Source organism: Camellia sinensis, chromosome 2, assembly GCF_055761805.1.
Source record: "Camellia sinensis isolate YWXY chromosome 2, ASM5576180v1, whole genome shotgun sequence".
NCBI classification, from domain to species: domain Eukaryota; kingdom Viridiplantae; phylum Streptophyta; class Magnoliopsida; order Ericales; family Theaceae; genus Camellia; species Camellia sinensis.
This window is the reverse complement of record NC_138962.1, coordinates 49920795-49983259: the sequence shown is the minus strand read 5'-3', so window position 1 is coordinate 49983259 and position 62465 is coordinate 49920795. Positions and strand designations below refer to the sequence as shown.

Genomic DNA, 62465 nt, shown 5'->3' with positions numbered 1-62465 from the left:
TTGTTGTTTGGTTTATTTAGCCAAAAGCAATTTTTTAAGCTCTTTCCAAACCGTGTTTGAATTAGATATTTTGAGACAGATGATAACTCAGAGCATCTCCAATGATGAATTATTTTTTCATCAAATTTGATGAAAAACAAAGGCTCTTTCTTCAATCTGATACGAGTTGCTTCAACGGTGAATATCAAATGCCTGGGGACGTTCGGTGGAATGACCAGCCGGACGATTGGCTAATTGACCAGTTACGCCAGTGATTTTTTTTTTTTCCTCCATTTCTATTCCAATTTGGTTTCTCTTCATTTCTGTTTAATCAACACACCTCACCACTAATCATTCAACTGTTCAAGCTCAGCCTTCAATTGCTCAATCTTGAGCCCCATGGACCTTTGTATTGCACCATTTTCCTCTCTGGCAACTTTGCTAACAACTCCTCATCGAAATACACAGTTTCTTTGGAATCCAAGGTCGTTTGTATCTCCTCCCTTGCCTCTGCAAACTTGAGGTTGATCTCGTCGACCACTTTACTCGTATCAACACATTATTGCCTTGTAATGTGGAAAATCCTCAACTGGGTTGTAGAATTTGAGCTTGTTGGGCAAAAAAAATGACTGATTTTCATGGGATTTTGAGATGAAGATGAAGGAATACAGTATTCTTTGATGGATACTCTTCAATCACAGAGAGAGAGAGAGAGAGAGAGAGAGGTGCTTGATAATAGAGGTTGTTGAAGAATGTCCAAATCAGAGCATCAGTGAGAGGTGGTCAATCTGCCAATGTAAATTTTCACAAATTTTTGCTTTAAAGCGGACCTCCTGTCGGACGGCCGGCCGGTCGTCCGGTGGATCCAACTCAACAGCTATGCACAGTAAATTGCTGAAAGGGGCTGACCATCCTCAATTTGGTAAATTTTTTGATATTTTCTCAATTTGATATTGTTTTGGTGCAACCGTTGGAGCACAAAAAGCACCCATTTTTTTTTATCAAATTTGAATTTGATGATGGATTTAGTGAATGGTTGGAGATGGTCTCACTAGTGTAATAGAGAGGTTATAAAGGCTAGTTTTACAATTGTTTTTTAACCCTTTTTTGTTAACTTTTTTTTTTCCCTTTCATTTTTAGATCTTACTTTACTAGAAGACTCAAAAAAATAAAAAATATTTTAAAAAAAGAATACTAAAGTGGGTTGTTTTTTTTTGTTTTTTTTTTGTTTTATGGACTTCTATTTCATATTTTTAAAACTTATTCATCCTTTTAAACTAGAAAAATCAGAAAAGTAACTCCAAATGTTTTTTTTTGGAATAAATCATAAATATATTATTAAAAAACACTTATTAGCTAGAGGTGTTTCTATTTAAACCACAAGAAATGAAAATCATGCCAAGATGATGATAATTTCGAATTAAAAAATAAATAAATTTGTTGAACATCCATATCCCATTTACAATGTCATTCACCTTATGTTACAAACATAGCCATTATTTCAGTCTTTATAATTTAGATGACACGCACGTGACGTACGTTTTGGATGCTTTAATATTGTCCACCAATTCTTCATATGGAGTACATATCACTACCCCGTCTTAATTTGATTGTCGATTATAAAGAGAATTATATTTTAATTTAAATTAAATTTTTTTTTTTATCATTATCTTTTTATTTGAATTTTAAAATATATTTATAATGATTTATATAGGATATTTTTGGAAATCTAATAAAATTTAGTATCCTAAAATAGAAAAGGGACAAACAGTTTTTGACAAACTAAAATGAAAAGACGAACTAAAAAAACAGAAGGGTGTTTTGGAAAGATAGTTAAAAGTTATTTTTTGACTTTTTTTAACCCTTTTGTGAGAGAGGAAAGTGAATTAAAAGCTGTTGATTAAAAGCTGGAAAGTGGCTTTTAACCCACTTCCCAAAATAGCCCAAAATAAAGGGAGTGGAGTAGATATAATATTGACATTAGATTTTGCAGTGAGAATCAAAACATTATTAAGTTAGTTAAGAGACAAAAATTCTCCGTTGAATTTATTTGTGACTTTTTATTAGACGGTGACATGTTACACTCAATATTTTTTCCGACCACATAGGGATGGTTGGACTAAACAAAGTGAAATTCTTCTCGTATTAGAAGATTATGTCTAATTTCATAATTAATTTTTACGATTTTATTTTATTTTTTTCTTCTTTAGCATTAATCAACTTTAGTGAATGTGGTTATTGATAGTGAGGGTTTACTATCAAGTAATTGGGTAGACAAGAATTTGTAAGTTCAAGTTTCCCTCTGTCTCTAAGAACAGAAGATTCATATCCATTAGTTTTGGAATATTAACTTTTTGTTATTATATATGTACGAGTACGATATAATTTGTCTTGTATAATTTTGTTGATTAAGTTTGCATTCCTCCACACGTCGTCGTCTTATCACCTAAAAATACAAATGTGAGCTAACCGGCGAGTGTGTGCCGGAAACTCATCCGATGTCTAAGTCAACAAATAGACAATAGACACAAAAAACCTGTGGATTCGGGGGTATGAATTGCAATACCTGGAAAAAGGTTTTGTCATGAGTTTTTATAGATTTCACATGGCACATTCCTAATAGGACTCTAACTCTTCTTAGCAGAGTCCTCATAGGAATCACATTTTTTAAAGATAATGTTCATCCTTAAATCACCATCCTCACTGTAAGCCAAGTGAGATGGCAATACTCTGTTTGGCCACTACTTACTCAACCGAACTACTTCGTTCTGATTTTCCTCTGGTTGAACTGCACAAACAGCCACTCGGCCTTCTTTATTGAAGTCCACTCGGTCCACCGATGTTTGCACCTAAGTAGCCAGGTCCAAGTCTAAGCAACCCATTACTGACCGACCTACAGCTCATGTGGCCCGAAACTGGGCTATCTGGGCCCTTACCTCGGCCCATTGCATGGCTTAACTCTCTAAGACAACATACTTAGTTCGGTCCAATTTGTCCACAGAAATTACCATCTCAATATATTTTGTAAAGTTTATGATAGACTGTACGGGGGTGAAATATCCTCTGTTTTCCGTACTCCTTGGAGTTCAAGCTTCACGTGACGACGTCTAACCTGTCAACACAGAGAACGGTGAGCTGCCCGGCGGTGGTGTGCCGGATAGACCCTCCGACGATCAAGTCAGGTCACTAGAGGAAGAATGAGGCTATTCGAGAGAGAGTTTCAGATAGCGTAAGTTGCTTACCTCTAACGTTCAACCTCCCTTCCTTTTTCTAGGCTAGCCATGCAGCCTCAGGATTGTGCGCGTACTGCCTCTGCTGTCCTTCCCTGGACAGTTGGCTGTGCTCGCCTCCCACCACCTTACACGTGTAAAGGCCAAATCCTCCATCCAGTACATGCAAAACTGCCAAACGGTACTGACGCGTGCCTGGAGCAGATATCCTCTCCCTCACGCCATTGGCTCAAGTGACACACCTGACCGGCATACCAAGACCGGCCTATTCCTTAGAGAAAATCACAACCACAAAGAACACGACCGAGCTTCCGAGCCATCCGGTCAGGCGCACGCCGATCTCTTCCCGGCCTAGGCTCTTTCCGGACTGTCATCTTCTCGGTCTCGCCGTGCCAACGCGCACCTACCGCCGAACGCCTAACAGCCACAGCTCGGCCAGGCCTTAGAGCATGCCTGGTCGGCAAACCTAGCCCGACCGTGTAAAATAGGCCGGAGGGCCGTGCCGATTGAGGAGATAGCTCGGCACCGAGAGGCTTGCCATACCCGCGTTACCGTAGCTCGGCCGTACCGACCGGTGCAAATCTCCCCTCTCAATTGCCCCTTAATCCCATCCGAGCTAATCGTGATTGGGGTTACCACCATGACCGAGCTAACGGTCCTTGAGCTGCGCCAGTACCAAGCTGAGCGTGATTGGTTTCGAAGCCTTTGCCGAGCTATCCTATTTGGTCGGTCACTGCTTCAGCAGTCTTGTCGAGGGTCGTACAATCGTACTGACAGCCGTCCTTTCGATGCCACGTGGCTTTATCCTGTTGGCCTCATGCGGCCCCAAAGCTGTCTTTTCATGCGCGAAATTCAAACGACGCAGCCGTTTAGTTTTTTCCCCCCCTCTTTTATGCACAAACGAAGGGTCACTTCAACATTTACTGCTTATCTCTCTCAAGCCCCAAAACCCTTGCTCTCAAAACCCTCGAACCTCTACCATTACTGCCATTGCTGCCTTTCCGATTCCTCTACACCCGTTTTCGTTCCTTCTGAGGCTATAATCGAGCTCTTGGTCGATTGATCTCTTTGGCGTCCGTCACTGGTAAGTCTCTTCACCAATCCACCCTATTTTCTGTCCATGTTCTTCATGTTTTCCGTCTCGTGTTCTTCATGTTTTTGCTTGGAAATGCTAGGCACCTACCAATACCTCCTCTATGGGGTAGTATTGGCACACCTTAGGGCAAACTGGAACTGGAGGGGTGAATGGGGCCTTTGTGCCCCTGTTTCTCCTTAGTTTGAATGGATGGGCCTTGAACTTAGGATGAACTGGATGAACACTGGACAGAACCGAGCTAAATGCCCATTTAGATCCGTAAATCAGACTTAACCGAGCTAAAATTTGTTCGAGGTCTCTACTTGGGGCCTTGACCGAGCCGAAAATAGAGAATCAGAACCGAACTAGGAAGGCCAAATCGGCCAAGTTGTCTAGTCGAGTTAGGATCGAACCGGTCGAACACCCAAAAACCCTTCATCGAGCTAAAAAATCCACATTGAAGTCGTGCAATTTATGCCGTGCTAACCCTTGGACTTGTTTCTTAACAATGCAGAACAAACTAGGACCGACCAGGCCCGTCCAGAACCATCACTGGTGGAGCTCAAAGTCCGAGCAAATACACCAAAATTTTTCACCAAGATACAAATTAAATCATCGAATAAAACTGAGATAGATGGGGAAGTACCGATTCATGGTGAGCTCGCCCAGTGCGCTTGCCGAGTTTCGTAGGGAGTACAATATTCCAGACGATGTCATTTTAGAGCTGGCCAAGAAGGGAGATACCCCTTGGGGTGACCTAGACCGGTGCCCCTTCACGGTCGTGTCCATAATCGAAGAAGGACTTCGCTTCCCAGTCCAACCCTTGATCTGCGAATTCTTGAGGCAGACAAGGCTTTGTCCAACCCAAGTGTCGAACAACACATACAAGATAATAAACGGCGTGGTCGGGCTAAACAGGAGGCTCGGTCTCAATCTCGGCCTTGCTGAAATATTCCACTAGTACAGCCTTAGTAAAAATAAAGGTGGGCTTTGCTGGTATCTAAAAGTAAAGAAAGGCCGAGCAAAACTCATTGAGGGCAACCCGGACAAGGAGACCAACGATGATGACTTCTTGTGGGTGTCTGGTAATTACGAGGACACCGAGGCGCCCATACCGGGCTGGTATATTAGGAAAGATTTTGGAAGTACTGGTGAGTAGCTCGGCTAACCGTACTATTTTCTTGTTGCATGAGTCTCTCTGTGTGCCGGTCTAACACTCCTCTATTTCCAGATTACAAGCACTTAGCGGAAGACTACCACCAGGCTAACCAGGAGGCCATAAGAGTCTTATTGCGCCATCCAGAAGAAGAAAGAGAGTCCGCAAAGCTGCTCGGCTTTGAATCGACCTACAACTACAAAGCGCCGCGCAAAAGCCGGGTTACCGACTTCCTCCGTGCTTCTTCCCCAGAACCTGATCCAAATCTTTCGCCGATCAGACTTGTTCATCTCACTGCCGAGCAAGAAATGACGAAGATCCGGGCAATCAAGTCCCTGATCACCGGTGAGGAAAGCGAGTCCCAACCACCGGAAGCAACCGGGGGAACATCTTCCACTCCAGCCGGGCAAAAGGAAGGGTCTGCACTAGCTCTTGCCAGCGAACAACCAGCTGGCCGGTCGAAGAAGCGACCGAGGAAAGACCAGATAGGGCAGCACCTCATTGATGAGGACTCCACTGAGCATGTCTCCACCGAGCTGGGGGACCAGACCGATCAAAAACCAATCGGGCCTTCCAAGAGCCCAACCTCCCCCCCGGTCTGGGCACCTGAGATCAAGTACAAGGGCCGGGCAGTCTCTTCGGCCGACTCAGTGTATGCGGACAAGGATTATTCCCTCGGTTTCAACATGACCAATGGGCTAATCCTTCCTGCCAACATGAAGAAGCACGGCGAGTTGTCCGACCTGAAGGTGCTTCGCTCGACGGCTAAGTCGATCGTGTTGGTAAGTTCGCCACTCATTTCTTCAAGTTATTGCACGATTTTTGCTTGGTTTTTTGAATACTCACAATCTTTATTTGTTTGCAGGCTACGTAAAAGAACTATCTCGCCCATGAGCGCATGATCGCCGTGCGGCAGAGTCTGCGCGAGGCCATTGCTGAAAACAAGGCCCAAAAGGCTAAGATAGCGAAGCTTAAGGCCGCGCAGGAAGCAATTGAGGCCGAACGAGATAACCTGAGCCAAAAGGTTGACCGAGCTGAAGCGGACAAACAGCGGGCCGTGAAGTCGACCATAGCCCGGTATCTCGCCGAGCTGAGGAAGCTGCGCGATGCCCATAAAGAGGAGAAAGATAAGGTGGTTAGCGACGCCGAAGACAGGGGCTATGCTCAACGCGAAAAAACGTATGAACGGCAGGTGCAGGCGACCAAGGACATCTTTTTCCAGTGCGGTTGGAAAGCTGTCGTGGAGAAAGTTGGCCTTGGTCAGGATACTGACATGTTCCTACATCCGCCTGCGGCCTTCATACCGCACTATATGCAGGCCTATGCGAGCGCCGGGCAGAAGAGGCTCATAGAGGAGGCCAAAAAGGAAGCCGCGGAAGAAGTCGCCCCCGCGCAACAAACCGAGCAAACTTCTCCTGAAGCATCTCAGGATGCCGAAGATTAAGTAGCCGATTGGGAGGTTATCGCGGTGGAGGACGCGGATGATGAGTTGGAAGAAGGCTTGCCCGAGCACAGTGCGGAGGTTGCCGAGCAGACTCTGGAGGTCGCCGAGCAGACGGTTGACCTGGAATTGGACTGAAATGCCCCCTCCTATTTCCTGCTTTATTTTCGTCTCTTTTCTTTCTTTGTTTAATATAACCGGGCTAGGGCCCCACAATTGTAATGCAATTTCCTCAATCATGAAATTTCAACTTTTTGCCCGTTGATCTTATCTTTTTGTTCGGTTGTAACGTGCAAAATGTCCTGATTCAAACTTTAATGTACCACAACTGATAGGCCGGCTGGCCGCTCAGAATTTCTTCAATTTAAATGTTCGCGGCTAATCTTAGCTCGGTTTTTTTTTTTTTTGGAACGAACCCAAAAATTTTCATTCGGCTGAGCAAAAATTACCACTGCCATTCTAGCTTTGACAACACTTCAAGTCTTTTATTTGAGTGGGCAAAAATCAGCTTGGCCTTAAAGGAAGCTGGACAAATTTCAGTTATTTCGCTTCGGCCGAGCAAAACCAGCTCGGCCATTAAATTGGACAAAACACCAATATTCCGACAAGGAGTTGGATAGAATGCCAACATTTCCTTTCTCCGAGCGAAGTCAGCTCGACCTCTTGTAAGTTGGACAAGGCACCAGCATAGCGCTTGCCGAGCAAAGTCAGCTCGGCTATTCTTTGTTGGACAACACCAACATTTCATTTTGGCCGAGCAGAATCAGCTCGGCCTTAACATTGGGCAAAACACCAATATTTTATTTAGGTCGGTCATGACGCCAACATCGCAATTGGGTGAGCGAAAAACTAGCTCGCCCCTTACGTGAATTGTTCCGTACACCAATCATTTCATTGGACAATAATACACCGCTGTTGGTGCAGTCCGCTTCTATACCGGCGAGAGAAGATTAGTCCGGTCCCATTCAGGTCGGTCCCTTTGCCCCTGGCATCCACAGTGGCCTTGTATCCTTGCGGTGTCATTGTATGGAAAGATGCGATACAAAACAACAAGACGGCTATTTTTCATTACAAAAAGCAGTGCTATCTTTACATCAAATGCCAAAAGGCTAAAGGTCTAAAAAGCTAAGCAATTACATTTTAAAAGTAAAAGATCTTAAGGTTGGCTGCATTCCACGGTCTGGGGACAGCTTTGCCATCTAAATCTTCCAGATGGTATGCCCCTTTGCCAGTGAGACTAGTCACCTTGTATGGTCCTTCCTAATTTGCACCGAGTTTTCCTTCGCCAGGGACCACCGTGTTGCCCAGCACTTTTCTTAAGACCCAGTCCTCGATCTTGAACAACCTGGGGTGCACAACCTTGTTGTATTTCTTGGAGAGTTCTTGCTGATAGGCCACTATGTGGATTAGGGCCCGCTCCCTCATTTCCTCGGCAAGGTCTAGCTCCAATGCCACTACTTCATTGTTCAAATCTGGCTGGAAGCTTTCGGACCGGATGGTTGGCATGCCAATTTCCAGCAGGATAACGGCTTCCATGCCATAGACCAAGGCAAACGGAGTCTCTCCGATCGACCATCTTGGCGTAGTGCGGTACGCCCAGAGTACGCTAGGGAGTTCTTCAGCCCACTTCCCCTTGGCCTTCTCAAGCCACTTTTTCAGCCTGTCCAGGATAGTCTTGTTTGAGGCCTCTGCTTGACCATTTGACTGCGGATAGACCGGTGTTGAATTATAGAATTCGATCTTCAGCTCTTCGCAAAATTCGCGAAAGAGTTTCCCATCGAATTGAGTGCCATTATCTGAGATGAGGGCCTTGGGTATACCGAAGCAAGTGATAACATTTTGCCATACAAACTTCTTCACATCCTTTTCCTTTATGGTCGCCAGTGGCTCAGCCTCAACCCACTTTGTGAAGTAGTCGGTGGCGGCGATGAAGAATTTGCGATTGCCCGGGGCTGCTGAGAGTGGCCCCACTATATCCAATCCCTAGAGTGCGAACGGCCAAGGACTTGTAAGGGGGAGCAATTCTCTCGCTGGCTGGTGGATCTGGTAAGCAAATTTCTGGCACTTTTCACATCGGCGAACGTATTTCTACGCGTCTGCCTGCATGCACAGCCACCAATAACCTTAGGAAATTGCTCTGTAAGCCAATGACCTACCCCCAGTATAACTGTCGCAGATGCCTTCATGGATCTCATAAAGGAAGGCTTCCACCTTAGCGGGGTGAACGCACTTTAGATACGGCCTGGTAAAAGACTTCTTATACAAGGCTCCGGACGGGGAGAGCCAAAACTGCTCTGACTTGGCCCGGATCTTGTTGGCTGTCTTCTTCTCTTCTGGTAGAACTCTATCTTTCAGGAAGACGATGATGGGGTCCATCCAGGAAGGACCCAAGTCGGCGCAGAGCACCTTGGTCATTTCCAGTTCCTTAATGCTTGGCCGAGGTAAAAATTCTATCATCAAGGAGTTGGGAAAAGTCGTCTGAGCAGAAGCAAGTCCGGCCAATTCATCAGCCGCGTTGTTTTCCTCGCAGTTGATTTGTTCCATCCTTATTGCGGCGAACTTCTTGATCTCTGCGCGTACCAGGGCCTGATACTTGGCCATTCTTTCGTCCTTTGCCTCATACTCCCCCGAGACCTGATCGACCACCAGCTTGGAATCGCTGAATACCATCAGGGTTGACGCCTTCATTCTCAATGCGCTTCTTAGTCCGGTAAGGAGGGCTTCATACTCCGCTTCGTTGTTGGATGCTGGGAAGCCGAGCGTAATTGCCTGCTTGATAATCAGTCCATCCGATGAAGTCAGTACGATACCCAGCCCGGCCCCATGCCTGTTGGATGCCCCATCAACGAAGAGCTTTTACATCTCGCCAATAAACAGTTTTCAGCAATCAGAGGGGTTCTGGGAGCTTCTCAATTCCAAGTCTCTGATCGGTTCATTCTGGTCTCTTTCTTTGTCTTGATTGAGCACGTCTTCCAAGAAGTTACCTGGCTCCTCTAGTTCGGTTGCTCTTCGACCTTCTCCCGCTTTTGAGCTAACACTCGTTTCGATTGCTAGAACCATGGGCTGCGCTAGATCCATACCAGCCAAATCAACCGAGCAAACTGGATGCGTTCCAGGGGCGAATTCTGCCACAAAGTCTGCAAGAGCTTGAGCCTTGATTGCGGTGCGCAGGCGGAACTTGATATCGTACTGTCCCAATTTCACGGCCCATTTCAAAATTCTGCCGGTGAAGTCCGCCTTTTCAAAAAGCACCTTAAGTGGGAACTCAGTTAACACAACTATTGTATGGGTATGGAAATAGTGCGCCAGCTTTCTTGATGTCATTATCAAGGCCAACGCTAATTTTTCCAGCGGAAGATACCTCGTCTTGACCGGGAGCAAAGTCTTGCTTACATAGAAGATGGGCAAGTGCTGGATGCCTTCAGCGCGGACTAAGACGGCGCTCACAGCATGTTGAGAGACTACCAAGTAGAGACACAACTCTTCGCCCGGCCGAGGTGTGACTAAGATAGGGGCTGAGGAAAGGTATGTTTTTAAGTCTGCTAGTGCATGGTCACATTCATCATCCCAAAAGAACTTGGCCTTCAAAGTTTTAAAGAAGGGCTTGCAACGATTTGAAGACCGGCTGATAAATCTGTTCAGCGCGGCTGCCATTCCGGCAAGATGTTGCACATCCTTCGTGGAGTTTGGGTGCTCCAGCTCTTGTATAGCCTTGATCTGTGATGGGTCGACTTCAATCCCTCGGTTTGTGACTAAAAACCCCAGAAACTTCCCGGTGCCGACTCCGAAGGCGCACTTAGAGGCATTCAAACGAAGTTTGTGGCGCTTAAGTATAGCAAACATTTCTGCTAGGTCGGCGAGGTGTTGAGACTTCTCCTTACTCTTTACCACCATATCGTTGATGCAGGCCTCCATTGTTCGGCCTAAAAGAAGAGCAAACATCTTTGTCACCATCCTCTGAAAAGTTGCCCCGGCATTCTTCAGTCCGAACGGCATGACTTTATAACAATACAGGCCTCTAGGAATAGTGAACGACGTGATCTCTCGGTCCGGTTCATACATGGCTATCTGGTGGTAGCCGCGATATGCATCGAGGAAGCTAAACCTCTGATGGCCAGCGGTCAAGTCCACCAGCTGGTCAATTCGAGGGAGAGGGAAGCTATCCTTTGGGCATGCACGGTTAACTGTCTTGTAGTCAACGCAGACTCGCCACTTGCCATTCTTTTTCGGGACGACCACCGTGTTGGATATCCAACGAGGGTATTGCACTTCTTCTATCGCTCCTACTTCCAGCAGATGTTTGACCTCCTCTGCCACTACCTCGGCATGGTACAGAGCCGAGCGGCGAGTCCTCTGAATGACTGGCCGCGCATTCGGGAAGACGTTCAACTGATGGCAAATGAAATTAGGGTCGACGCCAGGCATATCGTAAGGCGTCCACGCAAAAGCCTCCATGTTGGAAACCAAGAAGTTGACATAATTCAACCGCTCAGCGCTAGACAAAGATGATCCCAAGAGGAAAAACTTAGTCGGGTCATTCTCGTCGATGCGCATTTCCACCAAATCCTCGACCGATTTTTCCTCGGCCTTTCTTCCTACGTCTTCAAGGACCTCCTTTCCCTCGGGTTCCTCAACTATTTGGACAAATCCTTTAGCCGCTCGGCTTCCATTTACCGCAACGAAGCATTGTTTCGCCATCACCTGGTCTCCCCAAACTTTCTTTATTTGTCCGTTTGGTGCCGGGAAGCGCAAGACCTTATGGTAAGTCGACGCTACTATTTGCATGGCATGCAACCAGCCCCTGCCTAAAATTCAGTTGTAGGTGGATGGGACTTTGAGCACCCAGAATTCTACTTGCTTTGTGACTGAACCCGCTTTAACCGGCAGTATGATCTTCCCTACCGGCCATTCTGGCTAAGAGTTGAATCCAACCAAAGGGGACGTCGCAGGGGCCAAGTCCTTGTCCTCTAACTTCATTTGTTTGAACGCGTCATAGTACATAATTTCGACCGAACTTCCCTGGTCGATCAAGATCCTTTTGATGTCAAAGTCTTTGACGCGAAGAGTTACCACTAGGGCATCATTGTGGGGCATCTGGATCCGCTCCAAGTCCCTGCTCGAAAAGGTAAGTATGTCATTCTCCTTGGTCTTCTCTTTCTTCACAGCGGGCCAAACGAAGAGCACTTCCCTCACGTGCTCGGCTTTCTTAATCATCTCTCTGAGCTCGCAGACCCTTGCTGGTTCAACGATGCCATGGATGACATTGATTACGCCTTGGGGTGCTGCCTCTAGGGTGGCTAGGCCGTTTGGCTCAGTTTGCCCCAATGGCGCGGCTTTCATACCCCCATCTATGTATTGGTCAAGATGTCCCGTGGCCACTAGCTCTTCCAAATGTTGTTTGAGCGGCAAGCAGTCCTCCGTTCGGTGTCCCCGTTCCTCATGGAAGGTGCAGCGATACCTTGAGTTGAAGCCTCTTTGTGCATTCCCCAACTTGGCCGGCCAGCGGACAAAAGGCTCGCCTCTGATCTCACTCAAGATGCGGTAGATAGGGATTTTAAAGACTGTGGTGATTCCAGTCTGCGCCTTCAATTTTCTCTTAGCATCCTCCGCTGCATCACGGAGAGCGTTAGCTCGGTCGTTTCTGCGACCCTTGTTTCTGTCATCGCGGTTTGGGCCACGTCGTTGATCTCTTGGCCGGTCGCTTGGGCGGTTATCCTCCTGCCCGACTGAGTGAACTTTCCTTGCTACCCTTCTGTCCGCTGCGGCCGGATTAACCTTCTCGGTCGCGGAGGCGGCATCATCCTCTACACGAATGTGCTCATTGATCTGCTGCATCAAGGATTCCATGGTTGTGGGTTGGTGCATTGTGAGCGAGTCCCGCAGCCTATGCCCGATTGGGAGACCCCGCTTGTATTGAGTGATCGCCAGATTGGTAGGGCAGTCGAGGATTTCATTGTAAGTTTCCCAGTACTTCGCGTTGTATGCCTTCAATGATCCCCTGACTCTATCTTGACGCCCAGAAGATGATCGACCTCCTTCGGCGTTCGAGTGTTGGTTTTGAATCTGGTGACGAAGGCTTCCGCTAGTTGCTGCCACCCCTCTATACTCCCTTCTGGAAGTCTTTCGAACCACTTCAGGCCCAGTTCTCCCAAGCTCGCTAGGAATATGAGGCACATCAAGGCGTCATTGTGCCGGTGGCCAGCCATTACTTACTGGTAATGACTCACGTGCATGTACGGATCCGTTTTGCCGTCGTACAAGGTGAACTTAGGCTGGTGGAATCCGGCAGGGAGTAGTGTACTCTCGATCTCCGGAGACAACGGCGTGGCTGTAAGTCTCGCCAGCTCTTTGTCCACTAGCGCATGGGCCATCACTCTGGGCACTGGCATCGCCACTTCTTCGCTACAGTGAACGGGGGCGCTCAATCTCTGCCACGCCGGCACTCTCTAAGCCTCTCGACGGCGCGCCCTCTCCTCCAATACATCCCTCAGGTCTCTGGAATGGGTGGAGAAAGAGTATCATGACGTTGGAGAATGGCTTGAGGGACGGTATATGCTGTCTTGAGTGAGGGATCTGCCCTCCCTTCGGTCGGAATCTCCAACCCCATAGTTCCTGGTGATGGAGAGAGAGTGGGTCCTCTCCTGGCGGCGACTGCTAGAACGAGGGGACGGGGTGCGCTCACTGAGATTGCCCTCTCCAGCAACACCCTTCCCCTTAATCTGACGTTTCAGCATCTCCATCTCCGCCGCCATCCTGCGAATGAGGGCGTCTTGGTCTTTTAGTTTGTGCTCCAGGTGCTGCGCAAGAGACTCCTCCCACCGCTGACGGCCCTCTGGACTCTTTGAGTGATCAGTACTCCTTCCGCATTTGTCTCGCGCACCTCGCAAAGAGGTTTCTAGGCCCGCCATGGCTAGAACACTCGGGGGGCCTTCTCTCCGTCAGACAGACTCTGGTGTGACGCCATCGACTATGGACAGTGGAGTTTCGTCGTTGCTGGCCATGGAGATGGTTGAAGAAGCTTGAAAAACAAGGTTTGAGTATCAAAGAACTTCACACAGACGACGCCAATTGTACGGGGGCGAAATATCCTCTACTTTCCGTACTCCTTGGAGTTCAAGATTCACGTGACGGCGTCTAACTTGTCAACACAGAGAACGGTGAGCTGCCCGGCGGTGGTGTGCCGGATAGACCCTCCGACGATCAAGTCAGGTCACTAGAGGAAGAAGGAGGCTATTCGAGAGAGAGAGAGAGAGAGAGAGTTTCAGATAGCGTAAGTTGCTTACCTCTAACGTTCATCCTCCCTTCCTTTTTCTAGGCTGGCCATGCAGCCTCAGGATTGTGCGCGCACTACCTCTGCTGTCCTTTCCTGGACAGTTGGCTGTGCTCGCCTCCCACCACCTTACACGTATAAAGGCCAAATCCTCCATCCAGTAGATGCAAAACTACCAAACGGTACTGACGCGTGCCTGGAGCAGATATCCTCTCCTTCACGCCATTGGCTCAAGTGACACACCTGACCGGCATACCAAGACTGGCCTATTCCTTGGAGAAAATCACAACCACAAAGAACACGACCGAGCTTCCGAGGCATCCGGTCGGGCGCACGCCGATCTCTTCCCGGCCTAGACTCTTTTCGGACTGTCATCTTCTCGGTCTCGTCGTGCCAACGCGCGCCTACCGCCGAATGACTAACAGCCACAGCTCGGCCAGGCCTTAGAGCATGCCTGGTCGGCAAACCTAGCCCGACCGTGTAAAACAGACCGGAGGGCCGTGCCGATTGAGGAGATAGCTCGGCACCAAGAGGCTTGCCATACCCGCGTTACCGTAGCTCGGCCGTACCAACCGGTGCAAATCTCCCCTCTCGTAGACTATGACTCAAGTTCGTTGTAAGATAAAGTTTATGAATTCTGGAGTTTATAAATCTGTTTAAATTTTTTTTACATAGCTGATAATAGTTCGTGTTTACACGATTTCTTTTGTACTCAGCTCATAAATAATCTTATAATCACACTCGTCAGTTGCCCCCTGCAAAGAAAAAAAATATATATATATTATCTAGAAAAAAAAAAAAAAAAACAATTGTAGTTAGCATATCCATGTAGTAGTAACAACAAATGGAAAGGAATTAGGGGCTTTATCCAAACTTGGGTACATGTACTACAGTTGCTTCTTCTGCCACTGCCAACCAATCCGTTGTCATAAAGATAACAGCATTCCTCACTTCCCACTCTTCACTTCTCTTCACTTCGCCCAAAACATCCTCTTCTCTCTCCCTCTCTCTCTCTCTCTCTCTAGCCTATGAATATGAAAATGAAGATGAAGACAAGTGTGAAGATGGGGAGGAGGGGTTTCATGTGCCAGTCCCCAGCAGCTACTGCTGTGTGCATGACCGGTGACCCTCGCTCAGTAATACTGCCAAGGAGGCCTGACCATGCTCCTACATTGCTCAACAACACCAACAACTACACTCGGCTTGTCGAGGCTCGCCGATTTGGTTCGGCCGATAAGAGATCATCCAATGCCCTCGTGCCATCTGTCAAAACTGATCGAGCTGTAGACCGTGATCGAAAGGCCTTCCACAAACCACCTTCGGTAACTTCCTCATCAGATCAAGTCTTTCAGGTGATCAGTTAAAATTTTAAATATGGATGGATACATATCTTACCGGCTAATGTTTATTGGATCTTAAACATTTAATACTAATATATTTTTTCATCCAGTTATTTAAAAAAGATAATGATTGCATGTTATGTTACATGTTGAAAATGTTCAAATGATTTTAGTTTTATTAAGAAAAAAATGAGTAAATAATGTAACCCAATGACAACATATTTGTTTGAATGATTGTTTTGACCACAGCCATAATTTGTTTGGGTTGTTGCGTTAGCAGTGTGCTGGTAGCTTATGTTTGTTTGAACATATTGGATAATGAAAGATTAAAATTTAATGGACTATTAGTTTTGAATAAATAGTTGGGGGACTATTTGTTTGAAAATAATATGTATCTCATATTTGCTTTGTCATGAGATTAGATGGTTAGAAATGACTATTTTAATAAATCTAATATTTAATTAGAAAATTATGAAAAAGGATATTTTTCAAAAGATTATTTTGTCTTTTTTGAATTGTTTACCATGGCGATGTATTTAAAGTATATTTTATTTTAGTAAGGCCACTATTAATTTTATTTAAATGTGACATTAGAAGTATATTTTTATTTATAATTTTGTTAATAAAAAAAAGAAAAAAAAAGAGATGATTATTATATATCATGAGGTTAATTTATACATGTTTAAAAAACAAATCAACATGTTTAATTTTTTTTTTTAAATGAAGAAAAAATATGTTATATATTCTTTTCCTTTTAGATATTGAAAGTATATTTCCTTTTATTATTTTGATAATACCAAAAAAACAAAAGAAAACAATTATATATTACGAGATTAATTTATATTTGTTTTAAAAAAAAAATCCAACATGTTTAAAAAAATAAAAGAAAGAAATGTTATGTATTTAGGGGTCAATTTCATTATTTAATTAGCTAATTTGAAGTTTGGTTAAATCCGTCCATTTCTATCTCACAACCCCATGAGATAAAATTATACCACATATGAGGGACTATTAGTCCGACCATATTTTTTTATCTAAATGTTGGACTAATTATTTCATGGGCATGGCTTCTGTCCAGTCCTTAATCGGACTGAATTGTGCTGTTGAGCCCGTGGGGCTCACCACGGGTCCCGTTTTGATAATCTGAACCGTTCAATGTGTAGAACTCGTCGACTACTATATACTTGTTTGAAATCACGTTAATCGGATATCGATAGCTATGTGATCAAATCAGTTTTGTATAAAAAAAAAATGGACGGTAAATAAATTAACGGTTGACAAAAATCTATTTTGATCACATAGCTGTCGATATCCGATCAATGTGATTTTTTATAGGCATATAATACTCGACGAGTTCTACATATTAAACAGTTCAGATTATCAAAATAGGACCCATGATGAGTCTTTACAAATCCTACAATACAATCCAATTCGATTAAGAACTGGACAAAAATCATTCCCTTATTTCATTGGACATGAAGTTCAATAATTGTATCTCCCCAAATAAACACCACTACATTCTTGGACCACCTGTAAAGTGAAAAGTGAGAACTTTATAATAATCATATAATGTTGATGTTTATTGATGACTTTTTATTTAACTTTTCATAGTTCGTTTGGTAAGTGAATTGATTTTTTAATTTTTTAATTTTTTTTATTTGGAATAGATTTTTTAGCTTTTTAAATTTTTTGTGAAAAAAAAAATATAATAATTATGAGTTGAATATGACAATTTGTCGTATTACGTTAAAAAATCTATTTTGTCTTTTTGCAATTATAATAGCCCCAAATCTAACTCAACCCAACCCAAGTTACCAAACGAAGGCTATATTGATTTGGTGGGTCTACTCATATTTATTATCAATATAGTGATGAGACATCTAAACTAAACAAAATATAATATATAAATGTGATCGTTATAATGTTTTTGATTAATTAATTAATGTCGTACAAAAAAAAATTACAAATTAAAGTGACATGAGTTGTTACTATAATTTAATTTTAGCAAATTTCATTTCAATAACCAACCCTTTATTACCACTTGTTATTAGGGCTGCAAACGAACCGAGCCGAGCCGAGCCGAGCTTTGCTGAACTCGAGCTTGGCTCGTTTACTTATCGAGCTCGTTTATTGAGCTTGAGCTCGGCTCGATAAGGAACTGGGCTCAAACTCGACTCGGCTCGTTAATTTTATTGAAACTCGAGCTCGGCTCGGATTGGCTCGGCTCGGCTCGATAATTTTTTTAAAATATTATTTATATTATTTAAATATAAATATTTAAATAAAAAATATTATTTATATTATTTAATATATAAAAAATGTATTTATATTATTATTTATATATATATTTATATATTATTTAATATATAATAATATATTTATTATATAATTTAAATAAAGATAAACGAACCGAGCTTAACGAGCCGAGCTTATACGAGCTCGAGCTCGGCTCGTTTATTAAACGAGCCTAACATTCGAGCTTAAGCTCGGCTCGTTTACCAAACGAGCTGAGCCGAGCCGAGCCCTTAACGAGCCGAGCCAAGCTTGTTCATGAACAGCTCAGTTCATTTGCGGCTACTTGCTACTTTAGTTTAAGAAAAAATGGGTTAAATATTCTATTTTTTTGCAAAATATGAATTTTTCTCATTTTAATCCCTAACATTTATTTGTGTCTATTTAGTCTCCAGTGTTATGTAATTTGTGATTTGTCTTCTACCACTAACGCTGTCTAAATTGATTAATGAAGGCATGGGCATTTTGGGGAAGAAAAAAAAAAACCACAATTGTTGTGTCTCTGTGTGTCATGAATGTATTTGTGATTGCAGGTTGTGGTGATGAGAGTTTCTCTGCATTGTCAAGGCTGTGCTGGTAAAGTGAAGAAACACATATCTAAAATGGAAGGTATAGTGAGTCTTTTTTGTGTGAATGTTTTAATTTTTTTTTATTTTATTTAAATATTTGTTTTATAATTGATGAGATTTGAACACTGACATTTGCTTCACAATAGCTTCCATAAATGATAGCACAGTCCCATGAGACGCCATCCGATTTGGAAAGTAGGTATAGGTTTGATCCCCTCTTGTTTGTCAGGTTCATAGGTCAAGGATGCCCTTTGAACCTCAAGTTTGCCTTTCACTCACATTTGTTTGGCAGATTAAATAAATTAACATATATTAAAAAAAAAATTGTTAAATTATTTTTAAATAAAATAAAATAAATAATTATTTCTATATTAAAAAAATTAAAATAAATATTAAAACAACAGGTGCACTTGGGATTGTTAAAAATAAAAAAATAAAAATAAAAAGTTGGCTGGCCAGTTTTTTTTTTGCTCGGCCGAATGTTGTTTTGGCCTGCCGGTTATGTTTGTAAAAAATAAAATAAAATAAAATAAAAATTACATAGTATCGGACGTCCGGGCGAACGACTGGATAGACTAAAGCCGCTCACTATTTTCTTAATTCCACTCATTTTCTAACCAAGCTAGTCCCCCTACTGAGGCGGATTATTAAACCGCCCAGACAATGAAGTCGACGCTCCCAAATAATACCAAACATGCTATAAGTTGGACCATAGCAATCCTACTCTAGTGCAGCCGAAAGGCCCTCATTATAATGACACGCCTAGAGGAAAAGGAAAATGACTTAGACCCCCAGCTGGGGGTCGTCCCTGATTGGTGCAAAAATAATTTTTTTTTTTGGATTTCAGCCAACCACACGCTGCCACGTCACTGGGGGTGCCACTAGGGGTCACCCTCATTGGGGGTCGGAAGCAATGCCCGGAGGAAAATTCATATAATTATGATGTTTTGTAAGTACAGTTATGTTTGGTTTTGACTTTTTGATTAAAAAAGTACCCAAAAAAAATAAAATTAGCTACATAAGTTATTAAGATAAAATGTCACATTCAAATCATAATTATTACATTTTTTCTCTCATAAAGATCAAAAAATTCAAAAACAAAAACCAAACAAAGTTAAAAAAGTCAGGCTAAAATAATTAAAAAGTCAAAAAATCGGATTATTTAAGCTCTTCCGAAACAAAGGCTAATTATTCAACATTACTTGCCATATTTGATTTTTTTTTTTAATTATCAAAAATAGAATGTTTGTAGGTTAGTAAAATTAAGTTATAATTTAAAAAGAGTCACTATTGATCCATCAATTTGAACCCAGACCTTCCACTCACCGGATCTTAAAGTGCGATTACATGCTACTAGGTTCCAAATTGATTAAGACATATCTCTCTAATTTTTTTTTCACAAAAAATTATATAGAATGTATTTTTTTTTTCGGTCAAATCTCACCGATGCACTTCCATTCACTTATTTCTCTACTTGCAATTGTGAACTTTCAAAAAAAAAAAAAATCCACCCAGTTTCTGACTTCTTCATCACCCTTTTTTTTTTTTAATTACATCTGAATAATCCTTAAAATTTATCATCACCCTTAAAATTTTTAACAACAATGTTAAGTAGCTTAAATTTTCATGACTCGAATAATTCAACATAATTTTGAGACAATTGAACCATTCAAGTCACACAAATTTAAGCCACTAAGTCAATTTTCAATTTTTAATCAGATTAAAAATTTGTATTTGGATTGTAATGTGAATCAGGGGTGACATCATTCAGCATAGATTTGGAGAGCAAGAGGGTGACAGTGATGGGACACGTGTCACCAGTAGGAGTCTTGGAGAGCATATCAAAGGTGAAAAGAGCAGAGTTCTGGCCCTGTTGATGGGTTTTGGATTTACTGTATTATGGTAGAAGACACCACATGGTGCCAAAGTCCTAAACCTTTGAATTTATATGTATGTTTTTGTATTTTTACCTTGTGTTTTAGCTTAATACTAAAAATCTAATCAATTTAGAAGTGGTCCCAAAATAAAATTGAGAAAGAGATGGTAGAATTATGATCATGTGGGTGGGAGCAACATTGATAGTGATGGGGTTTTCGTATGAGACACCTTTATCAATATTTCTAAATGCGAAAATTTATGGTGTGCATCTACTTGTGCATATCATACGTACTATACCATAATTAGTATAATTTTATTATAAAATTTAATAATATCAATTACAAATACGTAATATTGATATAAATTAATGTAATAAAATATTTATAATTTTATGATTCATATAATAAAATATGATTTGATTATGATATTTTTTATTATGTCAATTTGGGATGAGATTATACATTTATTATTGATATTATAAAATTTTATAATAAAATTATAATAAGGTGCATAACAATGTAAATGCACGCCATAGAGTTTTCCTTTTTAAATCTTATTTACTCTTTATCCTTTTTATCATTTTACAATGGTGTTTTTTAATATTTTTTCTTGCTTTGTGGTACATTTCTTATTTGCACTTGATTTATTTATAATTATTATTTTTTTTATTTCTAATTTTGCCTCCAAAAACCCCCACGAGCTGAATTAACCAGCTCAATGGATTCATAGCTCATCTATGCTAATATCAGACATACATGCAATTAATCCCTGTATTTTAGTCTTTATATTATTTTGCTTCTTATAATTTTAATTAACTAAATTTTGATCATGAATTCTTGACTTTGTTTCAAATTAATCTAATTGATTTTAAATGTTAATTTTATTTTTTTATTTTTTTTAGTGTGTGTGTCAAATGTGCACATGAGTGATATATATCATATTTTCAGAAGTAAAATTATAAAATTGACCAATTCAATAACTTAAATTCAACCAATTCATTGATATTTTTTTGTCAAAATGACACATTTAGCAAAATCTAGGTACTACCACCCCCCCCCCCAAAAAAAAGATGGTAAATTACGAATATATCTCTTGAAATTTGTTTAAAATACGATTTATCTCCTATGATTCTAGAAATTACATTCTGCCTCCTGAAATTTCTAATTTAACAACAAATGATCCCTTTTATTAATAAATTATCAAATCAATTAACAGTTTTTAATGATGTTAAAAATTTATTTTAATTAATAATTCAAGTAATTTTATTATTGTATAGGAAAGCAGTTTTGAATTTTATTTTTTCAATTAATTTTGTTAAATAAAAATTTTTAATAAGAAGATATTTGTAATTTTTCAAACTATAGTGGGCAATCTGTATTTTGTAATTTACCAAAAAAAAAATATATTGCATGTAGTAAACTTGTAATTTTCCACACACCAAATATATATATAGTTAAAGAAATTTAACAAAGCATTAATATTAGTAAAATAAATTTGGTTCTCCTTTTAAACAATCAACAAAAGGATATGCGTTCTCATAAAAATAAAAAATAAAAAAAAAGGAATACAATAAATATCAATCATGACATATGAATGATGCATCAATTTTAGTTGGAGAAGTATGCTCTTGACATTCCATATTGTTAGAAGAATTTTATTAATTTATTTAATTTAATTTAAATAAAATTACAATGGTCCATCCAATGAATTTGAATTTTTAAACGGATGAGATATGCAATTTAATAAAAAAAAATTCATTTGATGGGTAAGATTCGATACTGTAAATTTATCATGTTTTGATGAGTGTAACAAATTTAATATGTTTACTGTGTCCATTGAAATAAATTTTAACCCATAGATTAGGTGATGGGGGTTATTGCTGCCTCAATTTGAAGGTTATTATAGATTTATTTTTATGATTCGAACCGATCATTTTGTAGGGTTCATTGAGTACTTCATGCCTATAAAAAATTATATTCATTGGATACCAATAACTACGTGATCGGATTGCATATTTTTTATACTATTTCTCAAAATAAAAACTTATTGTTTATTTTTTTATGATAAATATAATTCGATTATATAATTATTGATATCCGATTAATATAATTTTTGATAGGTATGAAGTACTTAACAAACCCTACAAAATGAAAGGTTTAAATTATAAAAATAAGCCTATAATAACCTTCAAATTAAGACACAACAGTTACTACTGTGCCTAACCCTCATTCATATATTAGTATGTTGATCTGTTGATAAATTTTTATGTTTGATAGCAGGTGATGAATCCTGCAAGTACAAGAAGGGGGTTGATTTTGATTTTCAATGTCAACCTTCAAGAAAATGTATATATATATATATATATATATATATGTTGCTTCTTCATTGAAATGCGGTAGTAGTACAGGATAAGGTTCACACAAATAATTGTTTGCACATTTCTTTTGTTGATTGCCACAAACATTGTTGGACTCATAAAATAGTGATTTTTTTAATTTTTCAATTTTTTATAAATTTTTTCTTACTTTTTTTGGTTGAACTACAGCACACCATTTTACGGAAATTAAACGGGTGCAGTACTATTTTTGGGAGGTTGAACTCTTAAGATCCAATTAAGATCATCACATCTAAGTATCGATAATGTGAGAAATATTAAATTTTCTATTAAATAAATGACCAAATATCTTATATAAATATGAAGTTCGCAATTTTGTTAACTTCACATGCATGCGTGACATTTAATCATTTATTTAATAAAAAATTTAGGCCTTATTTAGTTTGTGTTTCTCAAAAAATTTTGGGAAAAATTCCCTAATCATGTCATGCAATGCAACTACATCCCCAAGTCTGTTACCAATATAATAGACAAACTCAATAGGGACTTCCTTTGGGGTACCACCTCCGAAAAAAAAAAAAATACACTCCATCAGTTGGGATAATCTAGCCAAACCAAAGAAAGTTGGAGGGTTAGGCATCAGACAGGCTAGCCTAGTAAACAATGTCAACATGGCCAAGCTCAATTGGAGACTTCTCGCTGAAAAACATAAACTTTGGTCTAAAGTTCTGAACTCCAAACCCCGTTCTAAGACCTCAGCCCTCTCTCCCACTTGGAAAGGAATTAACAAAGGGGTTGATCTCTTCCAATTAGGCTCCAAAATCCTCGTTCGAATTGGCCTCCATACCTCCTTTTGGTTTGACAACTGGTTAGGCCCTGGCCCACTCCGATCCCTCATCGAAGGGCCTCTCACCCTCTCGGACCAGCACCTTTTGGTTAGAGATTGTTGGGCGGCAAACTCTTGGAACCTAGACAGACTCTCTTTTTCCCTCCTATCTTCTATCACTACCCTCCTCTCTTTCATCACTCTCCAATGGTTTAATCCCACCGATGACTGCCTCACTTGGAAACTCTCCCTCGATGGGTCCTTTACCTCGAGCTCTGCTTACTTACACTCCAAACCCTTTCCCCCATCCCCTCCCTTTGATAACTGGACCTGGCTTTGGAAGTGTCGAACTTCACCTAGAATATCTCATTTCCTTTGGCTCACTCTTCACCAACGCCTTAGTACCAAAGACAACCTCCTTCTTCGCCATATCACTAGTGACTCTATCTTCCCTCGCTGCCTTATCCATCCTGAAACCACCACTCATGTCCTTAGGGACTGCAAATTTGCCAAACTTTTCTGGGATGCTCTCCAAATCCCAGCGGATGCCACTCCCTCTTTCGCCCACCCTCTCGCTGTCTGGATTAAATCCAACTGTAGCTTCAACCTAACCTACAACTCATCTGCAGACTGGTCAGTCCTTTTTCCCATCTCTTGCTGGTTCATTTGGAAAAATCGCAATTTTTGGTGTCTCTCCACCCCCAACCCTCACTTGCTCACCCCTCCCCTGGCCATTGCATCTGCCATGGAATGGCAACATCTCTCTCCATCTAGGCAACCACACCCCTCCACAACATCCACTATCTCTTGGCTCCCCCCCAAACCTGGCTTCTACAAACTCAATACCGATGGTGCCTCAAAAAACAACCCTGGGCCTGCCGTTGCTGGTGGTATCATAAGGGACTGGACGGGTAAATGGATTTCTGGTTTCTGCCGCAACATTGGTCACTCGTCCAGTATCGAAGCTGAACTTTGGGCCATGCGAGATGGTAAACTTGCTCTTGATCTTAATCTCACAGGAATAGAAGTGGAAACAGATGCAACCATCATGCAAAATCTCATTCTTGGTACCTCCAACCATTGTCATCAACTTAGTAATCTCATTCATGACTGCAGGTACCTCCTGGACCAGCTCGGCACCTCGATTATTAGCCATACCTACCGCGAAGGAAACAAATGCGCAGATTTGCTTGCCAACGAAGGATTCAATCATGAGGGTCTACTTGTTTTTTCTACTCTTCCTAATTGTATCTCGCTTCAAGTTTTTGAAAACGCTAGGGGTTCTTTTTACCCTAGAACTGTAACCGCTTAACTATTATCAATCTAATTTCCATCTTTATTACCAAAAAAAACAAATTTTCTCAAAAAAAATTTTCAAAACTTGTTTGGTTTACAAATTTTCCAAACAAATCTCTCTCTCATACACATCAAATCAATCACTTTTTTCAAAACTCTCTCTCAAAATAATTTTTTAAAACATCTTTTGAAAAAAAATCAAACCAAACAAATTTTCCTACTTTTTATCTCAAAACATGTTTCTCAAATACAAACCAAATAAGGCCTTAGAATTTATAGCATTTTCCTTTAAGTATTATATTTGAATATCATTAATATAGCTTATTATTAAATGATGCTCATCTTATCTCCTAGTGAATTTTTCATACGGTCTTGCTAGAGACCCCCAGCACCCCCCCCTCCACCTCCACGTGGGGGTTGTCAATGAAAAAAAAACAATTTTTTGGCCAATCAGGAGAGACCCCAGCACCCTCACTGGGGTCTCATGCATTTTCCTTTTTTATAACATGCAATTAGTATTACATAAAGCAAAATATTTTTCAAACATTAAATAATAGTAAAATATAGTCATCATATTATTGTTTATTGCCCACAAATAGATCATGTATGACAAGCATGAGAATCATAAATTATGTAACAAGCATAAGAGATAGGATCCCAAATGATCCGTGGACAAAAACTTGATCTTGTCCAACATAGTTCACCCGCCTAATGGCTCGGCCTGGTCTATTTGAGCGTCCAGTCTGTCCTAATTCGTAAAAAATAATTTAGAATTTTGGACAAAAATTTGTATCACTCTCCGAATCCGAGGCATGATCAGCCATGTGGTTATATAGATGGTATTGATTAGGGTTGATTTTGGTCATTTATACTTGTGTTATGTCACTAAATTAAGTTTTGATTTATTTATTATTGAACTATTATTACATTTATTCGATTTGATTACAGATTCGTATTTAGGTTTATGTGTGCCTTGGGTTAAGGCTTTTTGAGTCACTGCCGGTCATGTTTGGATTTGGATTGTGACAGTTAGTAACCCGAACCTGCTCATAAACCCAACCCGTAAGAGCCTGCATAGGTAAGTCTAATGTTTAATTTGATTTTCTTAGTCTAATGTTTAGTTTTATTTTTTAGTTTTTATTTTTTTTTCTTTCTATTTTTTCCCCTCCACTTGTAGGTATATATGTTACTTGATTATTTTTTGATTATATGAGATGTAAAAAGGTTTTAAAAAAAAAATCAAAATACTTGAATTATATTGGAAAGTAAATAAGAAAATTAATTAATGAAAATATTAAAAATATGTAAATGAAAAATATATAGAACTTAATAATATAAGTGTAATAAAAAATGTATAATCTGGTTCAGTTTGATTTTGCCCCATAAAATTTGGGCTAATGGGTGTAATGTGGTTTTAGGTTTTTTAAATAGGTTCGGCCAGTACCAACCCGTTGACTAGTCAAAACCTAAAAAACTCATGAAAATATGAAATTTGGAAATAATAGTTGTGGGCTGGGTAAGCTTGGCTTGTCCCATTGATGACTTCTAATGAAAGAGAAGGTGGTAATTGATTTATATGCTTCTGTTTGGTTGAGTTTTCATATTTTGCTTTTGAAATTTTTTAAAAAACTAGTTTGGTAGGAAAAATAAAAATAAAAATAAACGAGTAATTACACTGACCTCCCCTGAGGTTTACCTTAATTACAAGGACTTTCCCTGCAGTTTCAAAAATTACACATACCTTTCTTACTTTTGAAACTAATATACAAATACCTCCTTCTATTACCCACCCGTCCAAATTCAAACAGATTTGGCTGAGGTCATCCAAAATTGCCCTTACCTCCCCCATACATAAATAGATGTATATCCATATATATATATATATATATATATATATATATATATATATATATATATCATTGAACTCACTCACTCTCTCTCTTTGTGTTTTGTCTCTCTCCCCTTGTCGTCCTCCATTACCCCGACGCCTTCCCTTTCAAAACCTCCGCCCAGTGCCGCCACCCTTTCCAAAACCTCCATCCAATGCCGTTACCACCATACCGAACTCCTCTCTCCCTCTCTCTCTTTCTTTCTCTCTCTCTCCCACAGCTCATCCATCACCACCACTACCACAAAAAACCTTAGATCTGGAGAGCTTGGTGTCGCGGTGGTCGCGATCTGATCGCGAGGGTTGTAGTGATGGCAGATCACGATAATGATCATAGCGATTGCAACGGTTGCAGAAAAAGTGAGAAAGAAACATAGAGATCACAGTGGTGGTTGAGTGCGATATTGGCGATGCGATGAGGAGAAGATATGAGACTCAAAGAGGCGAGAGGGTGGCGGAGTTCTCGACTGGATTACAAACAGATCTCATGTCAACTAGAACTTCAATCTCGATTTGTTATAGTCTTGAACCTTTGCACTTGATTTGACTTGGGTTGGACATATTCTTGCCAAGCATAAAACAATTGTGATTGAGTAAACACAGAACGAGAGAGAAAGAAACAGAAAGAGAAAGAGAGGGAGCCATGGATTCGATCATCGGCGGACGCGACGAAATAACAGTGGGATGCATTTTCTCAATCAAAACCATACTCAGAGACGAGCTTGAATTATCTATGTATACACTACCAATTTGGGAAGAGAGTATGTATTTGATCGGGTTATCTGTGTTTGATTGAGAGTATGTGTATCGAATTATCTGTGTTTGATCAATTGTCGAAATAACAGTGTGTGTCTAGAACCCTTGATTTCTTGCTTAAACCCTTAAATCACTTTACATATATGTGTGTTTGATCGGGTTATTGTTGGTTTGGGTTTTGGGTTTTTTATTAGAGAGGTTTGGGAAAAGAGTGTGAGGAAGACAATGGCAAAAATGAGTAGTACAGGGAGGAAGATGCTGATGATACAGAGTGAGTTAAGCCTTTGGGGAAGACAACGGATTGAAGGGTATTATGGTCAATTTCACTGTCAAGTTAACGTTGTGAATGCTCTTTTGACGGGAAGGGGGTCTTTGTATATTAGTTTCAAAAGTAAGAGAGGTCAGTGTAAGTTTTGAAACTACAAGAGAGGTCCCTGTAATTAAGGCAAATCTCAAGTGAGGTCAATGTAATTTCCCCAAAATAAAATGTCCATTATTTTCATAGGATTTTCTTTATTTTAAGACAAAAATAATCACCTTGTTTGATTCTAATTTTTTGAATTTAATTTTTTAAAATTTGGGTTTTTTTTGTTTGTTTTTCGTGTTTTTTTATTTTTAGCGAATTTTTTTACTATTTTAAGAAAATTTTTTTACATTTTAGATATACCTTAAAAAGTATAATATTTGTGAATTTTTTCTAGAAGAATCAATAAATACCAAAAATACAAAAAGATGAAAATTCAATACATTTTCGTGTGCTTGTGTATTTATTAATTTTTTAAAATATTTTTTTTATAAATATTTTAATTTTTAGGTACACGTAGGTTAGGTGCATCTAAAAAGTAAAAAATTACTTAAAATATTAAAAAAAATACACTAAAAACAAAAAAATACAAAAATTAAAAATTTAATTTTCAAAAAATTGGAACCAAACAAATTATTTTTAAATTAAAAAATCTCTTTCTTGGTGTTTAGTTTGCCAAACTACTTTTTAATTATTTTATTTTATTGTTGGGTTTAATTTCCGTCAAATCCTATTGAAAATAAATTTTAATAAAATCATACCAAAAAATAATTTTTTGTGACGATTTTTTGCTTGTCACTAAAAATTGACAATTAGTGACTTTTTTTGTCACGATTTTTATAAATTGTCACTAAAACTTACAATTAGTGACGTTTTTCTATGACAAATTTTTTAAATTGTCGCTGAAAATTGAAAATTAGTGACTTTTTGTGATAATTTTTTTAAATTGTCATTAAAACTTATAATTAGTGACATTTTTTGTAATAAAATTTTAAACTGTAGCTGAAAATTAATAGTTGGTGAAGTTTTTTAATAGTACTTGATAAAAAACGCTATTAATTATTGTAAGACCTATTGGATAATAAAGTCCACCTATTAGGACCTATACATAAGTTTCCAAAAAAACAAAACAAAACAAAAGTTAAATTATGTAAATCCAACCAAACAAAACTTTAAAAGAAATGGTTGCCCTCGTTGGACTATATTGTGAAGAAGATTCTACAATAATCGAAGTCTTAGTCAGTGTGTTTGATTTAAGTTTTTTGAATTAAGTTTTTTAAAAATTGAGTTTTTTATTTTTCATATTTTTTTATTTTTACTAAATATTTTTAAATTTTTAAGCATTTTTTTACTTTTGTATATGCATCTTATTTAAATATGTCTACAAAGTAAAATATTTGTCAAAAAATATTTTTTAAAATTAATAAACATACAAAAATACAAAAAATGTACTGAATTTTTGTATTTTTTTTATATTTATGGTATTTAGTGAATTTTTTAAAGATTTTTTTCACAAAATATACTTTTTAAGTGTATTTATATTAGGTGTGCTTAAAAATTTAAAAAAAAAAAATTGCTTAAAATATTTTAAAAAAAAATTAGTAAAAAAAAAAATACAAACTCTCTCAACTGCGGGCATAGTGTGTGAGTGTGTATATCTGTGTTCAACAAGTTGGGATGAGTGGTATATTTATAAGAAAAAGTGGTAAAAAGGCTATTTTGCCCTTGGTTCTAATTTAATTAAATAATACTTTGATTTAGTTTGAATATAATGGAATGGGGGATGATTAAGACGTTACTTATGTAATTAATTATGATCAATATCTATAATTGGTACCAAAGTCGGAATTTTCTTTCCTTGATGGAAGAGATTATATCCCATTTGTACATCCTATGTGTATCCTACGGAGGGGTGGCTAGCCATCATCTAGATTTGGAAGGATTTTATTGATTTATTTTTGTGTATAATTGCATATTTTATAAAAATCATCATGTACAAACTTATTTATTTAAGAAAATTGGTACAAGTATGTATATATATTGGTACTAACTTAGAGTCAATTTGTAATTCAAGTAAAATGTGAGGGCTAAGGCTTTAATTTATGAATTAGAACATTTATGTAAGTGTAGTATTTAATTAAATTAGGATTTCGAAATTTAATTGGTTAAAGTTTCTTTTTTTTGAATTAAATGGTGAGAATCGTAATGAGAACTGAAAACTTAGGATTTTGTAGACGGTCAAAAATTAAACTTCAAATTAAGTATGGGCCTAAGTGCTGAGGTCAATCCTTTAAGGGAACCAGGAATGACTAAAGAATAGAGATGGAAATTGGAACCTGGCCCGACGGGGACCCGATCCCCCGACCCCGAATTGAATGGTTATTTCCCGAAAAATACCCCCGACGGGCCGGGGATGGTATTAAAATTTTAATCCCCGATGACATTCGGGCCGGGGACGGGGATGCATATTTCAGTCCCGGACCCGGCCCGACTCCGGCCCCGATCCCCGCCCCGGTTTCCCCGACAGGAAATTACTAAGTTACCCCCGTCTATATATATAATATATGTGTATGTGTTAGGGCTTGGTCAACACACTCCTCACACACATACACAAACTGTCTCTCCTTTCTCTCTCTCTCTCTCTCTCTCTCTCTCTCTGCAGGTGCTATTCACTCACGGTCTTGGCGATTTCCTCCTCCTATCACGGCTCCTCCCATCACGGCGATCTCCTCCTCCTATCTCCCATCACGACTCCTCCCATCAGGTGCTACTCACTCACGGTCATGGCGTCGGCAGTGGCGGCGGCAGCTCCTCCCATCCCTCCTCCCATCACGGCGATCTCCTCCTTCCATCTCGGACGCCTTCTTCCTCCTCCCATCTCCGACGTCTTCTCCCTCCTCCCACCACGGTGATCAGTGTTAGATCTGTGTGTGTGTGTGTGTGTGTGATCTGATCTGGTGATGAACAATATATATATGATCTGATCTGATCTGAAAATATATATATATATATATATGTTAGATCTTTTTTTCTTTTTTTTTGTTGAGCTCATCAGATTGTTAATGGTGATGAACAACAGATCTGTTAGATCTGAATTTTTTTTTTTATTTACATTTGTTACATCTTAAATTTTTGAGCTCATGAGATTGTTAATGGTGATGAACAACATTGTTAATAATTGTTGTTGTTGTTGTAGTTTGAAGAAATCATGGAACTAATTTTTTTTTTTTTTTTTTCTTCTCTTTTGGTCGGGGACTTTTCGGGGTCGGGGAAACTCGATCCCCGTTAAGGGGCGGGGGCGGGGGTAGTGATGAGCTCCCCGTCGGGGTCGGGACCGGGGACCGGGGGAGTTTCCACCATCGGGGATCGAGGACGGGGAGGGTGATCCCCGGCCCCGCCCCACCCCGTTGCCATTCCTGCTAAAGAAGCATGGGTTAAAGCCCAAGGGAAGTGGGCCAACAGTAGGCCGAAGCAGGTTCGACCCGCCAAGGGTCCGAACAGACTCCACAAAGGAAAATGCCTAAGTGAAGTTGCAGAGGCAACACTTGCAGGGGTCAAGTTGCTGAGGCACTTTGCCTTAACGTCGCCATTCCCAATATTGTTGGTTCCACTGCAATCTGAAGTTGCTAAGGGAAAAAGAAAACCGAAGCAACTAAGTTGAAGGGGTAACACTTACAACGGCCAAGTTGCGGAGGCACTTTGTCTCAGCGCCGCCATTCCAAGTATTATCGGTACTGCAGCTACCTGGATTTGCTGAGGGAAGGAGAAAACCAAAACAACTAAGTTGCAGAGACAGTACTTGCAGTGCCCAAGTTGCGAAGGCATTTTGTCGGCCCTGCCATCTCTAATATTATTGGTTCTGCCATTTAAACTTCTCGCGGGAAATGACTACCTCCACAACTACAGCCGCTGCAACTAACATGCGGAGGGAACATCCTGCCAAGGTGATAGCAACCTTTGGAAGAAGTTTCCCCTCTGCAAGTAGAGGCTAATGCTTGATGCTGATAGCAGATCTCAAGACATTACTAGCCTAGGAGTGATAGCAAGAAAGAAGAATTTTCTGAAAAGTATTTTAGAAAACTCAAACCAAGCAAAGTGTAGTTCTTATCCTCTAGAATTATGTTTCTATGTCCATAATCTCCATCATCCACAAGAAGTTGATCTCACATTTTAAAAGGGTTTTATGTAATTAAAGATTTGCTTACATGATTAGACTAGATGGATAAGTAATCTCTTGGATAATACAGAGTATGTAATACCATGAGTTTAAATTGAACATATGAGATTTCTAGTGCTATGTTTAATTAAGTGAAAATAAATAATAAGATAACATGAGATTCATACACAAAAGTTTATAGAACACTCTAATTCTGTAATACACATATAATATGCAAGTTTTATATTCCATAGTGTTTGCTATGTCAAAAAATAGTGTTGGACCCACCTATGATCAAATTAAAGTGGGGCTGCTTAGATTACTACTTAAAATAGAATTTAGTTATGACCTAAAACGATATTTGATCATGTTTTAAATTATGATTTTAATTATGGCTCAAAATTGAGATTGTCTTAAAGTGGTGCTTAATTATGCCTCAAATAATTTTGATTATGAATCAAAGGATAAAAGGAGATGTCTATAATATGCACCCGCGTGTGTACTGCAACCCTCCTTTGAAAATGAAAGGTTAAAATAAAAATAAAAAATATGTAAAATACAATAATTCCACAAAACAACTATCCAAAGTGTTTGCAGGCATGGGGGCCATTAACCGGCCTATGCTAACAATATAGCACCAGACAATGAAGATAAAAATAAAAAACATTAATATTGTTGTTAAAATATTCTAATTATTTAAATTTTTTAGTCTTTACAATAGATTAGCAATTTTTTAGGGCCCCCGTTTATTTTATCGCCCATTCCATTATTATAATGTCAAACAAAATCAAATAGGCTGTCTCATTCCCAAATAATATTCTACATTGATAATATTTAGCTAATATAGATCAATCATTCAATTTCAATACAATTGTCAATCTTTTAAAAGGGTTGTATTAGATGTTTAGTTTAAATGGTTGTTATTGAAATATTTCATCCAAATTTACTGTTTAAGTAACATTATGTGCCTCATTTTTGGTGGGATATACAAGCGGCATCTGTTTAAGGTCTACTTTTATGGTGGGATGGATAAAGCTTTAGCAGTAAGGAGAGAGAGATATGGAGAGGCATAACTCTGGTTGTGATGTGGTCTCTTTGGAAGCTTAGAAATGATTGTGTGTTCAATGCATCTATATGGCTGAGTTGTGTGAAGTAATAAAGGTGAGAATTGCATTATGGATGAAACCAAGTTACTCAAAGCATCATTTCACAGTTCAGGATTTCTTGCTTAATCTGAGGCAAGTGAGATGTTGCATTAAAGGTAGAAGGGTGTAAGGTACTGAGATTCTTACTTTGGCTGCCTGAAAAGATTTTGTAGTGTAGCACTTTCCTTTGTATTCTGTTTTTTTGTTCAAATTGTTGTTTTTTGAGGTTGGATTCTCTCCAACTATCTGCGGTATGATTGGGCTTGTTAGTTGGTGCCAACATAGTTGGATCGGCTAGTATAGCTTTGATGTTTTTTGCACCCTCTGTCTTTATTGGTCTAGCTCTTTGTAATTGTATTGCTTAATTAGCATTAATAAAGATTTATTTGGTTGTTTTAAAAAAAAAAAAAAAATGTGTGCCTCATTTTTATTTTTAATATGATGGTCTTTACATATACATTAACAAATATCATTAGAAAATGAATCAATCTATTTAAACTCGATTTGTATTCAATTTGTTAAAAACTTATTTAAAAATAATTAATATGAAACTTGAATACAATTTAAGTTTATGAATGACATAATTCTGAATCTCACAATCTGCACATTAAAAGTTATGATAGGAACTGAATACGGAAGGGATTAGAGATCCTCCTATTTGTCTGTTTTGGTTATAATTCTATCGTATAAAAAAAAAATGAAAAAATTAATATGAAGGTGTAAAATTTCTTAATTTTAGAATGAGTTTAAATTGGAACGATGGAAGATTGACTTAAATTTTTTTTATAAATGATATATACAAAAGATCCAACCAGATAAATAGTTCATATTATCAAAATTAGACTCGTATTGACTTTACAGACCCAAACAACACCTTCCGGTCCAAATAGAGACGATTTGTTCTTAAAAATTTTATGTAACCATTTACATAAAGGATTGAGTTTTTTTTCAAGTTCAAATTATCAAGTTGAAGCTTGTGAAGCCTACTAACGGTTCCATTTCAAATTTTAAAAACATATGTGATAAATTAAAAATGTATGATTATTAAAATGATATAATTTTTTCAAAATTATATATAGATGACCCTATAAAATGAAATATTTAAATTATTGAAACAAGATTTGGAATAAGTTCCACATGTACTATTACTGCGATACGGTTAAATTCAAATTTAAAACTTGGGATAAATGCAATCATAAGATAAATGTAATTATTTATTTATAATTATCTCTTAACCTATCTCCCACAAATGGCGTCGTTTTATCAATGCTTCTTCATAATCTTGAACCTACCTCTTCTTTAGGCTCTCTGCTCAATTAAAATTATAAAAACAAATTATTATTGATATAATCATTCAAAATTAGAACACACAACGGGTCTCTCTCTCGTATTAAAGGGCAAGAATGAAGGGAAGAATCATAGAATATTCTGTACATTGGTGCTGTTTGGTGTAGCTGTTAAAATAGATTATAGATTATAGTTTAACAGATTATAGATTATGACTTTAATCAGAAGCTGTTAATCTGTTTGGTATAGCTGTTGGATTATAGATTTAAGTTGCTGAGTAGTGTTTGTTAAATAAGCTGTGAAGTAGCTTTTTTAATTAACTTTTATTTTTTATTATTCATTATTTGTCTATATTTCTCATAAAAAATAATAATAATATTTTATAGTCCATTTGTGTCTTTTTCTATTTTTAAAAAAATAAAAAATAAAAAAATCTAAGAGTATAACCGTGAATTAATATGTCCACAGCAGAAGCTGATAATCAAAAGCAATGGGTGAGCAGCTTCTCAGAATCAGTTTTTTTTCGCTTAAAATAAGTTGTTAGAATCAGAAGTTGTTTGAAATAAGTTTAACCAAACAGTCCAAAATAACTTTTTAAAAGCCAGAAGCCATAAGTTGTCCAAAATAACTTTTTAAAAGCCAGAAGCCATAAGTTGGCTAAAAAAAGCCCTACCAAACACCCCCATTGTCATCAATCGACCTTCTCAATTAGCAAAACGTTAACGTTTAGTTGACTTTCTTTTTCTCTTAAACTGTATTTGGAGATAAATTTAAAAGGAAAAAGTAAAAATATGTATGAAATTAAGTGAAATATAATTATGTTTTATTCACATTTCACCTATTTTTTATTTTTTCTTTTCAATTCTATTTTCAAATCTCCTAATCAAACACAGCGTTAATCTTCTCTTTTGGCCTCTTTTGACAACTAGATTAAAAGATAATTTATTATATATTTTTTTTTTTGACTTTTTTAAGTCACGTCACTTTTTTATTTTTTATTTTTGTTTTTTATATATTAAAAATAAAAAAAAAGGGTCAAAAAGCTTTTTTTTTTTTTATCTAATTTCCAAAAGTCTTGGTCGTTATCCTTACAGTGTGTGGTTTTTGACGATTCAAATCGTTGGAGAGACGTTGTTGTAATTACGTTACCGCCCAAAAGTCTTGGCCCTTGCTTTCAAGGTCTCTTTTGTTTTATTTATTTATAATTTTGGATTCCTAAAATATAGAAGAAAGATAGAAATCAAAGGGTTAGATCCAACGAACCTGGACGGAACCTGGGTATTCTTTTGCTTCTCTCGATCTCTCAACTCTGTCAGAGATTCCATATTGTTATTTTTTATGATTAAATTTTTTTATATTGCTCTTTTTTCAACTCTTTTATTTATTTATTTGTTTAATTTTTGAAAAATACTATCCACTCCAAGTGAGGTGTACTGTATAGATTTAATGTTAATGAAGCTATTTTTCTGAATAAAGCATTTTTTGTTAGTTTTTTTTAACTTATTTGATACAAAATATTTTTTTATATATTTTATGTTTTTCAGTTTCAGAAAGAGTGATGATTTTGGTGGTGGGGTTGAAGGATTGAGCCACTCTGGATGGTTTTCATGCCTTAAATATGACCAGACAAGTTGGAGGACAATGAAAAAGGTGAGACACACCTTCCCTATTTTATTCCTCAAGACTTTATTCTAATGGAAATGGAAATATATATATATATACACACACATATATATGTCTTGCACATGCAAAGTGAAAAGTACATCAAAATTTCAATTAAAAGTGAGATCAAAGTACGTTCATTCATTTGTTCATTGTAATTCAAATTGCTTGTTGTGGGTGGGGGGAGGGAGAAAAGAAAGGGGAAAAAAAAAAGAGAATTTTTTTTTTTTTTTTCCCTAGAATTTTTTTGTAACTCTCTCTGATTTTTGTTTTTAAATTAATTGCGGGTAAGTGCATATGCGAGTGAATGTTTGTGTTCTGTTTCATTTTGATCTTTTTAATTAATTTAGCAGACAAAGGGACTCTAGAAACAGACCTCTAATTGAACTTCACAATGCTCAAAACAACTGATTAATAGCTTAATTGGTCTTTCATTGTCTAAATTTTTTATTCAGCCACAACTAGTTGTGGCCTCTATTTTTGACCCTTCTTGTTTTCGTTTTTTGTTCATTATTTAGTTTAAATGATCATGTGCATCATATTGAGAGACACTGCATTCTTGTTGATTTATTTACCCAAAAAAATAATAAAAATTGTAGTTTACGATAAGATTGTATGTAATATTTTATCTTTAGCCCATTGCTTTCAGATTGTGGAGTTTGCAAATGATAGTTTAATTTAAGAGAAATTTATTAGAAAATCTTTTTTTAAGTAATTGTATTTCACTTAGTCCACAAGATATTTTTGTATTCCATTTAGTCTTATTATTTTGGATATTTGATCCACCAATCCTAATTCTTATATTTAAAGTATTTTATGGACAATTTTACTCTTACAAATATTTTTTGAACGCTTAGCAACTTGGTGATGTAAACATTCATATTAAATAAATATGACAGTGTGAATATTCACATCATGAAACATTAATACTGTCAATGTGAACATTAATGTACGCTTCACCCTATTATTATTAGGGGTATTTGGTAACTATCTTACCCATAGAACTTATTAAAATATAATAAAATAATTTGAACTAAGTGGAACATAGATATGTGAAGAGAAATTTATGAATAAATGTCTCATTATTTAACAAATATATTGCATCTTCATAAATGTGTTTGAGAAGTGTAAATCTCAACTTCTCATGTCAACTCATAAGTTCTTGGCAAGAAACTCTTCAAATTTATACACCTGAATTTTTCAGCTGGATTTTCACTAAATACAGTTCCCTAACGGTGTGTTTGGTTGGAGGATTTAAGGAGGGATTTAGAAAGGAAAAGGGAAAGAGAAAGGGAAAAGGTGTATGAAATTAGGTGAAATATAAGTATATTTTATTCACATTTTACCTACTTTTCCATTTCCCTTTCCAAATCCCTCTTCAAATCTCCTAACCAAACACAGCATAAAGATTTTTTTTCCTTTTTTCTAGAACAATTATGAAATCCCAATTTTTATTCATTTCTGATTTGTCCAACTAGTCACAACAATTAGGCTAATATCAACTATAAAGATCATCAATAAAGACTTTTAGGTTCCTTTATGTAAGCTCGTGAAAAATACAAGTGTGAATTATGTAAGCTCGTGAAAAATACAAGTATGAATTAGAAAACAAGAATGGAGAAAGTTAATTATTTTGATACGTGATGGTTCACACGAACCTAAAAAAAAAAAGGTCACTGACTCACTGCACTTGCAATGATTGATCACAGTGAACAAAAACTACATCCATTTTATTCATTAATCTATCAGTTTTTTGAAGCCACTACCAAGCACAACTGGAGATTGCTTATGTATACAAATAAATGAGGATAAAGCAGGTTGTATCCTACTGAGGGTTCCAAATCTCCAAAGTCAACACCGCCCCCAAGTCTATTTTATGCCTTTGGCCAAGTTAATTAAGCAAAAACAGTCCTTATCTTCTTCAATCATTGTTTATTAAATAATACAAGTGTGCTTTGTTTGATAACTTATATCCTCATTTCAAATTTGGGAATCCGAATGTGGCATGTAAACAATCTAGATTCATTTCTTCGCCTATGCTGATGATGCAAATTTCCTGCATTTTCAAGAGTTTGACTTTGTATTCGTGTCATAGCTTATATAAGCAGAAGCCTCTTTGTTCCTTTTCATATAAGCATACTGTTTAGCTCTTCTTACGTGGTTTTTTCGGTACTTTATTCTCTCTGCTACAATCTTTTTAGTAGTCATGACCATAACTTGCTTTGATTCTCTTGATATTTGCTCCTCTTAGCTCTATATGATTCTGTTTTTAGGAATAATAACCGGTGGACACTTAACCAAGTGGAACACAGATTCTTAAGCACTTGAAGATTGATTACTGATATCAATGAATTCATCTTTTTCTCTATTTTTGTTACAAAGGAGATCATGAGTGTCAAGCCACGATGAGCAGCCGTGTTACTGACAAGGTAGAAGGGAGGGAGATGGACATTACTCGAGTGCCTTCATCACTTAACCATTCAGAGAACTTGCCATATGTTCACAAGGTGGGAATACCTCAGAGGCAAAACCTTTTGAAGGAATTCACGGCTACTCTGAAGGAAACTTTTTTCCACGACGACCCTATGCGCCCATTCAAGGACCAACCAAAGTCGAGAAAGCTAGTCCTCGGCCTCCAAAGTCTTTTCCCCATTCTTAAATGGGGAAGAGAATACAATTTCTCCAAGTTCAAAGGCGATCTCATCGCCGGACTTACCATTGCTAGCCTTTGTATTCCTCAGGTAGAGAACTTGGTTAAAATTTTGTAGGCTTTGGTCTCTAGTTTTAGACAATTCTAACAATTCATTACATTTGTGAAACAGGATATTGGATATGCAAACCTTGCAAATCTTCCAGCCCAAAATGGGTTATGTAAGTTTTCTTCTTTGAGAACAGTTTGTCTCCTCTTCGGGTTTGAACTGGACCAAGCAATCCGAGACTCTGAGCACTGAGACTGTAACACGTCAGCATTTTATGGCAAATGAAGGCCAAGATTTGTCCACCCACTCACACGCTCAATATTGAGTTCATATAGACTGATCTGGTAAGTGTGAGTGCGTTGGCAAATCTGGGCATTTGTTTGCCACAAAATGTTCACGTTTTGCAATCTTGGTGCTCAGATTGCTCAGTCTAGTTCAAACCCAAACTGGAGAGAAGTCAAGATGATCTTGTTTCTTATCAAAAACCTGCACCTTCCCCAACGATCTGCTTGTTTGGACATAAAACATTTTCCGAATAATGTCTTTTTTATATTTTTTGGTGTTTGATATAACGGAGTTAATAGAAAACAAACCTATTTGGATAGAAAATAATTTCCACTTAAAAAAGGTGGAAAATGTTTTCACACTAAAACCTTACTAATGCCACCACCACCACTACCACCACCTCCACCTTTTCACCACCACCCCGCCACCAAAACTTTCCATTAGAAAAGGTTTTTCACTGAGACAAACGGAGTGCAAGTCAGTCATGTGAATTATATATCTATTTTTCCTCATATTGCAGACAGTAGCTTTGTTCCACCTCTGGTGTATGCCATCATGGGCAGTTCAAGAGATATTGCCATAGGACCGGTGGCAGTGGTGTCTCTTCTGCTCGGGACCTTGCTGCAAAATGAGGTTGATCACAAGAAACCTGAGTATCTGAGTCTTGCCTTCACAGCCACATTCTTTGCCGGCATCACTCAAGTAACTTTAGGCTTTTTTAGGTATTCGACACAGTTCCTTCATCTAATTTGTGTGCATTATGGTTCTATTTACCATTTTTTGGGCACTCGTATGGCATTAAAATTCTGGGGTTAATTTTGCTTTGCTATCAGATTGGGTTTCTTAATTGATTTTCTCTCGCACGCTGCCATTGTTGGGTTTATGGCTGGAGCTGCCATTACTATTGCTCTTCAACAGCTTAAAGGTTTGTTAGGCATACGAAAATTTACAAAGAAGACTGATATTGTCTCTGTAATGCACTCCGTTTTTAGTACAGCACATCATGGGGTAAGACTAATCTCTATTTCTTTGCTTCATCGATGAAACTATTGAAACATAACTCCAGTTCACCTTTGAGTTACTTCTGTTTTTTTTTTTGTTTTACAGTGGAACTGGCAGACAATTCTCATAGGAGTTTCCTTCTTGGCTTTTCTTCTGTTTACCAAATACATCGTAAGAGTTTTTACCTCTTCATTGCCTTTTTCCATGATCCAAACAATCTTAATATACCTCAGTTGTGCCGTGACTAGCTTTCTTCTTATTTCTTGATTTTCTTGGATCAGGGAAAAAAGAACAAGAAATTGTTTTGGGTGCCCGCAATTGCTCCAATGATTTCTGTTATTATCTCGACCTTTTTTGTGTTCATCACCCATGCTGAAAAGTATGGTGTTCAAATTGTAAGTGCTCATCAATGACTTTTATTTTATTTTATTTTTTTAAATTTGCCTCAATGACGTAGGTAATTGTAAACTAACAATCTTTCATGAAATTTGAAGGTAAACCATATTCAACAAGGTGTGAATCCACCCTCTGCAAATAAAATTTTTTTCACAGGCCCATATCTTGTCAAGGGTTTTAGGATTGGTGCGGTGGCAGGAATGATAGCACTAACGGTATGCAAATCTCTCGACCATCAACCAATTTTTTTTTTTTTTTTTTGTTTCAAGCGCTTTGAGTCTGATTCAATAGAGCTTCTAATACAAAATATTTTGGATTTGTAGGAAGCGGTAGCGATTGGTAGAACATTTGCAGCCATGAAGGACTATCAGCTAGATGGAAACAAAGAAATGGTAGCGTTAGGAACGATGAACATCATTGGCTCGATGACATCTTGTTATGTTGCCACAGGTCGGTTGGGGCACCATTACTCATGAATCCAAACATGGTGTCAAATTTTTTTCACTTTTGTTGATCTTATTCTGTTGTGGATTTTATGCAGGATCGTTCTCTCGCTCAGCGGTGAATTTCATGGCGGGATGCAATACAGCTGTGTCCAACATAGTGATGTCCTGTGTCGTCCTCCTAACTTTGTTAGTGATCACGCCGCTATTTAAGTACACCCCGAATGCAATTCTTGCTTCTATCATTATATCTGCGGTGATGGGACTCATTGACATTGATGCCGTGATCCTCATATGGAAGATCGATAAATTAGACTTCATTGCCTGTATGGGAGCCTTCTTTGGTGTTGTCTTTGCTACAGTTGAGATTGGCCTCTTGATCGCTGTAAGATAAAATAGTGAAATTTCACTATTTTCATGATTTGATTTGCTCATTTGCATTGTTGAGTTTTGCTATCGCGTTTAATGTGGCAGGTCACGATATCATTCGCTAAAATCCTCCTGCAAGTGACAAGGCCTCGGACTGCTATACTGGGAAAGCTCCCGAGGACTACTGTTTACCGGAACATTCAGCAATATCCGGATGCAACGAAAGTTCCGGGTATTTTGATTGTCAGAGTTGATTCTGCAATCTACTTTTCCAACTCCAACTATGTCAAGGAGAGGTATAAATGCTCTTGGCCTTTTTTTAAATCTTCTCCATATTGTAAGAGTTGAGATATTTGAAGGAAACTTGTTTTGAAAATATGTGATAACATATCTTTTTCTTATGTATTTTTGTTTCCACTTTTCAAAAAATTTAAAAAACAAATTATAAAAAAAAAAAAAAAAAAAAAAAAAAAAAAAAAAACCTACCAAACTGGCCTTTAAAAGCTGGCTTTTTGGTTAAATAAACCAAAATACCAAATAAGCCAAGACTGTTTGGCAAGTCAGCTCTTTCAGCTGGCATTTTCATTTTGTTGGCTTCTTTGTTTTTGTGTCCAATTTATATTGAGGCCAACTGGCTAAAAGCTTACTTTTTGGGTTTTAAAAACAAAAAAAAAAGACCCAAATAAGCCCAGACAGTTTGGCAGTCAACTTTTTTTAGATAGGATTTGTATAATTTTTTCTCCCCATTAACTTGGCCTTCTTGTTCCAATTTCTATTGAAAATTTTGCTTGTTCAAATGAAACTGTGACTGGAGGTGATTGTCGGCCGGAGATGGTGGTTAGACAGGGTGGAGAGGGAGGGAGGGAGGAAGGAAAAATTGTTTTCAAAACAAGTGAAAACAATTTTTGGTGATTTATTTAAGCCTGAGAGATGTATGGGTTGGCAAGTAGAAATGGGAGTAATAAAAACATCATAACACTAATTTTTAATTTTTTTTTTTTTTTTTTTTTTTTTTTTTTGGGTGCAGGATTTTTAGATGGCTAATTGATGAGGAGGAAGAAGTAAAAGAAAACAACCAACCCAATATTCAATATCTAATTGTTGAAATGTCTCGTAAGCAATTTTTAACAATGCCTCTTATTCCTATACATATATTTATTTATTTTTGGATGACCGAACTCATTAGATTATAATAATTTAAATTTAATTGGTATTATTATGATCATTTTGTGTTATTTGCAGCTGTTACTGATATAGATACTAGTGGCATCCATGCCTTGGAAGAATTATATCGCAGTCTCCACAAGAAAGATGTTCAGGTATAATAATAATGTTTTAATCCAATTTCAATTAATAAATAAAATAATAAATTAGCTCAACTTAATCACATAAATCACTCACTAACAGGTGAACTTCTTTAATAAAAAAGCAGTGAAATCCAAAAACACTTTCGAAATTGGGCTCAATTTCATTTCAAATTCATTAAAAAAATAAAATTTTGTTAAAATTTATACTCAATTTCATCAAATTATTCTATAATATTGAGTTTATGCAAAAATTGAGAATCAAATTCAATGACAAGAGCTTAGGAAGCAAGTGGTGATTCCTTGACTTCAAATTAGTCTCTGATTGGCAAGATGGGAAAAAACCAAGGAAAAGAAAGAGCAATCTTTTCATAATACTCCACATGCCAGTCTCTTTTTTTTTAGATTTATCAGAAACAGTTTTAAGCATCCAATCACTTAACAACACAGGTTTAATGTCACATACAAGTGGGGCCATAAGTCAATGAGGGAGGCCTAACCCTTGGCCGACTCCGGATTCACCACCACCACCACCACCACCATTATGGCCACCACCGTCACCACTAACCATTACCAACCACTAACATGTCGTTTTTATGGTCTTAACCAAACACAAAAATATTTTATGTAGAAGATATTTGGACAAATTACTTACACATTTTTTGAGATTTAATAAAATTACAGATTTTCTTTTACAATTTTAAAAATTATATTCCGTCCCATTATAATTAACGCCGTTAACAGATATTATAAATTGACTAAAATGTCCTTTTAACAAATAAGGGTAAATTACATGCACCCTCTTAAGATTTAGCTAAATTACAGATTCTCCTCTATGGTTTAACTAAATTACAGATTCCCTCTTAAGTTTAGTTAAATTATCATTTTTAAATAAGTTATGAAATGCAAAATTAAAATAGAAAAACAGTTATCACACAACAAAAAAATTAAGGTTTTAATTACCAAAATTTAAAAATAAAATTATTTTTAGAGAATCAAATATTTTTGTTGTGAAAAGTGTCGTCATTATATTTTTAGCAACGAAAATTAAATATTAGTGATTAATTATTATCTTTTTGGTATCAAATTTTTTGTCTCAAAAAATAAATCATTTTAAGACTAAATTATTTTGTCCCTAAAAATTTATTTATTATTGACATTTTTGAAATTTTATTTCTAAAAGCCTTATTTTTGACTTTTTTGAGTGACCTTTTAGGGACTATCTTCACGATGATAGTAATTAGTCCTTAAATGTCTTTTGCAACAAAATTTTCACTTTTAGAAATCAAAAAAATTAGTCTTTAAAACTCTTATATGTTGTGGTGTCACATGGTAAAAATATTATAAAGTTAACAAATAATTAAATAAGTTAAAAACACAAGAAATAGCTTGTCAAAAAAAATTTAGAATATGTTTGGTTTGATTTTTAAAAAAAAAATAAATTTAATTTTTTTTAAAAAATTAAAATTAATTTGGTTAAGAAATAAAAAAATAAAAAATAATTTTTATTTTTATTTTTATATAATTTTATCTTTTGAGGGGTTAGAAATTATTTTTATAAATTAAATATAAATATATTTTTTCATATTTATTTTTATTAAATTAGTTTTTATTTTTTTTCTAAACAACAAATCAAACATGGTTCTAAAAACATAAATTTATATTTTAGTGATGTTAGTTAATCATTGTTAACGTTTAGTTAACGGTAGGGGTTGAATTGTTATGCGAATATAAATCTTGGGGATGAGATATAATTTCTAAAATTTTAAGAGAAAATCTATAATTTAACTAAATCTTAAGAGAGGCGTAGATCATTGGCCCAAGATATTTTTAAAAGCAATTTTCACCGCCTAAAAAGAAGAGAAAATGGTTAGACTTCAAAACCATGTTCAAAGACAGAAGATGAATCAGAATGTTGTATGTGCCAATAAAGGATAAATTATAAATACATCTCTTGGGGATTTTTTAAAATATAAATTATTTTTTGTGATTTAAAAAATTATAAATATTCTCTTGTCATAATTTGAATATCCCCTTGTGATTTAAAAAATAAAATTTATAATTGCTCTCCTATACAATAATAAAATTAACTAAATTATTAATTGAAATATATTTCTAATATTATTAAAATCTGTTAATTGACTTGATAAATTATTAATAAAGGTGACGATTTGTTATGAAATTAAAAATCTTAGGAGGTGAAATGTAATTTTTACAATTACAGGGGACGATTCGTATTTTAATCAAATGTCAAAGGTATATTTGTAATTTACCCGCGAACAAAACATTGATGATTTATGATGATTTATTTACATATATAGCTCACGTTGTTTTTTTATTTTTATCTTAAAACAGCTAGTACTAGCAAATCCGGGGCAAGCTGTGATTGACAAGCTCCATGCATCCGAGTTTGCAACCTTGGTTGGGGAAGACAACATCTTCCTCACAGTTGCAGATGCTGTCTTAACTTGTTCTCCGAAGATGCAAGAACATTTCCTAGCTTAACAAACAAAACCATCATCCCATGCATCATCAACGTCGATTCAAACAAACTTTTAAAAAGAAACACTCAAAATTATTTCAACGTGCTTCGTCATGATAGAATGATAATATTGCAACCATGTGTTTTGAAAGAGTCTCAAAAGAAGATTGAGAAATTGAACTGTAAATGACAGTGGTGGCTTGAGTGTGCCCAAATGGAGATAGTAGGTGAGAAGGCAAAGGGTTAAAGGTTGTACATACACTTCTTTTGGTTAAGCTTGACACTGTATTGTGATGTATTTTTATTCATTACTTTTTGTCTTTTCAAAAGTGTGTTCTCATCTCTGCGTCCACCTTCAATTGTAATCAGGGTGCTTTCCTTTACATTTTCTCTAACACCTCTAACACAATGAATTTGTGTTGTGAAGTTCACAAAATGAATCAAAACAAAAACAAAAACCACTAGTAAAATTTCCTAAAATTGTGTTTTACTAAGAAAACATTTTCTAGGAAAAAAATAATCCGTCAAAAACTTTTTTCATTGGAAAATATTTTTCCACCAGAACAAACAAAACATAATGATAACAAACTTCAAAATGTGTTCCAATATGTACTTTATACCATGCTTAGTTAAGAAATTTGTGAAGAAATTTTTTTTAAAAAATGAAAAGAATGTATAAAACTAAATAAAATATAGAATTCAAATTTTTGTTTTTCATTTTCAAATCATTTCTTATATCTCTCAACCAAACACTTAGGACGGTCTACAAAAAAACAAACAAACATGAGACAACATATAAGAACTAATACAAGAAATATAGCAACATAGGCATATCATCCAAGTGTCATACATGGTTAGTAAAAGCAACTCAAGAGAATGAATAATAATACTTATCTACTCTCTCTCACATCAAAAAAAAAAAACCCTAATAATACTATTACGGAGTACGGCAATAACAAGTCCAACAGACAAAAACATCACAAAAGTCCCTCTTGTCCTCTCTCATCTCTTCTCAACAACCTGTAATAGTTACATAAAAGAAAATGATGCAGCCACTAGAGCCACAATAAGAGATCCAATCGAAACGGCAAGTGCAGCAGAACCAGAGACCCCTGCAACCGGTGCCGGAGCAAGCTCATTTGTGCCTGCAGATGGGCTCAGAGCTGGAGAAATAGCTGCATCACACACCAATAACATACATGATTCCATTAATTGATTTCCGAATCCAAGCTGAAAGGTACTCCGAATCCAAAGATGGGATTGGAAGCATATAAGTAATTGGAAAAGGAATGCATGTATAAAACAAACTGAACCAGTACAAATAATAATTCACCCCAAAAACTGGTAGCACGTAACCAACATTTAAGCATATACATAATCCTTCAAGAAATAGTTCTTTCAAAAAAGAATAATTTTATATATAAACAGATTTCTTATCAAATTCTCTTACAACTAGAAACAAAAATAGTGGAACTCACATTAATAAATACATGTGGTAGCCATTGCATTTGTGTCTAGTGATAAAAAAATCTAATAAGAAATTCGTTTATTCATAACATTTTCCTTCAAAAATTGTCAAGCATTCTATTGGTGGGAAACCTACATTAGTAAAACTATGTGAATTATTGAGTTTACCAAGTATTTGATAACATCTCAATCACAAAAACTCAACTAAGTTTGACACAAAAACAAATATAGATTTAAACATTTGAATCAACAACATACTGCTTGTGTTGTAATGCGGTTTGTAATTACCAAGCTTGTTACTAAAAATCTTGACATCATTTAACATGATTACATTACAGCTAGCAAATGTCATATGTATTTCAAATGTTATCAGTGACGTCAATAGGCTTAGGAGGATTGGCATACTCGCATTCTAGGAAAAAGCCTAAGACCTGGTTTGGCATGTCTTGAAAAAGACAAAAAGTCAAAAAATTACTTAAAAACTTATCACTATTCAAAACAAAAAAAAAAAATTACACAACAAAAAATACAACTCAACTTTTTGCTGGAGTGATGGGTTGTCCGCGTGATTGGTCTGCTTTATTGGTCTACAAATGATTGCCTCCTTCGCAGGCAACCATTTAAACTGTTTTGTTCTGCCCGTGGGGGCCACCACGGGTCACATTTTGATAATCTAAACCGTTCAATATGTACAACTCGTTAAGTACTATATGCCTGTAAAAAATCACGTTGATCGGATATCGCAAACTATAAGATTGTTTGGGTGTCCTAAATAAGTGCACTTTTTGGACTAAAAAGTTGAGGAAAAAAATATGAATATTTGAGTTAATTTTTTATTTTTTTACAAAAACATGTGTTATAAAAAATTGTATAAATAAGTGTATAGGAGAAGTAAGTGTAATAGGCTGTACGACACTTTTTTTTTTGGCAGAGTATAGGAGATAAGGACATGATTGTCTCCTTCAAGGACATGATTGTCTCCTTCGCGGACAACCATTTAGACTATGTTGTTCGGCCAATGGGGCCAACTATGAGTCCCATTTTGATAATCTAAAAAATTCAATATATAGAACTCATCGAGTACTATATGCCTGTAAAAAATTACATTGATCGGATACCGAAATCACATTGATCGGATACCAAAATCACATTAATTGAATTAGTTTTTGTTCACCAGTTAATTATAACACCATTTTTTTTTATACAAAACTGATTTGATCATATAGTTAGCGATATCCGATTAACGTGATTTTTTACAGCCATATAGTACTCAACGAGTTCTACATATTTAACGGTTCAGATTCCCAAAATGTGACCCGTGGTGGCCCCCACGGGCCGAACAACACAGTTTAAATGGTTGCCCGCGAAGGAGGCAATCATTTCTAGACCAGTACAGCAAACCAATCACGCAGATAGCCTATCACTTCAGCAAAAAGTTGAGTTGTATTTTTTTGTGTAAATTTTTTTTTTTTTGTATTTTTTTTTTGTTGAAAATAGTAATAACTTTTTAAGTAATTTTTTGACTTTTTGTCTTTTTCAAGACATGCCAAACCAGGCCTATATGATCAAAATCAATTTTGTATAAAAAAAACAGATGGTGTTATAGTTAACTAGTGAACAAAAACTAATCCAATCAAATGTGATTTTGATATCCGATCAATGTGATTTTTTACAGGCATATAGTATTCGACGAATTCTACATATTGAACGATTCAGATTATCAAAATGGACTCGTGGTGGAACCCACGGGCCGAACAACACAGTCCAAATAGTTGTCCGCGAAAGAGGCAATCATGTCCTTATCTCCTACACTCTGCCCAAAAAAAAGTGTCGTACAGCCTATTACACTTACTTCTCCTATACACTTATTTATACAATTTTTTTGTAAAAAGACAAAAAGTTAACCCAAACATCCATCTTTTTTTCCTCAACTTTAGTCTAAAAAGACAAAAAATACACTTATTTAAGACACTCCAAACAACCCACTATGGTTTGGCATACCCAAAAAAATGCAAAATGCTAAAAAGTTACTAAAAAAGTTAAAAAGTTGTAACTATTTACCAAAAAAAATATAAAAAAAATTATTTTACACAAAATTATTACAAACGACTCTGATGTCCCCAAAGACACAGAGCTGACTTTGTTGAAAAAATTTGCACAGGCAGGGTGCACAAACAACACGGTGTTGTTCGGCTGGGTCCCGTTTTGATAATCTGAATCGTTCAATGTGTAAAACTCGTCGAGTACTATATGCCTATAAAAAATTACGTTGATCGAATATCACTACCTACATGATCAAATCAGTTTTGTATAAAAAAATGAATGGTGTTATAGTTAACAGTTGAAAAAAAACTAATCCGATCAGATAGCTATCGATATCCGATCAACGTGATTTTTTACAAACATATAGTACTCGATGAGTTCTACACATTGAACAGTTCTAATTAGCAAAACGGAACCCGTGGTGGGCCCTCACAGGCCGAACAACACCGTCTAATTCAATGCCCGAAAAGGAGGGAACCATCTCCTACCCTATACTCTGCACAGGCTGCCCCTTAGGACATCCCACCATACTACCTATTCTATCACAATCTTCTCCTATACACTAATTTATACAATTTTTTAATATATATTTTTTCGTAAAAAAACAAAGTTATTTCAAACAACCATCTTTTTTTCCTTAACTTTTTAGTCCAAAAAGTAAAAAAGTATACTTATTTAGGACATTCCAAACAACCCCATACTTTTTGGACTACAAAGTTATGGGAAAAAAAAATATGATTGTTTGAGATAACTTTTTGACTTTTTACGAAAAAATATATATTAAAAAATTGTATAAATTAGTGTATAGGAGAAGATTGGGATAAAATAGGAAGTACGGTAGGATGTCCTAAGGGGCAACGTGTGCAGAGTATAGGCTAGGAGATGGTTCCCTCCTTTTCGGACATTGAATTGAACGGTGCTGTTTGGCCCGTGAGGACCCACCACGGGTCCTGTTTTGCTAATTAGAATCGTTCAATGTATAGAACTCGTCGAATACTATATATTCGTAAAAAATGACGTTGATCGGATATTGATAGCTATCTGATCGAATTAGTTTTTTTTCAACCGTTAACTATAACACCATACGTTGATTTGATCATGTAGTTAACAATATCTAATCAACGTAATTTTTTACAGGCATATAGTACTCGACGAATTATCAAAACGTGACCCATGATGGGCCCCCACAGACCGAACAGCACCATGTTGTTTGTGCACCCCGCCTGTGCAATTTTTTCAAAAAAGTCAGCTTTGTGTCTGTGGGGACGTCAGAGTTGTTTGTAATAATTGTGTAAAATTAATATTTTTTTTTTTTTTGTGAATAGTGATAACTTTTTAACTTTTTAATAACTTTTTAACTTTTTGAATTTTTTTTGGATATGCCAAACCATAATGCATACATCGCCAAATATGATTGGTTATTCAGAAAATGAACTCATAGCATTGATATCTAAGCAACCAAGCAACCACTCATGTTTGCCGGATCTAGATCTCTCTATGCTAGGTGTTTTTGGAACTTCATAAAAAGCTAACTTTTTAACTTTTTAGCTTTTTTACACAAAAAAGCCAAAAAAAACCAAAAAATCAACTTTTTATCAACTTTCCAGCACACCACATATTGTAATCCATTACATTAAGTAATGAATCTTAATCTACGTTTGGCCATATCTACATTTAATAAGAATTTTAGTAGGATTATTTATATTTGTAGACTTAGGCCTCGTTTGGAAACAGGCTAATTTAGTAACTTTTTGGCTATTTAGCTAAAATATGAGCTAAAAAAAACTAGTATATTTGGGATGACTTTTTGACTTTTTACGAAAAAATGTGTAAAAAGTAAAGAGAAAAGAGAATCTTTGACTTTTTAGTATGAGTTGTTGACTTTTTGGCTAATTTAATAACTTTTTGACTTTTTGACTAAAACGGAGAGTTCCCAAACGAGGCCTTATTGTACTTCCTAAGCCATCAGAAATTTTGGTAACAAGCTTGTTACCCCATTAGTACTAAAAATATAGCACAATGGAAGCATATAGTTAGAAATATTCATTCGGCCAAAAATTGATAATATTTGTATTTCCTAGAGCTACAAGGTTCGGGATCCCACATGTGCTACGTGTTTAAAATACAATCATTTTGAATTGAAAAAAATAGTAAATTATAAATGCACTCCAAAAAGAGAGTCACTTGCACTTGCCTATATGAGAAAGGGTGGAGTGAAAGTTGCTTCTTTTTATTTTTTTATTTGGAGCATAATTATTGCCTCTCAATTATAAGGGGCCAAACTAGTTAACAATGATTTGCATTTTTTCTCATGCAAGGGAGCAATTAACAATGCTGTGAGGTGTTACAGAGCAAGCTAACTATAGCCAATGGTTTAGCGGGTAGAGGACGAGAGAGAAAAGAAGGAACTCTCCTCTACCCATTAAACTACTCGCCACAATTAACATTGACAAAGTTAACAAAGAGGTTAACAACTCCATTGGACCTGAATTTCAACCTACAAACAGTTTGGCTTTTGACACTAATGCACACCTCAGCGTGTGCATTGTGTATGCTCTAAACTAAAAAACCCTTAACACACATTGTAGATGCTCTTATGAGAAGTTATTGAATGTCGTGTGACGTGACCATACCACAAATGAATCTCAATCATTCATTTGTATGGGTTCACACAAATAAATAGTTGAGATTCATTTGTATAGACTCACACAAATAAATGGTTGATATTCATTTGTGACATGACCACGTTGCACGGCACTAATAACTTTCGCCAATTAAGAGTTATTTACGAAACCTGAATTCTTTGAAATTTTTTTTTTATCAAACACGACGTCTTTGGAACTAATTTACCAAAGGCATGTTGTTTCATGAAGTTATGCACGACTACACGAAACAATATGCTTGGGTTTGGGATATGCTAGGGCCTTTGTCCAACAATAACAAAACACAAAATGTAACACATAGTCATAAACTAGAAATGCAAGTATTTCAAATTCAATTGTTTTGTTGGATATATAAATAAATAAATAAATATAGAGTCAGCATGCATAACTTCAATATTTTCCTTTAGATCAGCAGAAAACAAGGCACTAAAGAATAAAATACAAATATACATTGACATCAGTAAGACTGTGTTTGGATCTAGGATTTGTGAAAGGAAAAGAGAAAGGAACGTTATAAAAATTAAGCTTCCTCAAATCCTAAATCCAAACACAGCCTAAATAGGTAAATTGTGATTGCAAATCAAATAATAAATAAATAAATGAAACAGATGGCATATCAATGAGAAATCGGATAGGGGAAAAAAAACATACCAGGAGCAGCACCGGCGACAAGACTCGCTGCAAAAAAATAAAAATAAATAAATAAAACCAATTTTGTAAACATCCATCCAAACATGCATGATAGTGTTCAACAGAGCGATATGAGAACAAATAAATCTCAAAAAAAAATTTAATAATTCCAATGGAAAATGTTTTCTGGGAATAGAAAAGTGGCCAAAAATGGGTTCTTTCAAAACAACCGCACAAAGATATTTTCCTGGGAAACAAACAAATCAAAGGGAATGCAATACAGCCTAGCAAAGGGTAGAAAGTAGACACTATTTCGTGTTAAAAAAAATACACCAAAAAAATAAACAAATCAGAAAACTAGCAGGAAAAACCAAATAAGGCTCTGTTGGCTGTTGGTAAATCGACGAAATTACCCCTATCATATAAAACATTGGCCAAACAACCCAGGAAAATTTCTCTCTAAACATTTTCTCGTTTTAAAAAAGAGCGACCGTGAAAAGACTTACGCTATGTTTGGTAACTTAGGGGAGAAAAGAAAAGAAATGATTACTTAAGTAATAAGAGAAAAGAAAAGAAATGATTGTAATTTCTCTTCTTTTTGTTTGGATAAGTAAGAAATAAAAGAAAATAAATGATTGTAATTTCTCTCCTTCTTGTTTGGTTAGATTTCATTAAGGGAAAAGAAAAGAAATTATTTTATGTTATATTACCAAAATAACCTTTTTATATTTTCAATCATTTTATTTCTTTTATTTTTATAAGGGTAAAATTGGTATTATAAAAATATAAACATTTGTGGATTTCTTTTCTCTCCCAATCTCTTCACTTTTGGGAAGATTGAAAATAAGGGTTACGAGAGAAATGAGTTTCTCTCAATTTCTCTCTATTTCTCTCCACTTAAGATAACCAAACAAGGAAGAGAAATACATTTCTCTCTATTTCTTTTCTTTTCTCTCCAAATCACCCAATCCAAACACAGTGTTACACCCCACAGTTGTTGACGGAAAGATAAATGTCTTCGAAAACAAATATTTTCTCGGGAAACAAACAGAGCAAAGTGGGTGAAATACAAACCCGGGTAGAAAAAGGCTCTATTGGCTGTTAGTAAATTGACGAAATTACCCACATCATATAACAACATTGCCCAGGCAACCCAGGAAAATTTTATCACTAAAAATTTTCTAGGAGAGAGAGAGAGAGAGAAACTGAAACGCTTGCGTCACAGACAGAAGTGGGTTCAAGGAAGAAATGTCATTCAAAACAAATATTTTCTTGGGAAACAAACAGAACAAAGGGGGTTTAAATACTACAAAAGCACAGGTAGAAAGAAAGTGGGTGTTTGGGAGTGGATTTTTTTGTACGTTTTTTTTAATTGTAGGATATTATTGGATAAAATTCTTTTTAGTGTTTAAAAAGATAGTTAGAATTTTTTTTTATGATTGGATGGGATGTTTGTAAAACAAAATACATATATTATGAGATTAGATGTGATATTTTATTTGGATTTGTTTTTTTTATTTTGCAAAATGTTCGTCTTTTAGTCAAAAAAAAAAAAAAAAAAAAAATCCAACACACAGACTTTCCAAACACCGCCAAACGAAACAAAATAAAACCGAGTTGGCTGTTGGTAAATTGACGAAACTACCCCCATCATATAAAAAAGGAAAATGCAAGACCCTCAAATAATCTACTAAATGTTTTACCAAAACTCATGTGGGTGTGTGAGAGATTTGGTAAAACTTTTGGTAGATTATTTGGGGTGTCTAGCATCACTCCATCAGATTCAAACAAATTTTCTAGGGAAAAAGAAAGACTTACATCGACAGTTACTGACAGAAGGAGCAGAGAGATGGCAAGCAGTGGGGAGAGCCAAGGCCTTGGTAATGTTCAAAGTGATACCGAACTGAGCACTGTTCTTGAATGCCTCACAGAGACACTCGGCGTTAGATTTGAGCACCGTTTTGAGGCCGGAGCAGCAAGTTCCCTCCGGCTTCTTGACGGTGCTGCCGTTGGTGACGTAGGAGAGGCAGTCGGCCATCATGAGGACCAGGGTCGAGCAGTCGACGGCCGGCGACGGAGCGGCGGCGTGAGAGTGGGAGTGAGCGGAGTCTGCAACGGAGAAGACGCCGATGCAGAGGATGGAGAAGAGGAGAGTGGTGGTGGCCGTCTTCGTCGACATTGTTGGAGGAGAGAGAGGATCGATGAGGGGGTTTCCGGAAGTCTCTCTCTCCCTGGTTGTGGTTGTGGTTGTGGTTGTGGTGCTAGGAGAGAGTATGAACGGTGGGAAAGGGAATGAGAAAAGGGTTTCTTGGGGATTGTGATGTGAACATCATATATACTGTAATTGATTTTTGAGTTTTTAATTATTTTAAAGTTGGATAAATAATTTGATAATTATAAAAGAGAAAATAAAATAATTATGTTTAAAAATAGGGCCGTGCTTCAGACCGCACTGGGTCCCCCAGTGGCACCGCCTCATTCGCTGAAAAAAAACAGAAAACAATTTTGTTTTTGGGCCAATCACCTTCTTACACACACGACCCAGTGACTCCCACTAGGGTGTTAGGCATTTTTCTTAAAAATGACAACTATAAAAATGTATAACTTTCCAATATTAAAAAAATTAATCAGTGTGTTTGGTTTGAGTTTTCTGAATTAAGTTTTTTGAAAATTGAGTTTTTTAGTTTTTGTATTTTTTTGTTGTTAGTGAATTTTTTAAAATTTTAAACATTTTTTTTATTTTTTTAGATGCACCTTACTTAGATGTATCTAAAAAATAAAAAAATTGTGAAAAAATATTTTAAAACATTAAGAAATACATAAAAATATAAAAAATGTACTGAATTCTTGTATTTTTTTGTATTTTTGATATTTTGTAAATTTTTAAAAGACTTTTTTTACAATTTTTTTACTTTTTAAGTGTATTTATGTTAGGCGTGTCTAAAAAGTAAAAATTTGCATAAAATATTAAAAAAATTCAATAAAAACAAAAAAATACGAAAAATAAAAAAGTAAAATTTTCTGAAAATTATTTTTAAAAAAATAGAACCAAACAAGGTAAATAACTTCAGAAATTGACAAGTTTTAAGAAAATATGAAATCAATAATATAAATTATTACATTAGAAATGAATTTTTTTTTTTTTTGAAGAAGTCTAACGCATAGCGATGACTTGTATCATGCCCATAGGGCGTGTTTGATTCGCTGAATTAGGGGGGACTATCTACTATTTGGATTGTAATCCAAATAGTATTCTTTATCCGTCGTTTGATTTTTTTTTAGTCCGTCAGACATAGAGTCCGGCCGGACTCCTTATCCCCATATGGGGGATTATATTATCCTAGGGGAGGTGGGATAATTTTGGGAATTATTTATTGTTGGGATTAGATGGTGAAATGACTATTTTGATCATCTACTATTTAATTATGTATTATATTTAATAAAATTCAATAAAATTTAAATGTCTCAATTTAAAAATAAAATAATTTTATTTAACTTTTTATTGATGTTTTATTTATTTATTTTTAAATAATTTTTTATAGATATTTTATTGATGTTTTATTTTAAAATTTTGTTTATATTTTATTTAATTTCATTATTTAAATGTTAATAGATGTTTTATTTAATTTCATTGTTTAATTATTATTATTTTTAAAAACAAATTTATTTAAAATTTTAATTAAAAAATAATATAAATTTTTATTGATATTTTATTTATTTTTTTAAAAAAAAATAAATTTATTTAATTGTGTAAAAAATAAAATAAAATAATTTTTTATTAATCTAGCTAAAAATAATTAAAATATTAAAGATATGTTTAATATTACTATTACTTAGTAAACAATTGAAAAATTGTAAAATAGTCTTTTGTTCATTTATCCTGTCCAATTCGTCCAACCAAACGTTGGATTCACTAAAAATAGTCATTTCCAGATATCTAATCCCATGAAAAAACAAACACAGGATACATATCCAATCTAACCAAATAGTCCGGGGGATTCACAGTCCCAGGACTCAAGTCCGATAGATTCTAATCCTCCTTATCCAGTCCGTCCAATCAAATAAACCCATAGAGGATTTATATTATGCACATAATTATACCATCATAAAAAAATAAATAATCTTTGACTGTCCTATTGATTTTATATTTTTCCTAAATTTTATCACTTATTTAAAATTTGTTTTGAAATCATATATATATATATATATATATATATATATTGAGTTATAATTTCTCTTATTATGAGTTATTTTGAAAAATTAGTTTGAAAAGTTAACTTTTAAATTTTTTTGAAAAAATGCATAAAAAATTAAAAAGATAATATGACTCAAAAAATCCAAAATATCAAAAAGCTGATTTTTAACTAACTTGCCAAAATAAGGCGATTGTGCTCTGTCTCAAATTTGTGCGTTTTGTGTCAATACTTTTCTATCTATAATTTTTTATTTGCATATGAGAGTTTCTGTTTTGGGAAGAGATTTATTCAGATAAATTCAAGCTAAACAAATTCAGTAGATGAATTATTAATCTTATCAAAATTTGAATAATTATATAGGTGTAGTTGTACAAGAATAATTTATAAATAAAATTTGTATGAGTATTGGTTTGTACACTTGAGTTTCGTTTGGTTTTAGATTTTTAGCCAAAAAAATATAAAAAGACAAAATTAGTTATATAAGCTAATAAAATAAAACGTCACATCTAAACTATAATCATTATGCATTTCTCTCACAAAAGTTAAAAAAATCAAACCAAATGAGGCTGAAAAAGTCCCAACACAAAAAAGTCAGCTAAAAAAACCAATGTCAAACGAAGACTTGATAAGGTCTTGTTTGGAAATATGTTGTTTTAGTTAATTTTTTGATTTTTTGGAGCTTGATTTTAGTAAGATATTTGTTTTTTTTTTTATAGTTGATTTGATGGTTATAAGAGAAAAAATAAAATAATTATAATTTAAATATACTATTTTATCTTATTGACTATTTTAGAGCATCCACATCAATTGAGGCAAAATAACAAAAAGTTAAAATATTGCTAGTAAATCATAAAATTCTTCATCCATTAGTCTCAACAATTTTTTTCTAAATTAACTTTTTGTTAAATTTGCTACAGTACCTCAACAACTTTGTTGAGTTACTGTTCATTAGCTACATGATTTTTTATTATATTTTCTATAGCAAAACTGGGCCAAAATCATTAAATCGGTCGTCCACCAAGATGTCTTCCCGGATATCCTACCGGATGTCCCGTGAGTGTCTGTTGCAGAAAAAGAAAAATACCCAAAATTAGCCTAACCAGTCGACCGGCTGGTCAACCTGTCGGTCAATAGCATTTTTTTTTGGGCATTTTTTAAGAATTGTTTGGGTGGCATCTCATCAATTTAATAAAAAAATAAATAATAACAAATATAATAAAAAATTAATATTTTAATAAGATTGAGTTAGAATAGAGAGTTTGATGGAATAAATACTAAAAAAGTGACTATCTAAAACAACAAAAGTAGATTTTTTTTTATAATTTGACTCAAAATTTGTTGAGACTGATGCGGATGCTCTTAAATAATTTTATCTTTATTAACTATTTTAGCCCAAATTTAACTTTCCAAACAGGTACCACGTATGTTGTTAAAATTATAAATATATATATATATATATATTGATTTAAAATTTAATTTCTTGTGATAAGAAGTTATATGTAATTTAAAAGAGAATATTTTGAAAACTAAAAAATAAAAAATGTAACATTTTACATCATTTCAGGTGTAGATTTATATATAAATTAGAAATTATGTTGTACTTAAAAAAATTATTATTTTAAAAATAAAATTATTTTACTTAAAAAAATAAAATTATAAATTGTTTTACTTAAATTTTAAATGAATTTGAAATAAAAGTTGAGAGATTTTTTTTAAAAAAATTAATGCATAATTATCCATATAAACGATAGTAGGGATATTTTCTATATAAAAAAAAAACTCAAAAATATGATCCTTTATGAAAATGCTTCACTTCTATAATAATGCAGAAGATATAGATAGATAAATAAATAATTTAAAGGGATATTTTTTATAAAAAAAAAAAAAAAAAAAAAAAACTATGATCCTTTATGAAAATGCTTCACTTCTATAATAATGCAGAAGATATAGATAGATAAATAATATAAAAATGGATAGAGAGAAAGAGAGGATGGAGTTGCTTTTTGGGGGAGGGGAGGAGAGGGGGAGACGTGCGCCAGCACGCAGGGTGGACGCGTGTTGGAAATTCCATTTGTTCACGTGAAGAGAGATAGTGAGATAGAAAGTACTTTTTGAAATTTGCAAACTAGCTTTTCTCGAAAACTAGTTCAAATTTTTTTAACGGTGGTACCAGATGTATTAATTAATATATTAATTATAATATTATTTTAATCATATTATAAATATTAAAAAAATTTAAATTATATTACATAATTAATTGTCACATTAATTAGTGCATATAATATTATTTATTTTTTAAATATAAAACCAAAACGTCAATGGCTGCATTTGGTAGAATAATGAAAATGTGATTATAAATTATAAGTTAACAAATTATAATTTATAACTGTAAATATAAATCGTTAATATGTTTGATGTAGTTATGGAATTATAGATTTAAATAGTAGAATAATGTTTGATTGATAAGTTGCAAAATAACTTTTTGTTATGTAATTATTCTTTTTGTCTTTATATGATATAAAATTGATTATTTTTAGTTGGCCTTGTTTGGAGTGTATTAATAAGTACACGTTTTTTTATGTTTTTATTTTTTTTTATCACATTACTTCTTTACTTTTCTGTACATCTTTTATAAAAAGTAAAAAGATACACTTATTTAGATCATTCCAAACCACCAAAATAAAAGTTAATATAATTAGTATTACAAAAATTATTATTTTCATTAATAGTATCAATTAATATAAAATTATTTCATTTTTTCATTATAAATTAATTAGTGTCAATTAATGGCTTAATTAGTATCAATTAATATTAAAATTATTAATTAGTATCAATTAATATAAAATTTATTTCATTAATGACTAAAATACTTAATTATTATTTTTTTATTATTAAAAAAACACTGAAAACCTCTAGAAATTTAATATATATATATATATTAATTGATATTTTTGTAATTTATTAAAAATTGTTACAAAATATACCAATTCAATTTTTTTCCCCTTCTCTTCTTTCTTTGTTAATTTTGTTTAATTTATTAAAATTAATACCAATTAATATATATGTCATTACATATTTTATATTATATTTCATTACATATTATTTGTTATTTAATATAAAAATTATTTTAGTGTGATTTAATATAAAAATTGTTATTTTATATATATTTTTTCATATTAATGTTGGGTACAGGCCGGAGATGGCTCACCGTCGCCGTCACTGTCACCGTCGAAACAACGTCGGAGATGCGCACAAGAGAGAGAGATTGCGAAGAGACAAGAGAGAGAGATAGAGAGCTCTAGTTTGTTGAGAGAGAGCTCTGGTTTGACCAGATTGCAACCAGAACCCTAGCTTGGTTGTCAAACCAGATCACGAAGAGAGAGAGAGAGAGCTCTGATTCGTCACTGTCAGGCTATCTCGCGAAGCCGACAAGATCATGGAAGGTTAAGTTTTCAGATCGCGATCACGTCGTCGATGGTTAGGTTTTCAGATCGCGATCACGCCATCGATGGTTAGGATTTCAGATCGCAATCACGCCGTCGATGGCTGTGGTGACAGGAGGCGGCGACGGAACAAATCGTGGCCTAGCTACCACCTCTAGTTCGAGAAAGAGCTCTGGTTTGTTTGCCGAAAATCGCCTTATTGCCGGAAATCACCTCTCCTCTTCTCCTAAGTGAACAATGTTTGAGAATATGGGGTTTATATAGTTGGGTTTTTGGTAATAGTTGAGATTGACTAAGGGCATTTAAATAATTTTGCTCCTCAGTTTTTAGCTTCCCGTTTAAGCTCAATCCAAAAGCACCCCGAAGGCTACTCAGCCCAAAATCACTTTTTTGGCTTAATTTAAGCTACAAAAAGTGATTTTAAGCTCTGTTAAACACACCAAAACAACTTAAAAATAATCTAAGGCCTCATTTGGGAACCCTCATTTTTAGCCAAAAAGTCAAAAAATTACTAAATTAGCCAAAAAGCCAACAACCTATATCAAAAAGTCAAAGATTCTCTTTTCTCTCTACTTTTTGCACATCTTTTCGTAAAAAGTTAAAAAGTCATCCCAAACATACTAATTTTTTTTAGCTCATATTTTAGCCAAATAGTCAAAAAGTTACTAAATTAGTCTGTTCCCAAATGAGGTCTAAGATTTTAGTTAAGCTAAAATTAAACTCTACCAAATAGGCACATATTGGAAGGAAAAGGGTATAAGTCTTAAATTTTTTATTAAATAAATGATTAAAGATTTTATATGGGTGTAGAATTCATAAAAATTTAAATCTAATACTTAAGTAAGATATTTGGTCATTTATTTAATAAAAAAATTTGATATTTCTAACATCTATCTATACTATATATTAAGTAAAAATGGGTTTTTAACCCCAAGCCTCGTGGGAGCTCCAATCTCCCAATCTAAATTTCTTGATTTTTTGATTTTAAAAAAAAAATCATAGCATTTATTAACTTCTCCCAACTCTCAAGTCTTACCCTTGTAATAACACTTTAATGCATTAAGAACAAACATAAAATAAATTCTTTAAAATTCAACACATATGAATTCCTTGAAAAGTCCCAACATATATGATTATTATCTCTCATAATAACACTTTAATGCATTAAGAACAAGCATAGAAAAAAATTCTTGAAAAACCCAACACATATGATTATTAGGGGTGAGCAGCGGATATATCGATCCGCCAAAACCGACCGAACTGAACCGATCCGCCGCATTTTGGATGGATGCATGATGACGAGCGGACGGTTGCGGATTGATTTTTCCCAATCCGCCAATTTGGCGGACGGATGGCGGATTTGAGATTTGTTTGCCCGCAACCGAACCACCAAACCGCGAGCACCCCTAGTAATTTATAAGAGTCTGTGTTTTCAATTTGTTTAAATATTATGTTTGTGTTTTCAATTAAAGAAAAGTTTAAATATTCTATTGAAAAAAAGTTTTCAACTTGAATATATTTTTTGGTTTTTAAATCTAACTCTAAAAATAATAAATAGAAAATATGATATATGCTGGTTGGTTTTTGTTTTCAAAAACATATATAAATGTAACAATATAGAGACATACAATCTCTACTACTGCTCTGTTCATAGTTTTGGTGGTTTGAATTGTTATTATATTTAAAGAACCACAGGTTGTAATACTTTATGTGATGAATCATGCTGTGATTGTAATATGTGGATGAGGCATACAGTGATCGTGATATTATAAAGTTTTAAACTTTCTTTCTTTAGATAAGACATACAGTGATTGTAATACTTTTTTAAGTCATTGACTGTAATACTTTTTTTTTTTTTTTTTAGAAAGTGCACAAGTTGAATTATGTTGAAAATTTATAAAATTTTAAACCGCCAAACCGATTCGCATTCATCCGCCAAACCGCCAATCCGCCGGATTGGCGGACGGATGCGGATTGATTTTCTCCAATCCACCAATCTGACGGACGGATGACGGATTGGAAGTTTCGTGACCGCAACCGACCCGCGCCCACCCCTAATGATTATTATCAAAATATTAAAATTTAATATAATATAATAATAACAAAAAAAAGACATTTAATTCCTTGAAAATTCCAACACATATAATTAAATCTTAGCATTTATTAACTTCTCTCAACTCCCAAGTCTTACCCTCATAATAACACCTTAATGCATTAAGAACAAGTATAAAATAAATTTTTTGAAATCCAACACATATGAATTCCTTGAAAGTCCCAACACATATGATTATTATCCCTCATAATAACACTTTAATGCATTAAGAACAAGCAAAAAAAAAAATTTCTTGAAAAGTCCAACACATATAATTATTATCAAAATATTAAAATTTAATATAATATAATAATAAAAAAACATTTAATTCCTTGAAAAGTTCATCACATATGATTATTATCAAAATATTAAACTTTAATATAATATAAAAAAAGAAGAAGAAGACATTTAAAAAAAAAGAAAACATTTAAAAATCACAATTCACATATATAGATAATTATTAACACAATCCGTACATAGCACGGGTGATATGCTAGTTACCCATATTGGAAAGGGTGTTCGGCCACGCCCATAGTTTTAGGCATATTTTTTTTGTAAAATAAAAAGTGTGTATATATATTGAATTATATTATTTTTTATTTTATTTTTATAAAAAGTCAAAAAATATACTTATTTAGGTCATTCCAAACACCTTCTCAGCTATAGAAAAGAACTATCCCACTACATAGCTCGAAAAAATATAGCTCGAATGGCTCGATTTTTATTTTTTTATTTTTTCTTTTTCCTTCCCATTCCTTCTTCCTCGTCTTCCTTCCCTCTATCTTTTTCCTTCTTTTTCTCCCTATGTTCTTTCCAGCAGCTCTGAACTCATAATCAATTTTTTTTTTCTTTTTCTTTCCCCTTTCTTCTTATTTTCCCCACTATTTTTCCTTCATTTTCTTCATCTGTTCAAAACAGCCACAGCCGTCTCTCTCTCTCTCTCTCTCCCTCTCTCTCTCTCTACTCAAACCCGAGGAAGAAGAAAAAGAGATTAAAAAAAAAAAAAATCAAAACACCCACAGTCGAAGATCAAGTTTCGGCCTCTCCATCCATGGCGGTGGGTTAG

At 35.4% G+C, this 62465-nt stretch overlaps 4 protein-coding genes across 9 annotated transcripts; 2 read left to right on the top strand and 2 right to left on the bottom strand.

Moving 5' to 3' along the window:
- Positions 1–8141: 8141 nt before the first annotated feature.
- Positions 8142–9569, bottom strand: LOC145813593 (uncharacterized). The gene is made up of 2 exons (XM_082909243.1): positions 9038–9569; positions 8142–8836 (listed from the first exon to the last, which is right to left on the bottom strand). Exons 1-2 carry the CDS (start codon positions 9567–9569, stop codon positions 8142–8144), a joined length of 1227 nt encoding a protein of 408 aa, XP_082765369.1.
- A 5403-nt stretch (positions 9570–14972) lies between these two features.
- LOC114259192 (protein SODIUM POTASSIUM ROOT DEFECTIVE 2) lies at positions 14973–20381 on the top strand. 3 transcript variants are annotated; one of them, XR_014360938.1, is made up of 4 exons: positions 14978–15503; positions 18317–18392; positions 19200–19301; positions 20108–20381. XR_014360938.1 is itself a non-coding variant. In XM_082914346.1 (3 exons), the coding sequence occupies exons 1-3, from the start codon at positions 15180–15182 to the stop codon at positions 20227–20229; spliced, it is 492 nt and encodes a 163-aa protein (XP_082770472.1). In that variant the 5' UTR covers positions 14973–15179; the 3' UTR covers positions 20230–20381. The 3 variants fall into 3 exon arrangements, 2 of the variants coding, with proteins under 2 accessions (XP_082770472.1, XP_082770471.1); XM_082914346.1 differs by lacking the exon at positions 19200–19301 and having other exon boundaries at positions 14973–15473; XM_082914345.1 differs by lacking the exon at positions 19200–19301 and having other exon boundaries at positions 14979–15503.
- Positions 20382–32671: 12290 nt separating this feature from the next.
- On the top strand, positions 32672–45194 carry LOC114259193 (sulfate transporter 1.3). Of its 3 annotated transcripts, none has more exons than XM_028199185.2 (15): positions 32672–33067; positions 35768–35873; positions 38268–38626; positions 38708–38756; positions 39390–39591; positions 39703–39877; positions 39977–40042; positions 40153–40266; positions 40366–40482; positions 40591–40717; positions 40809–41095; positions 41185–41375; positions 42107–42192; positions 42322–42398; positions 44739–45194. In XM_028199185.2, the coding sequence occupies exons 3-15, from the start codon at positions 38291–38293 to the stop codon at positions 44886–44888; spliced, it is 1977 nt and encodes a 658-aa protein (XP_028054986.2). In that variant the 5' UTR covers positions 32672–33067; positions 35768–35873; positions 38268–38290; the 3' UTR covers positions 44889–45194. The 3 variants fall into 3 exon arrangements, with proteins under 3 accessions (XP_028054986.2, XP_028054985.2, XP_028054987.2); XM_028199184.2 differs by lacking the exon at positions 32672–33067 and adding an exon at positions 35316–35501; XM_028199186.2 differs by lacking the exons at positions 32672–33067; positions 35768–35873 and adding an exon at positions 37681–38054.
- A 467-nt stretch (positions 45195–45661) lies between these two features.
- LOC114259194 (non-specific lipid transfer protein GPI-anchored 31) lies at positions 45662–54033 on the bottom strand. Of its 2 annotated transcripts, none has more exons than XM_028199187.2 (3): positions 53487–54033; positions 51690–51716; positions 45662–46040 (listed from the first exon to the last, which is right to left on the bottom strand). In XM_028199187.2, the coding sequence occupies exons 1-3, from the start codon at positions 53845–53847 to the stop codon at positions 45895–45897; spliced, it is 534 nt and encodes a 177-aa protein (XP_028054988.2). In that variant the 5' UTR covers positions 53848–54033; the 3' UTR covers positions 45662–45894. The 2 variants fall into 2 exon arrangements, with proteins under 2 accessions (XP_028054988.2, XP_082770470.1); XM_082914344.1 differs by lacking the exon at positions 53487–54033 and adding an exon at positions 52743–53029.
- Between the last annotated feature and the right edge of the window lie 8432 nt (positions 54034–62465).

Excerpts from the sequence above, each read along its gene's own strand:
- LOC145813593 (XM_082909243.1), bottom strand. The coding sequence starts at position 9,569 with ATGAAGGCGTCAACCCTGATGGTATTCAGCGATTCCAAGCTGGTGGTC. Across the intron at positions 8,837-9,037 it reads CTGCGACAGTTATACTGGGG|CAGCCCCGGGCAATCGCAAA; the intron begins GTAGGTCATTGG and ends GGCCACTCTCAG.
- LOC114259192 (XM_082914345.1), top strand. The coding sequence starts at position 15,180 with ATGAATATGAAAATGAAGATGAAGACAAGTGTGAAGATGGGGAGGAGG. Across the intron at positions 15,504-18,316 it reads CATCAGATCAAGTCTTTCAG|GTTGTGGTGATGAGAGTTTC; the intron begins GTGATCAGTTAA and ends TTGTGATTGCAG. Across the intron at positions 18,393-20,107 it reads ACACATATCTAAAATGGAAG|GGGTGACATCATTCAGCATA; the intron begins GTATAGTGAGTC and ends AATGTGAATCAG.
- LOC114259193 (XM_028199185.2), top strand. The coding sequence starts at position 38,291 with ATGAGCAGCCGTGTTACTGACAAGGTAGAAGGGAGGGAGATGGACATT. Across the intron at positions 40,483-40,590 it reads CAGGAATGATAGCACTAACG|GAAGCGGTAGCGATTGGTAG; the intron begins GTATGCAAATCT and ends TTGGATTTGTAG. Across the intron at positions 42,399-44,738 it reads TCCACAAGAAAGATGTTCAG|CTAGTACTAGCAAATCCGGG; the intron begins GTATAATAATAA and ends ATCTTAAAACAG.
- LOC114259194 (XM_028199187.2), bottom strand. The coding sequence starts at position 53,847 with ATGTCGACGAAGACGGCCACCACCACTCTCCTCTTCTCCATCCTCTGC. Across the intron at positions 51,717-53,486 it reads TTCTGTCAGTAACTGTCGAT|CGAGTCTTGTCGCCGGTGCT; the intron begins GTAAGTCTTTCT and ends ATTTTTTTGCAG. Across the intron at positions 46,041-51,689 it reads TGTCGCCGGTGCTGCTCCTG|CTATTTCTCCAGCTCTGAGC; the intron begins GTATGTTTTTTT and ends TGTGTGATGCAG.